Source organism: Carya illinoinensis, chromosome 10, assembly GCF_018687715.1.
Source record: "Carya illinoinensis cultivar Pawnee chromosome 10, C.illinoinensisPawnee_v1, whole genome shotgun sequence".
Lineage (NCBI taxonomy): Eukaryota > Viridiplantae > Streptophyta > Magnoliopsida > Fagales > Juglandaceae > Carya > Carya illinoinensis.
Window position 1 is genome coordinate 5695468 of NC_056761.1, and position 71907 is coordinate 5767374.

The 71907-nt window shown below is 36.4% G+C and overlaps 4 protein-coding genes across 5 annotated transcripts; 1 reads left to right on the forward strand and 3 right to left on the reverse strand.

Moving 5' to 3' along the window:
* Window positions 1-3189: 3189 nt before the first annotated feature.
* LOC122280144 (NAC domain-containing protein 73-like) lies at window positions 3190-7524 on the forward strand. 2 transcript variants are annotated; one of them, XM_043091142.1, is made up of 4 exons: window positions 3190-3349; window positions 3496-3738; window positions 3926-4115; window positions 6531-7524. In XM_043091142.1, exons 2-4 carry the CDS (start codon window positions 3583-3585, stop codon window positions 7109-7111), a joined length of 927 nt encoding a protein of 308 aa, XP_042947076.1. In that variant the 5' UTR covers window positions 3190-3349; window positions 3496-3582; the 3' UTR covers window positions 7112-7524. The 2 variants fall into 2 exon arrangements, with proteins under 2 accessions (XP_042947076.1, XP_042947077.1); XM_043091143.1 differs by having other exon boundaries at window positions 3208-3352.
* A 7920-nt stretch (window positions 7525-15444) lies between these two features.
* LOC122278888 (guanylate-binding protein 1-like) lies at window positions 15445-34069 on the reverse strand. The gene is made up of 14 exons (XM_043089096.1): window positions 33649-34069; window positions 32674-32835; window positions 30655-30720; window positions 30277-30420; window positions 29976-30089; window positions 28901-29002; window positions 28600-28785; window positions 23430-23519; window positions 23232-23366; window positions 22766-22888; window positions 18005-18090; window positions 17310-17922; window positions 17107-17184; window positions 15445-16978 (listed from the first exon to the last, which is right to left on the reverse strand). The coding sequence occupies exons 1-14, from the start codon at window positions 33898-33900 to the stop codon at window positions 15935-15937; spliced, it is 3195 nt and encodes a 1064-aa protein (XP_042945030.1). The 5' UTR covers window positions 33901-34069; the 3' UTR covers window positions 15445-15934.
* A 7143-nt stretch (window positions 34070-41212) lies between these two features.
* Window positions 41213-46035, reverse strand: LOC122279765 (MLO-like protein 6). The gene is made up of 14 exons (XM_043090585.1): window positions 45821-46035; window positions 45664-45721; window positions 45401-45558; window positions 45114-45230; window positions 44515-44575; window positions 43751-43839; window positions 43558-43632; window positions 43320-43408; window positions 43169-43218; window positions 43041-43081; window positions 42743-42916; window positions 42573-42608; window positions 42333-42461; window positions 41213-41758 (listed from the first exon to the last, which is right to left on the reverse strand). The coding sequence occupies exons 1-14, from the start codon at window positions 45953-45955 to the stop codon at window positions 41390-41392; spliced, it is 1581 nt and encodes a 526-aa protein (XP_042946519.1). The 5' UTR covers window positions 45956-46035; the 3' UTR covers window positions 41213-41389.
* A 5823-nt stretch (window positions 46036-51858) lies between these two features.
* LOC122279354 (auxin response factor 3-like) lies at window positions 51859-59370 on the reverse strand. Its single transcript, XM_043089963.1, has 10 exons — window positions 58522-59370; window positions 58002-58058; window positions 57677-57859; window positions 57453-57537; window positions 57239-57329; window positions 57008-57172; window positions 55067-55189; window positions 54905-54980; window positions 53663-53819; window positions 51859-53582 (listed from the first exon to the last, which is right to left on the reverse strand). The coding sequence occupies exons 1-10, from the start codon at window positions 58807-58809 to the stop codon at window positions 52660-52662; spliced, it is 2148 nt and encodes a 715-aa protein (XP_042945897.1). The 5' UTR covers window positions 58810-59370; the 3' UTR covers window positions 51859-52659.
* Between the last annotated feature and the right edge of the window lie 12537 nt (window positions 59371-71907).

The window sequence follows — 71907 nt, forward strand, 5'->3', positions numbered from 1 at the left end:
TGACGTGTAGCATTCCTCTATATACAAAGGGAAGGTATAGATGGTATCGATGAAGCGAAAAGAGAGAGAAATCCAAGAGGTGAGTTCAGAGGGGGAGGGATGATTACATGAAAAATAAGAAAAACAGTTATTGGAAGGAGGTTTTTGGAGAAGAAATCAGGGTTCCCGACGAGAAAAAGTCAAGCTTTGGAGATGGATCTGAATCAGACCAAGGATTTTGGAGGCAAACATGAGAGAATTCTCACCACCACATCCTTAGGCAGATGGGTTGAAATTCTTTTGAGTTCTGTGATGCTCTGCTTCACCTTTGTCTCAAACTTCGGCACCAAAAATACAAGCCTATAACCCTCTTTCTTCTCAGTTCCTTCACGCATTGAAACAACATAGTCTTTATACACGGGCACACCGTTTCCATCACTCCACAAAATCACATCAGTTGCTGCATCGACAATTGGATTTGCTATGAAAATATTAAAAGCATGAAGAGGCAACTGAATCTCCAAGCACCATTAATATAACTATATTATTTCGACATTAATATAACTATGGTAGGGTTTCTCCATCCACGGATGGTATAGAACTCATAGCTTACGAAGGAAAAAGGCGTATTTAGGGTTAAGATCTGGCTTGACTTCATGCCCTTTGAATTGTGTCTTATTCTAGGGTGTATGGAGATCGATGCAGTGGGATTGATATCTTCGACCATCAAATCCGAAGAGAGGATTCGACTGAGAAAAATAAGCTCCATGTGAAGAGAGAGACCTTGCAGGTCGAATTGCTTCTTACTACTAGCAGTGCCAACAACGATATTGATGATATTGATTGTGCAAATGTTGATGAGGAGCAACGTGGCAAAAATTCGGGATCTCTACGGGGTGATCGAGAGGCCGATGAGGTATGAAACTTTCCTTATTTGCGTGTGTGCGTTCGTGCCTCACTAAAGAAATACAATGTGACTCATTTTATCGAGACACAAGAAAATTATTCATAATTTGCCATGAATGGAAAATAAAACAGTCTAACTGTGTTTATGGTATATACAATTTATATATACATTACACGTGTTTGATATACATTTTTTTAATAATTGTGGTAGTGATTATGTATAATAAATTATTTAGATTTATAAAATTCAGTATAAATAACGATTCGCGCATTACGTAGGTTATAGGCTCATATACAATAATATAGAAGTGTTATGTTTACAAACAAATATCAAAACTGTAAGTTTCGCAAACTATTGTGACTTAGGCCTAGTTTGGATAGTAAAAACATCTAAATCATCTAATTTCATCTAATTATTACAGTTTTTTCAAACTTTTAAATAAAATATAATAAATAATTTAAATTTAAAAAAATATTGTAATAATATTTTATTCAACTTTTATCTCATCTCATCTTATCTGATCATCTCAATTCACTATCTAAACCAGACCTTACTGTGAATTCATAATAAAGTGAAATTAAACCTAACATTAATTTAACCTAACATGTTAGATATACTATATAGTAAAACAAACTTTACTTTTATAAGAATTATTTGTGAATTGACTATTTCTCCTGGCTAATAATATATTCTTTTCAACGTGCAAAAGCGCTCGAGGGAGAGAATTAATCTGAAAATGATAAATGACGCCACGAAACAAGTTGGAGACAGTCCCAATTATTATCTAAATTCATATTATTTCAATTCATTTCATTATTATAAATTTTTTTAATTTTTATATAAAATAAATAATTTAATTTTTTTTAATTTTAAAATAAAAATAATGTTAAAAATATATATTTTATTTAATTTTAAATTTAATGTCAATTCATCCAATATGAAAAACAAACTAGGGTGTTAAGGCTTAGAGGCTAAGCTTTTGTTGCGTGGCTTCTTTGACAAGCTCAATTACGGCATGTCGGCTGCTACAAGCAACAGATAATAATAAAGGAAGATACTTTTATCTACAAGCGTGTATTTTTTCCATACCTTGCGATTGCCGACCCTCCACCAATCGGAGATCAGGGCTAGGCTTACCAATTCAACACAGATCTAATATATTTTCTAGAATCATCTATAAAAAGATTTATTTTATTGTTATTTCTTTTTGGATTAACTTCAACATAAAATTCGCATTTGAATCTTTCTCAGGAAGGCAGACCGCCGTCTTTTTTATTAAAAAGAAGGAGAAAAAGGCAAAGGGAGGAAAGCGAGAATGGGAAGGCAAGCGCCGAACAAACGCGTTATTTCGGCTGATTAGACTATTGATGCGGCGCCCCGTCGGTGGAAATCATATACGAACAGCGATAAGAACTCATGAATGAATTAAGGCAGTCTTTGGTCACATAAAATATTCATTTCAAATATAAAATTTTTATTTTATTATTATAATTTTTTTAAATTCTCATATAAAATATAATAAATAATTTAAATTTTTTTTATTTTTTTAAATTTTAAAATAATAATAATATTAAAATATAATATTTTAATATTTAAATTTAAAATTTAAAATTCTTATTTGAGAATTAGCAGAACCTAAATGGCCTAAAAATGGAGTCCGGCAGCATTGTGATAGGGTCTTGTCTCGCAAAACTGGAGCGTTATCCGAGAAATCAATATACATTTGGGTCGAAGAACTAACGCAGCAAGTTTATCAGCAAGGACAGCACCAGCCAAAACAAGCACACGCACAGAGAGAGAGAGAGAGAGAGAGAGAGAGAGAGAGAGAGAGGATGATTCCTTGCTTGGGATGAGAAGAAGTCAACGTGACGGAAGGGATTAGCTAGGAAGAATATACAGGTTGTTGGTGTAATATGCCTTGTTATTTTCATTTTTGTTGGTTCGTACGTACATTTCCCGAGTTTTTACTTACAACAGCTTTGAATAGACTCTAGGTGGACACCGCATCGATCTGAAGCTCCCATGCATCTCTCTCTCTCTCTCCAAAGAGGTGAAATGTCCCCAGGAATCCGGTTGCCTCTTATCCACTCTAGCTAACCTTTTTCACATCGGGTTTAACTTTCCTAATTAAGTTATTATATAAGCTCAACATTCTTTAGACAAAATAAAATAAAAGGAGAAAATAATAAATAAAATAAAAGAGGAACCAAACAGCCATTATCCTCTCCTTGCGTATGGTAGAACCGTATCCACACGAGCATAACCAAAGTACTTGACGTGCAAGCAACCTTTAGTACTATATATTAATTCGAGAGATCTTTCTTTCTCTTCTCTTGTAGCCTTCGTTCTCATAGCTAGAGTTCTCTTTGTGCTCTGCCTGAGGAAGCCCGGCCCCCAAGAGCTAATAAGAAGAACACAAATTAATCGTAGGAACTAAATTCCTTCCCTGACATCAAGAAGAAGGTGGTAATTAATTTATTCCGAGGGAAACGTGCCTAAAAGTGGCAACTGATCTTGCTTTCCTTCGATCTTCTCCCTCTTCTTTATTTTTTATTCTTTAATTTTTGGTTTTATTCTTTTTAATTATCCTATTGGGTATTCTCGTATAGAGTTCGCTCTATTCAGGAGAAGTACTGGAGGAAACAAGACGGAAAATCCAGTTATGGGATATTGCGCCTGAGAGCAAAACCGGAGAGATGACATGGTGCAATGATTCAGACGATGAGAGGGCTCTTCAGATAATCACGTCTACTACTCCACAAGAGAGCAGTGTTGATCTCGAGACGAAAACGGATGAGGTTCGGACCATAACATGCCCATCATGTGGCCATGACATCGAATTCCAAGATCAGGTATTGTTTTTTATATAAAAAATATAGGTTTATATATATCTTTCAGCCTATGTTTGTCCTTTTATATTTCCTTAAGTTTTCATATATATATATATATATATATATATATATATTTGTTTTGTTTATTTCATGACTATATATATTATAGTAGTACTTACGTTTGTCATGGACAATTAATGTGATTTAGACGGGAATTCATGATTTACCGGGACTACCAGCGGGGGTTAAGTTTGATCCGACAGACCATGAGATTCTTGAACATTTAGAGGCAAAGGTGCTGTCTGATACGCGGAAGCTTCATCCTCTTATTGATGAATTCATCCCTACGCTTGAGGGAGAGAATGGAATTTGCTATACTCACCCGGAAAAGTTGCCAGGTGATTCTTGGTACCCTAGCTAGCTAGCTATTTATCACATATATTCTTTCTTTCATGATCACGTAATTAAATCATGACAATATATAAAAGTTGAGAGAACTCTGTTACGGAACTAATTATTAATTTAAGAACAATTGGTTCTCCTGGAGGGGAGTTGAGATATTTAAGGAAGAAAGTTACGTACTTCATGAGAATTATGATTGCCACCTCGATCTCTTTAATGAAGAAGAAGAAAAATTAACCAGGAGATTGCAAATACCTTCGATATGTATATGGTAGTACTGTCAATGATAATACTTTAATTTTGTGGTACCGTTATTTTCTCGGAATTGGAACAAATTACTAGCTAATTTGCACACAAACTCAAGTAATCCTCAAAATCTTCGCCATTGGTATTGCTATATTTTTATTTGAAAATATGGAAATCTTCTCTGCTGAGGTACGTTTCCATTCGGAGATGTCATTTTGAGAGAGACGTACAAAACATGCAGAACTGGGATTGCTCACCTATCTTAACCAAAGAATAATTTATGTATGTTAGAAGCAAAAACTTAAGTCGGCTATATATATATATATATATATGTACGTATCAGTATTACTAGCTGACACGTATTAGAGTTGAAGTAACCGTTCCTCATTTACTGAGACATCATGCTGCATGTTGCACTTTCACTTCTTGAAATTCCAAATGGAATATTATAGACATGTACACAAAGGATCTCACACACTGATACGGCACACGTCTCTCTCCTATTTTTTTATTTTTTTTTCCCCTCCACTCGTGCCCGCCCCCCTGCTCTCTCCCCGCGCTAGCCATAGTGGTCAGGGAACCTCATGGTGGGCATAAGATCACATCGGCGGTCCAAGCGACACAGCTGGAGTAGAGCTCACAGCAGTTCATCATCTCTCCCCTATTTTTTTTCTCTTTCTTTCTCCCCCTCCCCCATGCTCGTGCTCCCATGTCCTCTCCCCGTGCTGGCCATAGTGGTTGGGGACCACCTCATGGTAGGAAAAAGACGTCGGCGGTCCAAGCAACACCGCCGGCATGGAGCTCACGGCAGCTTGTCGTGCACATTGGTGAACATTTTGCCGATGGCTTGCGTGGTGGCCTAGGTGGCAGGGGTGAAAACCGATCGTTCGGTTTCAGTTTTGGACCGAAACCGAAACCGAACCGACATCATCAAAAGTGGATGAATCTCGACCGAAACCGGCCGTTTAAAAGGGAGAAAACCGTCTACATCGGTCTCGGCGTCACTCCGGTCGGTTCGTCGGCGTCATCGGTGGCGATGGAGACTGTTTTCAGCGACGCCGCAGTCGGTTTCCACTTTCCAAGTGCAGTGGGACTTCAACGGCGAGGAGGAGGTGGTGGCTCTGGCTCATGCCGCGTGCGAGGTTGTGGTTTGACAACAGAGCAGAGGAGAGAGAGAGAGAGAGAGAGAGAGAGAGAGAGAGAGAGAGAGAGAGAGAGCAGAGGTGCGAGAGAGCAGAGGGGACAGTGACGGCGCGAAGAAGAAAAGAGAAGGAGTGTGGCTAACCCTAAACTAAACGGTGTCGTTTGGGTTTCTTTTATTTTTATTTTTTTGTATCTGCGTCATCAAAACGACGCCGTTTCACTTAAGTGAAGTGAAACGGCGTCATTTCATTTAAACATATTTGAAAAAAAATAAGGATAGCTGAGGTCGGCTGGTTCAGCGGTTTTTCACTGGGTCGAACCGCGAACCGAACCGGCCGACGTCAGTTTGGCTTAATTCCTACCGCCAGCCGACCGGTTCTTTGACGGTTTCGACCGGTTTCCTGCTCCGGTGGCCGGTCTGATCGGTTCTCGGCCGGTTTCTCGATTTTCTGTACAGCCCTACTAGGTGGTCAAGATTTGAGCCGATAGCTTGCGTGGTCGATAGTCATCATCTGTTGGCCATCTAAGGTTGTCGAGATTTGAGCCGACAAGGAGGGAAAGGGGAGAGAAAGAGAGAGGAAAAGGGGGAGGAGGGAAAAGTCACTGGGAGAAGGAAAAAAAAAAAGAGAGAGAAAAAAAAAAAAAAGAAGAAGAAGAAGAAGAAGAAGTGGCACACTCATCACTTTAAGCGTGTAAGATCTCTAGGATCTTATATGAGTGTGCCATATAAGCGTGTAAGATCCTTTGTAGGATCTCTTTATATCTCTAGGCACCCCCTGCGCGCAAGTACTTTGCTTATTCGTTCACGTACATGCTCTGGTAGAAGTCTCTGCCAGAAAAATAATAAATTTGAGATATGCAGTGTTGCAAATCATTTTTTCTTTTAATGCTATATATGATCTTATCAATATTCTGATATTCTATGTGCTTCTAAGTAGTAATTTAATTGTTAATAATCAATGCCAACTCTCTTAATAAGAAAACTCTCTTATGAAGTATTCTTTTCGCATTTGTTGGTGTAGGAGTCAGCAAAGATGGCCAAATCCGTCACTTCTTTCATCGACCCTCAAAGGCATACACGACTGGAACTAGGAAACGCAGGAAGGTCCACACTGATGAAGATGGGAGCGAAACCAGATGGCATAAAACAGGTAAGACTCGGCCAGTTTTTACTGGGGGTGCAGTTAAAGGGTTCAAAAAGATCCTAGTTCTCTACACCAACTATGGCAGACAAAGAAAGCCTGAGAAAACAAACTGGGTGATGCACCAATACCATCTCGGCAATAATGAGGAAGAAAAAGACGGGGAATTAGTGGTTTCGAAGGTTTTTTACCAAACCCAGCCTAGACAATGTGGTTCGAGTATCAAGGATTCGTTTGACACACGCTTGATCAAGAACCAAAGTGCGCATGATAACAGTCTTTTACCTAAGGATGCTGCCCTTGTGGGGTACGACAATCCTTCTTATATCAACTATGACCAAGGGGGCCATAATAGGGAAATCACACCACAACTAATTCCCAACTTTGTTGTCCAAGGTGACGGGTCTTCGTTTTTTCGATTAGCTGCAGATACAAGCAAAGGAAAATTCGAGAGAAAATAGTGAATATATATTGGATGAGATCATAGCAATCATGACAACTACTCCTAATATGGCTGCTGCTATCAATATTACTTTATAATATTAGCCTCAAATAAGTTATTAGATTGAGATTTCAATGTGAAAAGCTGGGATCCAAGGCCATCATCAATAAGCTAAATGGATTCCGAAACATGGGGATAGAAGATTAATTTGACCATAAGTAGCTAGCAGTACTACTGTTCTTGAAGTTCTTTTGTGCAGGGAAGGAATGTACTATTGGGGTTCTATTTTTCGAACTGTACAGATCGAGGTGCATGCATGCTTCATTGCTTCCTGCTGCAGCGAACATGCATGCATTCATACGTTACTATGATACAGGTTTTAGTTTCATCAATATTACGTTCATGATCTATATATACGGTTTGTTCTTTTCAGACATTTTTGACTGATTTGATTATACACACGGACGTACGTACGTACGTACGTGCCGGTCTCTATATTAAACCTTTTGGCTGTAGACATGCCGTGATAATGTACTGTTACGCCGTTTATATATGAGAGAGTATATTTCAATAAAGATATTCGTTATTAGTTTAATTTTCTTGTCAAGTGAGAGAAACGTTTCATCATGTCGAAGGATTCTTACGTACTTCTTCCTAGCTTGTTGACGGCGGATATAATGACTATTATGTAGGTTAGTTTTAACATATAATTTACGAGAAAGAGAATAAGAGAATCTTTTAAAAATACAGAGAAATAATTTTGAAGTTCAATTTAAAATTATCAATCCAAGAATCTTGAAAATCAGCTTAAAAGTCGGCTTGTAATAACTGAGAATTGTCTTTATCATAATTTTATCAAAAATAGCAAAATCCTAAAAATCTTGTCAAAATTAAATACGTAATAAAATAAATAACTTGTAAAAAATCTAACCCAAATTGGTTTTAAAATTACTTCCGAAACAATAAATGAAATATTACTATAAAAGAAAAATTAACTAAAAATAGGGATTCGGAAGGAAAAATAGTGGATTTTGACCTTAAAAAAATGCACACCAAGTATATCACGTTGAAAAGATCTTTCTTAATTAGGGCCATATATGTTGTTCTAAATTATGGCCAAAATATTGAAATACACCCAAAACTACCTTAATTAGAAAAAGATTACGATCTCCTGCCATTTTTGCGCTTATCTACCAACTTAAGGCATCAACATGTCATCTGACAACTTAGTATCATCTAACTCGAATCCTCCTGCATCACTTGTTCATATGAAAGCTTTTGTTTCATTGTTATGTTCCTTGATGTACTCTATCAAACTCTAATTTGTTGAATAGCTACCAACCAGCTATAGCATAGCATATGCCGGGAAGTGGGAACTTGAAATGAAGCGTCAGATCAAACACAAATCATATGGGTTGGCTTGGCATAAACTTTGAATGACCTGCAATACGTGGGCTTCATGCCAATGAGCTCCAGCCATTATTTTAAATACCGTACCATACTGGCCATTATATTCTATATAGGTCGCTAGTCCGGTACAAGTATTATATATGTTTCGTACTGTTCTAAATATCAGTCATATCGGCCGATATTTCAACTTGTACCGACCTATATTTCAGCCCGTACCGGCCAGTAATTCGGCCTTTATTTTTTTTTTCGTTTCTTCAAATTGCAAGCTTATTTTTTTACCCTCAATTTAGATCAGGCTATTTATAATTTATATATATGTACTTATATATAATTTATTCATATATAGACTATTATTTTATAATATAATTTATATATTTATATATATATATATATATATATAATTTATTCATATATCGACTATTCCGAAACGATACACGAAACGGTACCAGTATCAAAATATTTCGTTTCAGTGCCTTGACTAGTACGACCTCTGGTACGGTATTCAAAACTTTAGGTGCAGCTCAAATGGCTAACTTCACCTTTTTTTTTTTATTGTTCACATATAAAATAAATAAGAAATTTACGTCTTTCTATTAGTTTAAATTTTTGAAATAACTGGTAATTTCATATGATATCATAATAAAGATTTTGAGTTCAAATCCTGACTCTATACTTCATCCCATTTAAATAAATATTTCATGTATTGGGCTCATTCATTGAGGAGGAGTGTTAAAATATAAAATAAATAATAATATGTAATTCTTCCTATTAACTTAAATTTTTTAGACAAATGTTGATTTCACATGAACAATATAAAAAATAAAAGGAATCAGGATACGAATCCCTTTTATTTAGATTAATTTTTCTTAACGTTTCTAAAAAAGACAGAATATCTTATCAAATGAGCACTTTGTCTCTCCCTCTCTCATTAGCTACCATTTCCCTTTTATGGCACTTCTTGCCGGAATTAGCCTTTCTCGATTCTTCTTTTAGATCTCTTTATTAATGTATTCACTCCCTTTATTCTTTTCTTCCCTATCTCGTGATGGATTTTAGTAAAAAGTTGTCCATTGATTCTAAAATTCTGTACTTAAATTATGAAACCGACAAGTGGTGGAAGATCACTAAGAAAAGTTGCAAGGTTACTACGTTTATTACGGTGGATGTTTTTGTCGTGGAATGGTTGGCCACTGTAGTGTCTACTTGTGGTGTGCCAGTTAGTTCGTCAGAATTCTATAAGTCCAGACGAATTGGGAATTTGGTGTTGATTACCCAGTGCTACCACAACCAATATGGTCATTTGCTATTGGTGTCTGAATACAGAAAAGAGGTAAGACGTGGTTTTATCGCCATCTCAGATGGATTGAAGGGTGAGGGATAGAGGCAATTTGTTGCAATGTTGAAAGAGGCAATCTCCATGTCCTCTATTTTGGGCGTGAAAACAGGGAAGGTTTCAAAGGAACACCTATCGCCTCATGCCCAAGCAGTGTTGGGTCTGATTTGAGGAGGTAGTGAAGAAGCCATCCTCTTCTTTGAAGGCTTATGGTTGCTCGAAGGGCAATCTACGAGGTGGAAGGTGGGAATGTGGTGCAGACGGAATTCAATCATGCCAAGTATGACACTTGGTTTCCAAGGTTGATGTGTCAAGGGCTAGAGAGGGTTTGTCTTCGTAGTCCATGCAATGCACATAAAATTGATTTTATATTAAGTTGGGGGAAAATGGAACGAGCTACGAGTTTGGAGTAATGGATAAGCAGGGGGCCGGTCTCTATGGGCCCAAAGCCAAGCAAGGATAAGAAGGGTAAGTAAAAAACTGGGTTGGGCTTGGTAAAAAGCACGTTGCACGTTTGGAGAGAGAAGCCCTGTATTGAGCCTGTTTTGGGGTTATCGGGCGTGATGCCTTCACCCCCACTTGCAGTGCTGATCGTCAATTCGCCACCATCAGGATCGGCACAAACCTCGCTAATAGATCATTTGAAGAGTGTGCCGACACCGAAATGTCGTCGAAATTGGAGGATGGGGAATTTTTGCCAAATTTAGAGTCTCGGACAGTGGTAGAGGAGCATATGGTTGTCTTGTCAATGTCTCTAACTAATCCTATATGTGAGGAGTTTGCATTTAATAGGCCCTGTTTCATTGGATGTTCAACCTTTATTTCCAGTGGAGGCTTTATTACGTACGGGGAAGGAGATTGGGGCTTTTCCACAAGTGATGCTTAACTCTGATATGGAGCAACAGAGTGATGGGGGTTTTTTGTGTTTCAAACGTGCAACTGGTTTCATGCGAAGGGGATTGTGCTGATGGGAGTAATGATGACCAAATTCCTATAAGTGCTCTTCCCCCCTCATGTGTTGTTTCAGATTGGATTCTAAAAAAGGTAAAGGAGATACATGCATGTGTGGGAATTTCTTGTAATGGTTTTGAAGAACAATTCAATGCTCTTCTTAAAACCATTGAATCTGGATGTTCTTCTGTCTTGAAATCTAATTCTAAAAAAGAAAGGGAGCTAAGGAGACTAGAATGCTCTATCAATTATGATATCAAGAAGGGGAGTGGAGGAAGGGACAAATTGAAAGGGAGGAGATCTCACCTTTTTTATGAAGTCTAAGATTCTTCCTTGGAATGTTAGTGTCAGGAATTAATGACCCTACCAAACATTCTCGTATCAAGTCTTTGTTACATAATTGAAAGGTTGACATAGTTTGTTTACAAGAAATAAAGATACACCTCATTGATAGATATTTAATTCGTAGCTTGTGGGGTTGTCCTTTTGTGAGTTGGGCTTATTTGGCGTCTTTGAGAGTTTTAGGAGGTGTCCTTTTAATGTAGGACACAAGGGTGGTAGAGTCCTTGCAGGAATGTATTGGGAATATTATGCTCCTTTAAAAATGTAGAGGATGGATGAGAGTGGGCCTATGCAAGCATTTATGGCCCAAACTCAGATAGAGAACGTAGTCTATTGTGGGAGGAATTGACCGGTTTATACTCTCTTTGGGACATTTTGTGGTGTATGAGTGGAGATTGCAACATTACTTGCTTCTTGAGCTAACATTTAGGTAATTCTAGTTCTTCCCCAAATATGGAAGATTTTTCTAAACTCATTTTTTACTTGGATCTCTTGGACCTTCCTCTTGTGGGAGTGTCCTACTTGGTCTAATGGTCGTGGCGGGTCAAGATTGGATTGCTTTCTTGTTTCCCCTTCTTGGGAGGAACATTACTTAAAGTTATGTCTAAAGAGATTGCCAATGACCTGTGTGTGTTCAGACCATTTTTCTATCTTGCCGGAATATTGGCATTCATGGGAGCTGAAGGTATTTTAAATTTGAAAATATGTGGTTAGAAACTGATGACTTTGTTTATAAGGTTGGAAGCTGGTGGTCATCTTATCAGTTCACAGGTACTCCTAGCTTCATTCTTACTAGTGAGCTCAAAGTTTTGAAACTTGATTTAAAGGAGTGAAACACAAAAGTTTTTGGAAATATCAATGGCCAGAAAAATTATCATTTGGAGGAGTTGTAGGTTTTGGAATCTGGAGAAGAAGACTGGGTCCTTTATGAGGACAAATTCTTGAGAAAAAATAATATGTGGTGGCCTACCTTGAGAGGATGTTATTGGTGGAGGAAATCTCTTGGCAGTAAAAGTCAAGGGCCCTTTGGTTGAGAGAAGGGGATAAATGTACCAAAAAAAATTCATAATATGGTCAACTTGCATTGTAGGAACAATGCCATTGATGTGCTTCATTATGATGGTTGTGAGATCTCTTCTCCTCTGAATTCCAGATCTTATTGTGCATTATTATGAAGACCTTCTCTCCAAATCTACTTCTTAGAGGCCTAAGCTTGATGGGATGGTTTTTTACTCTCTTGATCCACTTAGTGGGCACTTTGATGAAGACGAGGCTTTTCAGGTGGTTAGTGGGATGGCCAAAGATAAGCTCTTGGACTGGATGGTTTTTCAATGGTCTTCTTCCAAGTTTGCTAGCAGATTGTGAAAGAAGATGTGATGTGGGTTTTTCATAATTTCTTCTCTTTTAAGAAGTTTGAAAAATCTCTTAATGTCACATTCATTGCTCTAATCCCTAAGAAACCTGGGGCCTCTGAACTCAAGGATTTTCGACCTATTAGTCTTGTAAGTGGGATTTACAAGATAATATCGAAGGTTCTTGCTAATCAAATGAGCAAGGTGATGGAACAAATCATCTCTAAGCCCCAAACAAATGCAAAATGTTTGGGGTAGACAAATCCTTGATTTAATGCTTATTGCTAATGAATACCTTGACAGTTAGATGAGGGAGGGCACCCCCAGTGTCATTTGTAAGTTGGATATGGAAATGGTTTTTGATTATGTGAATCTGGATTTCCTATTCTATATACTTGAGAGATGCAGCTTTAGGGCAAGGTGGTATTCATGGATTAGGCATTGTGTTTCAACTCCTTGATTCTCAATTTTGGTCAATGGTAATCTTGCTAGCTTTTTACATAGTTTACACGGATTGAGATGGGGGGACCTTTTATCTCCCTTCCTTTTTGTCATTGTTATGGAGGTGCTGAGTCAGATGGGGGAGGCTACTGTAAGTGGGGATTTCTATCTAGCTTTTCAGTCGGTAATGAAACTAATGAGTGTATTACTTTTTCGCATCTTCTTTTTGCAAATGACACCATCATCTTTTGTGATGCGGATTGTGGCCATATTCAAGCGTTGAGAGCCATACTATTATGCTTTGAAGCTGTTTTGGGACTTAAGGTGAATCTGGGCAAGTCCGAGTTGGTTTCACTGGGGGATGAGCGCAACATCAATAGCTTGGCAAGATTGTTAGGCTGTAAGATTGCCTCATTTCCTATGAAATATTTGGGTCTCCCATTCGGGGCGCCTTTTAGGACTCGTGCTATTTGGGACGGGGTCATCGAGAAAGTTGAGAGAAAGTTGGCTAATTGAAAGCATCTTTACTTATCTCAAGGGGGTAGACTCACGTACTCTTTTGAAGAGCAATTTCTTTAATCTTCCTACTTATTTTCTACCACTGTTTCCATTGCCCGCAGGAGTGGCAAATCAAATTGAAAAGCTGTTTCATGCTTTTCTATGGGATGATATGGGCAAAGCTACTATGTTTCATCTCATTATTTGGAATAAAGTTTGTACTCCCATTTCATTTGGAGGGCTAGGTGTTCGTGAATCGTAATTTGATGGCCTTCAATAAGACATTATTGAAAAAGTGGCTATGGAGATATAAATTGGAATGGGTGTCGCTTTGGAGGAAGATCATAGATCGAAAGTATGGTAGTGCATGGGGGTTGGTGTTGATTTGATGTCGTTCGGAGGACTTATGGTGTTGGGCTTTGGAAGTTCATTAGAAAGGATTGTGTGAGTTTTGTTAGTCATGTGAAGTGTTGGCAAGGGATTGAGGATCCATTTTTGGTTTGACATTTGGTATGTTGTTGTTTCAACTCTCAACATTATGTTTCCATCTATTTTTAATTTTTTAGATTGGCTTTAGATAAGTTTGCTGCTGTTTCAAATATGTTTTCTTGCTTTAATGGTGTGATTTAGTGGGATATTTATTTAACTCGAGTAGTTCAAGATTGGGAGATTGATGAAGTTTCAACTTTTTTTTAGCTTTTTATACTCACTGAGGATTAATGGCAATGCCATGGATAGGATGTTATGAACTTTGAAGGGGAGCAAAAAACTCACTGTTTGTTTGTATTATAAGCTATTGTCTTTTTCAAGACAGTCCTTCCTTTCCTTAGAAGTGTATTTGGGGTCACATGTACCTTCTAAGGTGGCTTTTTTCATTTGGATAGCTTCTCTTTGAAAAATCTTGACGTTAGACATTTTAAGGAAGCAAGGTATTATTATTATGAAGTGGTGCTACATGTGCAAAAGAATAGAAAATTAGTGGATCTCCTTTGCATTGTGAGGTGGAAAGGGCTTGGGATTGGGTGATGCCATCGAGAGTGGTCGAACTTCTTACTTGTTGGAATGGGATTCACGGTTGTTCTCAAGAGGGTCGGGTGAGGAAGATGATTTCTTGTGTCTTATGTGATGTATTTATTTATATAGAAAAGAATGAACAATATTTAAATTATAAAAAGTGCTTTTTAAAATAAATTTGGAATTTTTTTTGTTCATTCCTTATTGTCTTGGTTTTCAATTTTAAGAAATAATGGTCTTTCCGATCATGATTTTCTAATGTCACTTTTTGTTTTCTAGAATATATTTAGGTGTTTTATTTTGTATACTTCATGAGTTCATAGGCTTCGCCTATACATTCCTTTCAATGAAATCTTTTATTTTACTTTAAAAAAAAAAAAAAAACTCAACAAATAGTTTTTAACCTTCAAATCTATTTTTTAATAAAAATATTCTTAAAAAGAAATTCACGTGTTTGTTTTAAGTTTCTTGATTTTCTTTGTTTGAAAATAATCATTCGTGTTTTTATTTGAACTTTTTCGTTTTCAACGAATGCATTTATATTTATTCATGTTTTTTTAATGGTTCGTGCAAGCATCCACTGGATAAAATAGAAAGCTTGTCATGCAAGAAAAACTTGCCGCGTACTCCATTCTCCGAACGTTGTAGAAGCCGTTGCCAAACTTCTAGAAACTTGTTTCAAAAGTCCGTTCAAAGTAAAATAAATTGAAAAATGCTAGTCTTCTGGCTGGGCTCCCGCTTCGGCTTCTGGTTGGGATTTTTAATTTTTATTATTTTGAAATTAAAAAAATATTTTTTTAATGATATTATGAATTTTTTTAAAAAAATATTTAAAAATGTAAAAGAATAAAAATAAATAAAGAAAAACATAAAATATAAAAATTATATTTTAATAATATTTTATTTAATTCTTAACTATTAACTAAACAAAATCCAAGTAAACGGAATGACGAACCGAGCTTCGAAAGAGTCGAAACCAACACTGAAATTACGAGTAGTAAAGTTGGCAGATTAAAGTAGAAAGCCGATAAAAATAAATATAACCAAATAGACACACATGTAAACGTTCATAGTTCATGCTAAGTTTAACTCCGAATGGCCCAACACCACTACGCCTACTAATCATGCAACACTTATACGCGCTTTTCATCTATATTTGGCACTTCAACAACACAGAACACATAATGTTCCAATGGCACGGCCACCAAAAGAACATCCCCACACAGATGGTGGGGGTGGGGTGTTGCGGCGAGTACTAAAAAGGAGAGACCAATTTAGATCTAAAAAGAACTAAACACCTAGCCTATTATGCACACGTCATCGCCGGATGATGTTAAAAATAAAAAATAAAAACACCACCTTCCTAGTTTCCTAAAAAAAAAAAAAACATGCTGATAAGATTTATGAGGAATCCAACCCCTCGACTATACTAATCTATCAAGTCGATCGACTTCGGTATATTACAAAGCACCATCCCCTTACAGCTCCTTCGAACATTTTTTCATGACTTCTGGAGAATACATCTCTCGTACAGAGCGAGGATGTCTTTCTTGTTGGGATTCCTCAACTGCAGCAGTTCAGCTCCAAAGTTATGCTTTGTTAGTTCCTGCTTTAGTTTCTGTATAGTAAACTTGGTATAATCCTCTTGCTTGGTTTGCTGGCTTTCGTTATCCTCAGTGCCCCCGAACATTGAACCACCATCTTCAGATCGCCCGTGCATCAAGGGGCTAGTTGTGCCTCTAGACTTCTTATTTCCTCTCAAGATTTTGTCACTTGTATCCATGTCTTGAACAGATTCCACACCCATTTCAAAATCATCTACCCTTGGGCGTTTCCCGTGGTTCGCAGTTTTAAGCTTACTGTCCAATGCTGTTTCATTTAGTCGAACTTTGGTGAACTCTTGTTGGAGCATATCAATTTTTGCTTGTGCAGCTTGTAGCTGAAGAGAGAGGGCTTCTGCCCTGTTGTTCGCCTCTGCATGTGCTGCTCTTTCAGAGTCCAGAAGCCTCTCAAGGGCTTGTACTGTGTTGGCCCTTTGCTCATTGTTGGATGTAAGTAGTGATTCTATCTCTTTCTCCCTTTCTTCTACTCTTGCCTCTAATAATGCAACTTTCGAAAGGGCATCCATCTCTGATACACGTATTTTCTGTACTTCATCTGCCAAGTCATTCTTCAGTCTCTCCAAATTTTCAATTTGCCTCTCAGACCTCTCAATTTGGGCTAATCTTTCCATTGCCAGCCTCTGCATCTCACTCTTATCCATTTGAGCGGTGCCTGCTTCAGCCCGAGCTTTATCAGCTACCTCAGTTGCTCTCTTAGCTTCCCTTTCAGCAATTCGGCACCTTTCCTGTACTTCATCAAACCGTTTGAACTCAGATACGTACTTCTGCTCCAAATGGATCTTCTCCTGTTCCAGTATCCTTGCTTCTCTCTCAAATGATTTGGCCTTATCATTTACACTATCTAACTTCTCGTTCAACTCCTTGATTTCAAGCCTCAGCCCTGATAATTCGGAATCATAACTCTCAACTTTTGACTCTGCAACCTGCAAAGGAATAGTCAGTCAAGTACCATAAACAGAAACTCCTTGAAATGAATGTGTGCGCACGAACGGGAGACAGAAAAGCATCATACAAAGTCCCTTTGCTTAATGTAAAGATCCAAGAAGTTCACCTTCAACTCTAACTTTAGAGTTGTCAAACACTGCTCAGCATATTCAAGCTTCGCTGCCTTGTCCTTTATTTCCTCATCCTGCATATATATTGATAAAGAGAAAGTGTCATCTTTTTCTTTTTAATCTGAAGCACCCTATTCATGAATTGAAGTAAAACCTATCAGGTGCATGTGTTTTTTGTGTGTGTTGTGGGGGAACTCACCTTTTCAGCCAAGCTGCTAGAGAATTCATCCCTTAAAGCATCTTCCCTCTGTTGTGTTTGTTTATTTGCACGTTCTTGCACAACTGCTGCCTTCTCTAGAGCAGCTTTTGCTTCCCTCACAGCAATATCATACTTCCTTTTCCACTCCTCTGCTTCCTCTCGAGCAGACTGAGCTTGTTCCCGAGCAGCTGCAAGCCTTGCTTCAGCAGCACTACTTCGGGACTTGAGAACTGCAATTTCTGAGCTGGCTTGATCTTCTCCAGCTTTCTGGTTTGAAATGATCTGTTCATATTTTCTTCTCCAGTCTAAGGATTCCTGTTTGGCAGAATCCAAACCTTTGAGTAAAGTCGAACACCTTTCCTCCAGTGAACTGCAGTTACCCTGCAAATTGGTAATGCGACTCATATATTCATCAGCAAGCTTCTTCTTGTCCTGGATAGCATCTTCATAACGCCTCAGATATTCAGACTTGTACTTCTCACTAGCTTCCAGCTGCTTGTTAAGCAACCCCATCCTATCTTCAATGGATCGACATTTAAGTATGAGGGAACTCTTCTCTGATCTGACTTGATCAATTAACTTGTTGGCAAGGTCGAGAACTTGACCATCCAAACTGGGGAGTTCTACCACATTAGACATAAAACCCAGCACAAAAACATCCAACAGAGAAAACAAAACAAAAGAACACAACAAACCTCTGTTGCAAAAACACAGCTAGTTTCTGCCATTTTCCAGGACCATTAGATGATGCTTCATACTCAGATAGAAGAGCATCAAGAACCTGCACAACATGCTTATGACTAAATTCAATGGGGAAGATGTTTTCAGTGAGAATTTGATTCCAAAGACCGTCTACTTAGATAACAAAGACAGCCTGTCATATATCATGCAGAAACTGAAGGAAAAGTGCAATTCACCCTAAAAGAGAAGGTGAAAATTAGCTGGTACCCCAAATGAAGTGAAAATAAGGAGATCTCATATGGTCATTAACTTCAAACACCTATCTATAAAAGTAGAGCTCTAAATTTTTTGATAAGTAAAGTAGAGCTCTAAATTCTAACCTGTAACAGATGAACAAACCTTTTATAAAAAGACAACTTGAGAAAGTAACCTTACCCCAAAATTGGAAAATGTGTATGTTTGTCTTGAAGAAAAGACTAAAAATTTCAAGTATATGCTGGACTTATAAATCAGGTAATACCCCCAAGACAAACCAAGGCTGCTCATGACCATTTGAATGCAGCTGGTTTCAGTTCATCCAGCATAGCCTACCCACTAGAACCATCCTTCCATCACATGATAAAAGTTTGAAGATTCTTTCTGAGGTGAACCATGTTGCAGAAAGCAAGGCTCCTCTTGGATATTCTCGTGAACAAGAGAGGACTGATTAAAACATCTGATAGCTGCTCAAGTTTTCTCATTTTTCATCTTCTAAAAGAAGGCACGGTCTCAGTAAACTCATCTAAGATAAAATATATGTACACTTCTTAGTCTGCTAAGATCAATTGATCAGCTTACCTACCTACAGTTTCTCTAACCTTCAATGCTGTCACATGCCTAGTTGACACAAGAAGTCAACTTTATTTTGACGCACAACTCTTTAGATGTAAATGTCAAATATTGCCAATTAATAGTAATGACTTGATGACTCAGGAAACAGCATTCTGAGAAACACAGATTGCCACTCATCAAACTAATTCTGCCAGACTTAAGCCAAGCCATAAGGGAAATTCTAATCAGGAAGGACTGAGCCAGATGGAGCTTAAGATGGGCAAATTTAAATCAAGCATAAAAAAAAAAAAATCTGGCGTAGAATCAACATGTCAAGATTGAATTAGCTTAAATATCAAGTCCTAATCCTCTCTAGTTATTCCCACTTTAAGCCAATTAACCGAAGACATCTACATCCCAATGAGATTTTAAATACTCGTTATGCTTGAAACACCAACTAAACCAGATGTGAAACCAAGAATTTTTGCTTGGGAGCTTCAGATGTGAAACCAGAAGTAACACAATTCCTGCAAACGTCTTGCGCAGAAAGAGAGAGAAATCAAACTGACTCTGAGTAAAATGAAAAGCAAGCAAAGTAGAACAAAATTTATCAAACCATGCACGCAGAGCCTGTTTCAGTCCATATAAGGATCGAAATAGCCGACAAACCTCTGAGGAAGGTGTAGCAAACATGCTAGGAGATTGAGACATATAGATTTCTTCCTTCAAGTCCCCATGCAGAAAAGCATTCTTCACATCCATCTGCCGAAGAGACCATCCCTGCGCCGCAGCAAGTGCCCAAATAGTTCGCACAGTAGTCATTTTGGCAATCGGTGCAAAGGTCTCTTCATAATCAATACCATACTCTTGTTGATTCCCAAGAACCACGATACGAGCCTTATATCTGTCTAGCAACCCATCAGACCGAAACTTGACTTAGTACACCGATTTACAACCAATAGGTTTGACACCAGATGGACAAGTCACAAGATCCCAAGTGTGATTTTCTTAAAGAGCTTGGATTTCTTCTTGCATGGCCTGTTGCCAACATGCTTGGGTGACTGCCTGGGTATATGAGTAAGGAATAGAAAATGTCAAGAGTGGCAGTAAGCGAAGTATGAGGAAAACCATACCTATCCGGTGGATGTGCATCCCAGGTGGAGCACTGGGGTATAGGAGCCGTAGAATCAGATGACGGACCAGTATCTAGAAGGGGCGTTGAAGCAGGGGAAGGACGTCGATGATATACCAAACATGGTCTAAATCTCTCAATAGAAGAAATCATCAAAAGCAGGAAGACAAGTGGCACAATCAAAAAATACAGGAAAAGAAGAAAATGAGTCTTTATTGCTCAAAAAACCATGTCTCATAAGATGAGTCAATACAACAAAATTAGGATGACCTAATTTCTTATGCCAGATTTCATGAGTATTGGCAGTAGCCGTACAAGCAAGAGAAACAACAGTAGGAATAGAAAACTGTAAGGGAAATAAACGTCCTACTTTAGACCACTTCGCCATCACCGTCCCCGATACCTGATCCTACACAAGACAACCACCACGAGAGAAGTGAACATCACAATCATTATCGACCAATTGTCCAACGGAAATTAAATTGGTAGACAATCCAGGAGAGACAAAAAATCACGAAATGAAGAGCCTAAATTACCAACAGCAGTAATAGGAAGAGTACTACCATCAGCAATCTGAATATTTTGCAGGCCTCTATACTTATGAACACCATAGAGACCCGTCATATGATTAGAAGCGCTCGAATCAACAATCCAAGAAGTTGAGTTAGTACCCGTACCCTGGAGGCCTAAGGCCGTAAAAACAAACACAATCATCTGTTGGACCATTGCTAGTGTGAGAATAGATGAATTAGAGCATACAGTAGGCGGCGCAGAAAAAGAAGAAGAGGACTGAACAGCAGCCTGAAAAGCTTGGGTTGGCGATTGAGGCCGTATTCAACAGTCTTTAATGATATGGCCCTCTTCTTGCAATGGTTACAAACTTTTTTAGAACAGTTGCGAGCAATATGACCAAATTCCTTGCAACTGAAACATTGCAACTTGTTCCTCCCTCGCCCTTGTGTTGCATAGGCTACATTCACAGTCTCAAAAAAGACCTTATTAGAGTCATACCCATCTGAGTGGATAACCGCTATTCTTCACGCAACAATTCTCCCAAACAAAAATCCAAAGAAGGAACCGGATCACGGTTCAATAAACCAGTGCAAACGTGCTCAAATTCAAATTGAAGCTTCATTAAAAATTGATCGCATTGATTATCAGCATGAACTGTTTGAAAAGCTACGAGGGCCGCAGTGGAAACCTTAACATAAACAATGGCAAAGTACTCGCTCCAAAGGTTAATGAAACCAAAATAAAATTGGGCGATAGGTAAGTTTCATTGACTATAATTACTAATTTCCAATTCTAATTGGAACTTCCGAACACTATGATCCTGGTGGTAAATACGGTGAAGATAATCTCACATAGCCTGAGTCATAGTAAAACAACAAAGATTGGTCATAATATGAGACTCAATCATCCCCAATAGCCAAGAGATTACCTTAGCATCATTGACCTCCCATTGAGCAAATGCTTTTTCTTCGGTGGGAACTTGAATAGAACTATCAATATGATTTGATAATTCTTTTCCTTTCAAGAACAGTTTAATTTGAAATTCCCATGAAAGAAAATTCTTTCTAGTAAATCGGACAATAGTATTTTCAATAGACATGATGAACAGACCACTAAAATAAGCCCAAGCACGTAATGCAAATAAAATAAGCGGACGGAAATAATTTTTAGCTCAAATCAAAATGAGCCAAAAAATAGCCCAAATAATTGGCAACCCATGTACTGCCAAAGGTAAGCCCAAAAGTAAGGTAATAATAAGCACAAAACAGAGAGGCAAACCAGATATGCCTCTGCCAAGAACCCACGTACTGCCAAGACCCCAAAAAAAAAACACATGTCCAGCAATTAAAACAGCTACCCAGCACAAAGGAATCGGCAAATCAGACCTGTGTGAAAAACGACACAGCAGAGAGAAACACTTCGTCGATCACCAGAAGTAGCCTAGCCACTCCACTGCCACAGACGTTGTGGAACACCACTCAGCTACCAAGGAAAATGCCGACTGAACAGGACCACACTCTCCTCAGAAAATGCCGAAAACCACTTAACACCCACACACTCCTCCACAGAAACTGCCTATCAACACTAACGAAGACACCCGTATGCCTACGGCCACCAGAAACAATCCAGAAGTTGCCAACAAGGACCAATCTGCCGACAAGCACCAGAAACTACACTGCCCGATAGCAGTCAGAGAGGAAAATGGTGACCAGCACTGTCGTCAGCCACGCCAGAAATGGTCGACAACCACCAAATGATCGAGCCCATAAGCTGAGACAACCCAGACAGCTACGACTCCAACAAAACTACCGAAAGCAAGAAGAAATCTTGCGGAAACAGAGAGAAAAATAATTCCTCCTGTCGCAACTCAAAAAATGATTTAGACCACAACGATAAATCAGAGTAAGGGCTCTGATACCATGTTAACTTTGGTCTCCCTTTCCATTCTCTCGGATTTCTTTCATTTATATAGAAATATATTTACATAGGATGCTCACATAGGAAGGTATGTATGTCAACTATTTACAGCAGTCGGTACCTAATTCTACCTAATTTACAACCGCATCTTCCAGCCTAATGTTACGAAACTAATCCCATAAAATCCTCTCCAAAATCCTCTCCGTAATTCTCTCGTAACAGTTATCAACTATGATATAGATGTCAACAAAAAGTATTGCTACAGACAATTTACCATCTTTCTAACTAGCACACACAAGTATTACTTGGAAACGTATCATTGTGTTGGCTTAGTAGAAGCACCTCCAATTTGTGTTTTTTAACAAAAGGCAGTGAAAAAATTGTAGCAAGAAACCACCAGTACCTTCACAACATTATCTATATTTGCATCAGCAGCATGGCAAGCTGCTCTCAGCCTCTTTTCCATGGTTTGGATAGCATTTGAACATTGCAAGTCAGCCTCCATATATGCATTCCTCTTATAATCCTGCATCAATGGACAAAATTTCATCATTTAACCCAGATGCAAACATGGCATTTCCATGTAGATGCAAGTGCACATTAAACGCATCCATACGTGTATAAATGACAAACAGGAAAAAATGCACAGCTCCATTGTTCAGAAGTCTATGTATAGTAAAAAGCAACAAATTCAGTCACATAAGAATGATAAAACATGCATGTGCAAGCAAATCTGTATGCATGTGTTTGTACATTTAGACGTACTTCAAATTCCAGGAACTTGTGCTAAACTAACCTACCAAAGTCCAAAGCATTTTTCAAATCAAGTTTTGAGTATTTTATTGTTTTACTTTCAAAAAACCTGTTACCTCGAATTCTTTTCTGAAAAACTTCTGGAGAAGCTCCTCATATTTCTTCCTTGTGGAACCAGTTCCTACAGCACCCGCATTAAACGTAGCCAGGGATTTTTGAACTGCTACTTCATGTGATTCCCTTAATGCAGCCTACAACACTGGAATTAGAAGATGATAAAAACAATCCAAAATTAGGACATAAATAACACTTACTTCCTCGGGCGGCTTTGAACGGTCAAAAGATGACTTATAAACTTCAGTAGCAGAATCGAAGGCTCTTCTACACTCTGCTTCTTCAACACTCTGCAAAACAGTAATATGGGAATGAAGATATATTTCACTGTTATATGATACGTTGGAGGTTTAGAACTCATTTGGATACTAAGAATATCTCATAATATCTATGAATAGTAGGTAAATGGTTTGAGTTAAGATGTTTTATTGGGTTTTGGTAAAGGAGAGAAGAAAATTGAATAAAAATATTATAACTCTAAAAAAAAAAATGTATTATAAAGTTAAAAAATATTATTTGAATATAATTTTTTAATATTATTTTTGTTGGAAGTTTGGAAAAGTTGTAATGATTAGGTAATGATTAGATGAAAAGGTTGAAGATTTGAAATTGAAAAGTGTTTTATATTTGAGTGATATTTGGAAAGAATATATCGGAGAATATCTGAGAACAATTGTATTCCCAAACGGGTCCTTAAGTGTATCTCTTATGTACTCCTTGTGTACTTGAGTATCATCCTTTATTTCTTCAACAATATTTATCTTACTAATTAAATTATCATATGTTGGATACTTATTTTTCAAGGTTGATATTCCTTCTAAACACTCAAGACACACTAGTGGTAAATTTCTTCTTCCTTTAGTTAACATTGTACCTTACAATTTGCTTATAGAAGGGGGGAAAAAAGACAATACTCGAATTTTATATGGTTTATAGCAGAGTGAGAACATTTAAATTAGTAAAGTGAAATCCTTTAAACCACATGGTGGTAATTTGAACTCGACCTAAACCACAATGGGTAAATTATAAATACCTCATTTGATAGTTTTTATTACATTGCGAGATTGCTAGAGCGTTATGGGTCGATATATTCAGAAGGGTAGAGCTAGCCTAGGTTATGCCTACAACAGTGGTTGATCTTCTGGCATGTAACTGGCCTATCTTGCTTGATTGTGAAGGGTTGAGAAGTGGGCGAAGATATTTTAAATTTGAGAACATGTGGCTAAAGTCGGAAGGTTTCATGGAACGAGTAAGACAGTGGTGGGTGTTGTATCATTTTCAGGGTACTCCTAGTTTTATCCTTACTAGCAAGTTGAAAGCATTAAAAAGAGATTTTAAGCTTTGGAATACACAGTCTTTCGGTGATCTGAGGGAAAACAAAGAAGGAAAAATGAGGGAGATTCAGGAAATTTAGCACATCCAAGAGGTTAGACCCCTTACCCAAGTAGAAGTAGAACGGAGGACATTGTTGGGGGAGGAGCTAGAGAGAATTATCCTGATGGAAGAGATTTCATGGCGGCAAAAATCAAGAGCTTTGTGGCTTAGGGAAGGAGATCGTTGCACCAAATTCTTTCATCGGGTTGCAAACTCTCATAGGAGAAACAATAATATTGAGATGCTGAATATTGAGGGTACGGAGTGCAGGGAAGAAAGTGTCATTAAGGCCCATTTAGTTTGCTTTTATGAACAACTCCTTACCAAACCGATGAGTTGGCGACCACTTCCTGATGGTTTGGTCTTTGACTCCATTGGGGAGAGTGATGTTTGTCGAATGAAACGGGCTTTTGAGGAAGAGGAAGTGGCGGAGGTTGTGCAAAAATTGCCTAAGGATAAGGCTCCGGGGCCGGAAGGGTTCTCTATGGGTTTTTTTCAAGAATGCTGAGATGTGGTTAAGGAAGACATTATAAAGGTGTTCCAAGAACTCTACGTGGCTGGAAAATTTGAAAAAAGTCTAAATACAACTTTCATAGCTTTAATCCCAAAGAACGTGGGTGCTAATGAGGTAAATGCATATCGTCCCATCAGCTTAGTCAGTAGTGTTTACAAGATCATCTCTGAAGTGTTAGCAAACCGGCTTAGTGAAGTGGTAGGAAAGCTTATCTCTAAGCCTCAAAATGCCTTTGTTAAAGGTAGACAAATCCTTAATGCGGCACTTATTGCAAATGAGTGTGTGGATAGTAGAATGAAGAATGGTGGTAATGGAATCATTTGCAAGCTGGATATGGAGAAGGCATGCGATTATGTAAACTGGAATTTTTTACTATATATTCTTGGGAGATGAGGTTTTGGGGAGAAGTGGAGATCATGGATCCGATGGTGTGCGTCAACGGCTAAGTTCTCTGTATTGTTAAATGGGAGCCCAGCTGGCTTCTTCCATAGCTCACGAGGCCTGAGACAAGGTGATCCATTGTTGCCTTTACTGTTTGTTGTTGTGATGGAGGGACTAGGCAGGATGATGTCAGCTTTAAGTCGGAATGGCATGGTGGGCGGCTTTTCAGTTGGAATCCAGGAGAGGGGCATTATTAATATATCTCATATACTTTTTGCAAATGATACCCTTATCCTTTGTGATGCAGATCAGAGTCAGGTCCAGACGTTGAAGGCAATGCTTCTGTGTTTTGAAGCAGTGTCTGGATTAAAAGTGAACTTTGAGAAGTCCGAGATAGTACCAATTGGAGGAGTGCCACATTTACGACAACTGGCTCGATCGCTAGGATGTAAGATAGCTTCATTCCCGCTAACATATCTGGGTCTTCCATTGGGGATAGGGGCAAGACCGCCTCTCTTGTGGGAACCAGTTATTGAAAAAATAGAGAGAAGGTTGGCAAATTGGAAGAAAATGTATTTGTCGAAAGGAGGAAGACTCACTTTGATTAAGAGTACTCTATCTAATTTGCCTACATAATTCCTATCTCTTTTTCCTATTCTAGCAAGAGTAGCAAGCCGTATTGAGAAATTACGGCGAGACTTTTTGTGGGGCGGTTTGGTGGAAGAGTTCAAGTGCCATCTGGTTAAGTGGGGAACGGTGTGTAGTCTTTTTTCTAAGGGTGGTCTGGGTATTAAAAATGTGAAGACTTTCAATCAGGCACTTTTGGGTAAATGGCTGTGGAGGTATAGTCGGGAACCGGATGCTTTATGGCGAGGGGTGATTGGGTGCAAATATGGAGATATATGAGGGGGATGGTGTACTAAAGAAGTTAGAGGAGCTGATGGAGTGGGGTTGTGGAAACATATCAGGAAAGGTTGGACAGTCTTATGTCGGCACACCCGTTTTCAGATGGGGAATGGTACCAGGATCAAATTCTGGAAAGATATTTGGTGTGGTGATACGACGTTACATGAGTTATTTCCCTCTCTTTATCAAATTGCCAGCAATAAAGAGGCTTCAGTGGCGGAGGTTATGGGTTTGTCGGGGGGACATTTTCATTGGAACATAAGTTCTAGCAGGGCGGCGCAAGATTGGGAGATGAATAGCTTAGTGGATTTTTATAGTCTCTTGTACTCTATGAAGCGGAACAATCAACAAGAAGACTGGTTATGGTGGGTCCCACACAAGAAAGGTAAGTTCTCAGTTCGCTCCTTCTATATTGCTCTCGAGCAAAATCCCAACTGTCAGATCCCTTGGAGAAGGATATGGAAACATAAGGCGCCCCTTAAGGTGGCCTTCTTTGTGTGGACTGCTGCTTTGGATAAGATCCTTACAACTGATAATTTGAGAAAAATGAGGATTATTGTGGCAGATTGGTGCTATATGTATAAGGGAGGGGGCGAGTCAATAGATCATCTTTTACTACACTGCAAGATTGCAAGGGTTTTGTGGGACGAGGTGCTAAGTAGAGTGGAGTTGGGCTAGGCTATGTCGGGGACAGTGGCGGCAGCCTTGGCCTGCTAGCCCAACGTAGGAGGCCAGCCCCAGATTTCAGCGGTTTGGAGGATGATACCACGTTGTATCATGTGGTCTTTATGGCAGGAGAGGAATGCAACGACTTTCGAAGACATGGAGCGAACAGTAGAGGAACTGCTGACTTTGTTTTTTAGTACACTTTGTAATTGGGTCATTGCTATTGATATCAATAGAATGTTCCTCCATGATTTTCTTGTCTCTCTTGCCCCCGCCTAAAGGGGTAGTTTCTTGTACATACTGGGCTAGGCCTTTTCTTTAATTAATACAATTTTGATTACTTATCAAAAAAAAATCTTCTGGCATGTATGTCAAATTTGGGCAGTGTCCCACAAATATCAGCTGTGTGGAAGATGATTCCTATCTATATTATATGGTGTGTTTGGCAGGAGAGAAATGACCGGGTGTTCGAAGACAGAGAGCACTTTTTAGAGGAGATTAGACTACTGTTTATTAGAACTTTGTTTCTTTGGGCTAAAGCTGTAGATTTCAATGGCCTAAATTTTCATGATTTTCTTATTTCTATTTCTCCTTCTTAAATATCTTTATCTCTTGTATAGGTTTTTCTCTTGTATACCCCCCCTTGTGTACTTGGGCTAAGCCTCTTATTATTAATATAATTTTCGTTTACCTATCAAAAAAAAAAGTTTTTGTTGTTCATTTACACTAATGGCCAAAGTGTCAAGGGAGTTTATTTTCCCTTTCAATTACTCAATTACAAGAACAACTGCCAGGGCGTTTTAATCGTTTCATTAATACTTTTATTATTTCTTAATGACTTTATTTATTGTCATTAAGACTTTTTGAAGGATTGTATTATGGATATTGGGATCATGAACCATACCAGATGGTGTATTATGAGAATGATGTATCAAATAAATGGGTCGACTGGGTCAGCCCAAAGGTTACGTGGATTAACTTAGAATGACCAGATTATTAACCTGGTCAAATGGGTTCACATTGAATTGACCCAAATCCAAGTTGACTCTAGTCCTATCATTCCATATCATACTCGTGTTGGGTTTGTGGTTTTGTTAAAGATTGCCAACCTTATCTCTAGTAAGGATAAGTTGTTGGAGCTGGATGTAATTTCATAAAGATGCATATCTTTCATCCTCTGAATTCACAATATGACAATATGGGTTAAAGAAATATAATATGAACACTTACCTCACTAATATCATAATTGTTACTGATTAATAGTATCCTTATGATCAATAAAATCTTGTTTACTGATCAAAAAAATTGTTACTGATTAATGGTGATTGAAAGATTTCATCCACTATATTTATAGGGAGAACATAATTTTACCCTTTACTTATCAAAAAATAATAATAATAATTTTACCCACTGCGATGAATATAGATTCCTTACAAGCATGCAAATAAACAGTTTGGAAATATGCATAACACCTTCCTCCGGCTTACACTATTGTAAATTTACAATAAAATTTAAGAAGCAAGACTAACCTGCCATGAGGAGGATATTGTAGGAACTGCACCATTATTGAGAGCCTCTAAATAAGATTCTGTAATACCAACCAGTATCGGACCCGTCAATACAGTTGCCCCAACTTGCTTTGGCCTTGTTCTCTCAAAAACAAACTTTGTCAATGCATCTAGTCCAGATCTAAATTCAGGCCTTAGTTTGTCCAACTACAGGCAAACCAACTGACTTAAGTAAACAAATAATACAATAGAAAGAGGAGATGAAAAACTTAAACATAAAAAATAAGAATAATAAAATATATGAGAACCACAGAATACTAACCAATATTTGATCAAGTCTCTGGAGATCATTTTCATTGTTCAAAGGTCGCACAAGAGTGAAGCATTCTCTATCTGGAAAAAGAGCTCGGATAGAGTCCCGAATCTATTGATGCACATACTTATGAAGTTAGCACCACCAAGAAACAGAAAGATAGAAGAAGAAAGAGATTCTGAATCCTCTGCTCACACCAACAACATTTTAGAAGAGCCCATGATACATATATTGAAACCAAAAATAGGAACCAATTCCATAAGATACATAGAACAAACTAAGAAAGAAATGGTTGATCCCAAAAAGGAATATTCTTGAAAAGTAGGAACAGTAAAAAGATTGGGATGCCTTGAAAAATGAAAGCAAAACACGTAAATCGGTACAAATAGAGTACATTATTTCTATAGTTGAACAAATCCTTTAGATACATCCACTTTGTGTCCACTGCATGTTGCACAATTCAAAAATTGAAAGATTTGATCTACATTTGGCTTAAAAGATTGATCTAAGGGGATATTTATCAAAAAAAAAGATTGATCTAAGGGGATGCTTGGGGAATGAAATGAGAATTTTGTGAATGGTAGTAAGATGGTTTGTGAATAGTAGTGATATAGTTTGAGCTAAGTATTTTTTGGGTTTTGGGAAAAGAGAGAAAAAGTCGAATAAAAAATATTATAAAATTAAAATATTATTAGAATATAATTTTTTAATATTATTTTTGTTTTGGAATTTAAAAAAGTTGAATTGCTTTTTGTATTTTTGTTTGAAAGTTTGGGAAAGTTGTAATGATTAGTTTGAAAGTATTTGAATTTGAGTTATGTTTGGGAATGAGATGAGATGGGATAAAAATAATTTCCAAACATCCCCTAAATATGATGCATCTTTGGAGACAAATGGAGTGTTGGTTTTCACCACGTCCAACATTATCCCAGCCTTTTCAAATGTCCAGGCTACCTACAGGAGAGCAGTGTGTCCCTCAATGTATGCTTAAGTGCCAATAATTAGTATATAACAATAATTAAAATTGCAGTCATATGATGCTCAGCAATATTGTGAGAAAAACTAAAGAAGCGCCAGATACTACCTCGTTTTTTGCAGCTATATCTTTTCCACTTCCTTGAACTGGCCTCAAAGCAAGCTCCAGGTAGTCACGAGGTGTTATTCTTCTATTGTCCTCTACTAGATCCAAATAGAAATCCTGCACGGAAAAACTTACCATTACCAAGAATAACCATCTAATTTCCTATTAAAAAAAGAAAAATATAAGCCTCCAACAATTACCACCGAAGAAATAGCAACTTCACGACCTCAAAAACCATTTCACATACACACACATGCATGTATATATACGCAATAGAAAAATAATATAAAACATGACAGATTACCCTTAGAAGCCAAACAAAGATTGGGGAGAATTGCCCAAGTTCAGAGGCTGTAGTCCTTCCTCCAGCCGCTCTAACACAAATATGTTTTGTCATTTGAGTGACAAGAGAGAGACGATCAAGTGCAGCCTCATCTATACCACCCATCTAAATAAGAGGAATAACATCAATAGATATATGTAACAATAAATCCAGCCAAAAAGATGATACCAAAAAGCAGAAAAATAAATAAATAAAAGTACTCTATGAACAGTAACTTGAGGTCAGAAACTGTATTAAATCAAATTAATCAATCAATTAAAAGTAGAATAAGAAATTTTCAATTATATTATGTAAGCAATTTTTTCCAGAAGGATCAAGATCTCTGTAAGATGCCCCAACCTGGTTGTAGATAAACATGCTAGACAAGAGGACAGCCAACGAGAATATCTGGGTGCTGTAAGTTCCCTGTGAGAAATGTAAGATGTTAATATTAAGAAAGATACAAGATTAGAAACTTATGTATGTTTTTTTTTTTTTTTTGATAGGTCAAGATTAGAAACTTAATTTAACACAGTTAAATGTAAAACCCCTACCTTCCATAGCTATAATCGGTAAAGTTAGGTTTTCCATTTTTGACATGCATCAAATTTAAAACTTCCCGTTTTGGAGAATTGTATTTTATTTGTGAACAATGAGGTTCTTATGCCTAGAGAGACATCAGAGATTAAAACTAGGGCAAAATAGAATATAGATTCAAGGCTTCAAAAACTTTTTTTTTTACAGGTAATAGAAATTTTATTAATAAGATTGAAAATAGGTGCAGCCCAAGTACATAGGACATATGCAAGAGAATCGAAAATTAACCAGTCTCTCAACAAGGCAATGGAACAAGTGTGGTTCCTGAAATATCTAATAGGAATAGTGCAACATCCCAATCATACATTGGGAATATGAATAACCCACGTAGAGTAAATAGGCTATAAGTTAGCGATGGGTGATAAACCCCACATCGGCTACTTACTAGATGAAACTGGACTTTATAAGTGACAAATGATATTGAGGTAAGTGGTTTTTGTTAATCTAGGAATCTGCAAAAAAACACCCGGTTTCATAAAAATGCTTTAATATATTTTTTGTTTTTCATAGGTAATCAAGAAGTTTTATTCATAGAAGTAGGCAAAACCCAAGTACACAAGGAGTATACATGAGATAAAAATGCTTTAATATCAATGCCCAGGTTGTTTTATTTACGGCATGAGATGTTATTGAATAATGCCTAAGTTATTTTGATGTTCGAAAATGTGACATGAACCATTTTATGAAGCTGATGTTTTAACATGCCAAGCAACGCATTCATATGTATGAGACACATTATTCATATGTACGAATATGGTCATTTTATGATGCATGATAAATGAAATGCTAATGAATAACAAAGAGCCTTAAGGAATGAATGAATGTGTGCCCAAACTTAAGGATGTTTACATGAAGCCGTGGTATATTTAAGAAAATGATGCACCGAGTGTACTTGAGTGAAGGATGTTCAATGAAGCCCTAGGTACTCAAAGAAGTCAAGGTCACACTAAAAGATGCTCGCGTCAAGGCTTGATTTTTTTTTTTTGATAAGTAAATCAAAGTATATTAATTAAAAGAAGAGGTAACAGCCGTGTTCAGTACAAAGAAAGCCCTAACTACGTTGGAGCTATAGATACAAGAAAATCATGGAAATCTTGGCCATTAAAGTTCATGGCAATAGCCCAAGTATAAAGAGTTCAAAAAAAGACTTCATATGCTAATGGTGAAGGACATTTACGTAAATCCTAGCTACCAAGAGAATTAATCTTCAGCCTGCACAACCCTGTCAGTGGTGCTAGAACACATGGCAACTCTGAACCTATGGAATAAAGAAAAGAATGTAACTAAGCTTTACTCCTGTATGTTTTTTCTTATAAGTGATTGAAGATTTTATAGGAAAAAACAAAAAACAGAAAAAAGACAGCCAATATACACAGGTAGTATACAAAAGAAACACCTAAAATTAAAACATAAAAGGAAATATTACTGGTAGAATTTTAAGTGAAAAACTTCAGCTGTTATTAATATGTTATCACGCTAAGTTATGAATTTGATGTTACCTTAACCTTTTGGGTTTGGGGCATTACATCAAAAGGAGCTTCGGAAGCAATGCAGTAAGAAATAGTTACGCAGTTCAATATCACTGCATAACTACTCAACAAAATAGATATGCAGTAATATAGAACCGCAGAGTCATTCAAATTAACAAAAAAAAAAAGATCTCACAATAAGTTAAAAGCAACAACATCAAGCAAAATAATCATTATTTGCTTCTGTACAATAAAATTGAAACAAGAAATAAAATTATCATCAACCAGTGAGTGTGAAGTAATGAAGACTGACCGTTTGATCATAAGCGTCTATTCCTTCACTATCTAATAGTAAGAGATTATACTCAGTTCCATCTAGAGCAATTCTCCTCAAGGGTGCACTCCACAACCAAAGCCCCTTTGTGCAGGGTCGATGAGTTGATGCTACTTGAAATCCGCTACTCCTACCAAGAAGCTACAATGCAGAAAGTTGAAGCATAAGACTTAGTTAAATTGTGACTCATAACAATTGATCAATGACAATAGAAATACACAAACAAAAATAGTTGTAACCAGCAAAAACTATGCAATCTGGATTGCAGCACTTACAATTTCAAATTATGGTTTGAGTTCCATATAGTTGCCCAATCAGCACAATAAGAGCAACAAAGAAAAAAAGAAAATGAAAACAAAAGGGCATGGAAACAAAAAGAACATGACAGCACATATTAATTAATCGGAAGGAGAAATCCTTGTTGTTCATAATGAATCCAAAGACCTTCAGTTGTAACATTGACTAGTTATAAACATCAAGGTCTGCAAGGTCTTCTCCCTCTGGGAAATGAAACATTCAATTCACCAGGTAATGTAAGCTTTTGACAGCAGGGTTGCTGCATAACATAAATTATAACAGCATTCGACTCTACAAGTTCACTCAAAGCTACATAGCAGTATAGTAATCTTCTCCTCATAGAACTTTTACATTCTCGATGCAGCGTTACTCTCAAATTTTCCATTGAAAGTACTTACTGGAAATGATAACTAACGAGAGCATTATCAAATTAGCATGCTGTAATCCCTTGCTTTGAAATGCAAGTCTCGACATCCCTAGGGAGGCAATGCTCTTTCAAATGCTTACGAAAATTGCTTCTCAAGCAATCACACCAAGCACAAGTACTAAATCCATCCAAGAAACCTCCTCAATTGACAAATGAAAACAAAGCACGTATCAAGCAAGACTAAAATCCAAAAGCCCTAAATTCCACAACAGCTAAAAAAGAAAAGACACCTGGTTCAGAATAAAGCTCTTGCCCTGGCGAGCGCGGCCGCAGACGGAAACAACGCCGACCGGTCCCTTGACGAGCTGGAGCGCGGCTACGGCCTCGGGATCCATCTGAAACTTCCCCTTCTCGTCGCAGTAGACTAGACGGATCGGCCTCGCCGGGCCGTTCACCGGCGGCGCCGTAGAGAGAGATGGAGAGAAGGGTTGGGGCGAGTCGGAGGAGGAGGAATTGTCTCTTCCTCTGAAAAGCCTCATCATCGTTGGCTTCCCCTGAGTTCTTCACGGCTCTGTTCCTGCTCTTTCCGGTTTCGATATCCTCTATGACTTACGTTTTAACCTTCGCTTTCCTTTCCGATTCCGAGAGAGAGAAAGACGACGGGTTTAAAATTGGGGAGGGAACTCAGCTACTACTGAGGTGAGAATCCTTACCATTTGGCCTTAACCGGGTTTTAAGCAAAATAATAATAATAATAATGCTTTTGTCCATTTATTTTTTTCCCTCATTTTAACACCTTATATATTTAATTTTTTTAAAATTTTATTTATTTACTAATTAATCAACTGACTATTAATATTTTGATATTTTTTTATATTTTTTTAAAATGTTTAAAGATGCTAAAAAATATGAATAAGAAAAAAATATTAGAAAAGTAAATTTTGCCTAGGAATAGGGCTGGGCAACCGGGTATCCGGGTATACCCGGTGTGACGCCCCCAAAATCCCCACGCCCGAACACGGGGAAATTGAGACGTCCGGATGGTGACAACCCGGGTCACCATCCCATCGTCGGGTGCCGAGTGTGTGCAAGGCAACAGATGTGTACAGAGAAACTCGCAGCGGATAAAGAAAGTCATAACTAAGTACCAGAATTTTTCTTAACGTAATACAAGCTGTTTAAAACGTACATAGATAAATATTACAAAACACGACTACAGTTTTAAACAAATATAAAGATAGCATCAGCAACCCGGCGGAGCCGCATCCTCGGGCTCAGCCTCCTCCTCTTCGTCCTCTAACTCTGCACCAAAAGCTACGGAACCACGAATGGTACCGCAGGTAAGTAAAACCCAAACACTACCAGATAAAAACACATAAAACTCATACAAGATGCATGAAACATGCCCAATGCACAAAGCCCACAAAAACCCAAGTTTTCCACACACGCCAAAAAAACCCATTTGGCCCAAAAGCATATCCTTTCTGAAAAACACGCCAAAAGTCACATTTGGCCGCCAAAAGTCCATTTGGCCCAATATCTCGCCGGAAGTCCATCCGGCCCAATATCTCGCCAGAAGTCCATCTGGCCCACGCCAAAAGTCCCATTTGGCCTCATAAACCATTATCCAATTTTAACCGTATGCACCATGACCTCCCCTAGGGGTCATCCGCACACCCTGGCTCCAGTGTCACACCGTAGAGTACCACCACGCATGTGACACCTAACGAGCGATGCCCAGTTCCGCGCCTCCCGCGCGTGCGTAGCCAAGCATCCTCTAACCCTCGCCAGCGAAGGGCCACGGAGTCGGTGAGTAGGGCGATGCCCGGTTCCGCGCCCGGCACGTTCGTAGCCAAGCATCCCCTAGCCCCGCTCCCGTCGTCTCTCTCGACAACTCAGGGGACATCACTCAGTTTATTCCGCTCCCGAGTGACCAGAGGAGCTCCACCGAGATAATAACCCATCCCGGCTTGGGCTCGTGATACACACGCACCCGTAAAACCACTCACGCCAATACACAGGCTTTTCACATGTGAACAAAAACACACATGCATGCACCATGAAATGCCAAATCAATGCATGATAAAATAACCAACCAACATAAACAATTAAACAGACAACTTCGTCCTCCATCCATCCGACCCCCGAAACTCCTCGGACTCAGTCCGGAATCAACAACCAACAACAGTAAAATATTTGAATGAGCAATATATATTAAAATCTGAAAATAGGGTTTGGAAAATACTTACAGCGCTATACGGCAATTTTAGAAAACAAGCGGCGTTGCAAGCGGCGGAAAAACAGCAACGTCACAGTGAAAATTCACTGTGGCCGTGGGTCTGAAAAACCCACTTTTGAACGGGGACAAACTAGGACACGAGATTGATGGGGGATGGTCAAGGGATGGTTGTGAAGCTAAAGGAAGTGACGGACGGCCGTGGGTGGCTTTCGGAGGGGTGATGCGCCGGAGGGAGGGGGAACTTTTGGGACCGGTGGGGGTCCGGTTGGTGGCCGGACGGCGCTGGGCTGGAGGAGAGAGAGAGACGACGCGGGGGAGAGGGAGGAGAGAGAGAGAGAGAGAGAGAGAGAGAGAGAGAGAGAGAGAGAGAGAGAGAGCACGGGGGGGGTTCGGTCGAGCGGGAGAGGAGAGAAAGAAAAGAAAAAAAAAAGAAAAAGAAGGAAAAAGGAAAAGAAGGGAAAAGAAAAAGGAAAAAGAGGAAAAAGGAAAAAGATGTAGGGAAAAGATGAGGTCCAACCCTCTTTTCGGGAAGCAAAACTAACCCGCCAAAAAGATTAAAAACCACAAAACAACTAAAAAAAAACACAACATCAAATAAACTAAATTAAATTAAAAACCCAATTTTTAAAACGCAAATAAATTAAAATAAATAGCTAATATATTAATTAAAATAAAAACAAATATTTCAGCGAAAATACACTCAAAACGGGTCATCACACCCGGCCCGGAACCCGGATTCCAAATCCAGGCCGGAGTCCGGCCCGGATATACCCGGGTTACGACCCGGGCTGAAACCCGGATTGATCCGGGTTTTTACAACCCGGAAATCCGGGTTCCGGTCTCAACCCAGTTTTTTTTTTTAAGTCTATATTATTGAACTTTTTTCAGAAAAAATGTATTGCGGCACTCTCTTTATTTTTCAGATCTTTGCGCATAATGTTCGTTCAAAATTCACTTCAATGCTTCCCAAATTCAAAGTTGTCATGCAGAAAATTCATACACCAAAAAAGTAACGCCACTGCCCAATTAGGAAGTAACGCCAGAAAATTCACTTCAATGCTTCCCAAATTCAAAATGCACTCACTGAACCAGCAAACAAGTACAAAATATGCAGAACCTATGTGATAAAACCAAATATTCAATCAAGAGAATCTGTGGGAATCGGAATCATCGGATCCCCATATTTGCATCTGCATGTGCAATATGATCTTCTAAAATTCCTATTAAAATTTTCAGACATTTCGGCTCCGAGTAATCAAAGCCCAAATGCGTACGATATGACGCAAACGACACCCACGATTCCACGTTTCTCTCAGATCCCAAAGAATAAATTATCTTACAGCTCAGATTCAGCTAGCTTCCGTCTTTTCTTAATTCTTTGTTTTCACCGGCTTCAGCCCAAGACTTTTGCGAGAGTTTTTGAGCCATGGCGTCCCTTAGTTTGACTCAGATCAGGAGCAAGAACTCGGTGGCTGATTTCGCTAGGCATCGTCGGAGGACCACCTGGGCTCGTCCGAGTAGAGTTGGTTTGAAGGTGTTTTCATCTTCAGAGGCTCGGGCGGAGGCCGATCTTAGTGTGACTGTCAATGGGTTGCGCATGCCCAACCCATTCGTTATTGGGTCGGGTCCTCCGGGGACTAACTACACCGTCATGAAGAGAGCCTTTGATGAGGGATGGGGTGCTGTGATTGCCAAAACTGTAAGTTCTTCTTTTTCTCCGTTCCGTATCGGCTGTGTTTTGTCTGGTTGCTGAGACGTTGCAAGAAAAGAAGAAAAAAAACAGAACAAAGAATTAGGGTTTCGGGAAAATTCGTTGAGAGAGAGAGAGAGAGAGAGAGAGTCAGATTGGGGGGGGGAGGAATCAGGATGCTGGGTTTCGGTTTTAAAAAAACCCGGGTACCGGATTTAAAATCCGGGTACCGGGTTTTAAATCCAGTACCCGGCCCGGATGCACCCGGGTTTTAGAAACCGGGTACCGGCTCGGGTGTTTTCCGGACCGGTGCCCGTAACCGGAACCCGGAAAAAAAATCCGGCCCGGTTGCCCAGCCCTACCTAGGAGCAGATCAGTGGTTACTGTTAGGTGACACTCTAGCAATACTTAAAAAAAATATTGTTTCTTAAGCACGAATCGTTGTATATAGAGAGTGCGTCTAATAAAGTGCTTATATGTAGGGGTGAGTGGTGAAACACCACCTTTGGCACCCTGCATCCACTGTCTCAACCTCGCCTAAGCAGCATAGGTAATCCTACCTGTCCCATGCGAGGATGGGAGCCTTGCCCGCAGGAAAAATACCCAACAAGGGCGGGGGGCAATCTGGGCAGGCCTACCCCCTACCTCTCTACTCCTCACATTTGAGCTAGCCAATTATATATATGAAAATATATATATATATATATACATATACATTGCAAGAAATAAAGCCTATTACAACAATTTTTTGTCAGTTGGAAATAAAATTGTTGCAAAAATTCTAAAATTGCTGCAAAAATTCTTTAATTGCATCAAATTTTGAGTCGCTGTGGAGTTTTAACATCAACTTGTCCAAATGTCTTTTTCCAGTGCTTTTAACTCCTACTGCTGGGACAAAAGTCACCATAGATGATATATATTGTATTGCAACGATTCAAAAATCGCTATGAATGTGTTTTTAATGTGGCAAACACCAAATTGCTCGAATTTTAATTTGTATCCCCCCTTCGATTTTCCCTCGTACAATACTCACACATCCGGATTCCCTTTTCTTCCTCAAATTCGTCTTCTCCATTTTTTATTCTTACTGCAAATTAATTCAAACCCACCATTTTTTGTTGCAAATCCTACAATCGGTTAGTCCAATTTGCATACGGCCTTCTCTCTACTCGATTATTTATTTATAGTGGGACTATCAACTCATTATTGATTTGTCTTTCTTTCATCTGCTTGACAAGTACTTAGAACATCTTGCAATTGCATTGTGAACGAGAAATGGGCACTTGTTTAACCACTTATGTCATCTTCATATAGTGGATATGGCACCTTCAACCTGTGAGCATTGTTTTGTAGCATACTGTACATTATAATTGTTCCTTTGGATGGTTGGATTAGCTTCTGGTGTTTGATATTCTATTAAATTTATTATAAGCTTCTGCTTCCTTTTTGTCGTCTTAGATTATGTTGTTAGGATATGTGGTCAACTCTAAGTGGTGGGATGAGACTATGTTGTGTTTGAGTTAAGGTGGGATGAAATATTTAATATAATATGTGTTGGGATGTAACGGTTAAATTTTTAATGTTTTCTAATTGGTGTATTTATAAGGTTTTGTAACAAATTTTTGTTAAGCATTGGCTAGTGAAATTGTATGCTATGAAAGCCATACAGTTCCACTAGTATATATATATTTTTTTAATTTGTAACAATCTATTTGCGGCCACTACACGTCGCTGCAAAAGGAGTATTTCTATTGCTAATTTAACATATGTCGAAAATAGGCTTTTAGTGTCAAAATCCAAATTTGTTGGAAAGATTTTATTTGCAATGAAAATTTTCGATGGAAATGTATAATTGTGGCAAATAATGTTGGTCACAAAAAGTTTTTATGGTTCCTATAACCTTTTAGCATCGAAATACAATACTTTTGGATGCGATTTTTGTAGTATTTGCAACGGAAAGTTACCGCCGCCAAAGCATTTTCCCAATAAATGAAATCTGAATACATATTTGCGGCAATTTTTCAACTAATTGCGACCAACTTAATTGTCAGAAATAAATTGCTATTTGAACAATTTTTGGCTTTCAATGATTAAGAGCAAAAATAACTGTAAAATAGGAACGAACTTGCCACAAATAAAAATTGATGGAAGAGATCAATTGCGGCAATTTTTGCCACTTTTTGGTACTATTTTCAACATTGCAAAAAGTATTTTTTCATGTAGTGATATTATATATATAACAATTCATTACCAAAATGACTTTGGTTTGATAACGATATTTTTTAAAAGGCAACGGTATCGTTTAAGGCAACGGTATCATTTAGGGGATTAAGTTAAACCTAACCCTCCTCTCTTATATCCTTGTCAATTCATCTTTCCCCAGCCCTCTCTCTTTCCTCAAATTTCTCCCTCGCCATTCTATTATTCTCCTCCTCCTTGGAGTCTCCTCCTCTTCTTCTCTAAGACAATCTCTCTCTCTCTCTCTCTCTCTCTCTCTCTCTCTCTCTCTCTCTCTCTCTCTCTCTCTCTCTCTCTCTCTCTCCAATTTGTTGTTTGTACTTGGAAAATGATTTTTTTACTAGTTTATGACGCATTTTATCGTAGATTTGTTGTGTATTTTAGTATTTTATTGTGGATTTGTAATTTCTTTTTTGATTTTTTACAATTGGGATAGTTGTGGTTGGCACTGCACAAAAGGGCAAATTAACTAGGAGTTTACCACTCCCCTTGGCACCGATAGGGGGGGCCCTACCCCGGTGTTTTTTTTTTTTTTTGAAAGGGGTGGGGGGATCTTAGGGGGAAACTCCACCTACTGCCCATGCAGGAGGCCGGGTGGGGTGTGGGAAGGGGCCACACCCGCCCTCACATTGGCGAGTAGCACCCCTATTTATATAATTTAATTTAATTTGAAAAATAAATTTTAACATTTGAATTTTGTCAATCAAATCTTATTAATCAATTCTCGTAATTCAGATGATGTGGATAATGCGCTTTACACATGGACTTGTGCTCTAAACGGTCAACATGTTTCTATACTTTAACAATTTAATTTCACACTTTTTATCATACCAAAAGAAAAGTCACACTTTTGAATTTCAATTATGTGAGTAATGAATGCTATTTGTGATAATAAGGATGTAATATTCGTGAAAAATATGTATTACAAGTTGTGGCTAGTGTTTGTCTACCACACAAGTACTGTTACGTTTGTGTTGTCATGAGCATCACTTAATTATGTAATTAATGTCCAACATGAATGAAAAGTAATTACCAGTTAACAACGTAACTAATATATCCTGATTGTTTCTTTGTCTGAATTGATGTACCATCAAATGTACAAATCAATCACTTTCATCCTCCTAAATGAGAAAGAGTTTTGCTCGGAATTGCAAGCTAGCTAACGAGACAATGTTGAAAATCTGGTCATGCAACCCGGGTTAATGCTTTAAATAAAACATGAAAACAGCATGAACTTTCCTGTGATATGTTGGAGAAAAGGAAAAGTATAGTTACAAGTATAATTGTGTACTAATCTGTGTATTAATGTGATGTGATTGGTCAAAATGTAAATTTTATTGAAAATATTATTAATTTAAATTTTAAGTATAAATGAATCAGTATTAATATACAGATTAGTACGCGATTATATTTGTATATAGCAAAATTCTGGAGAAAATCATTCATACAAGAGATAGTAAATACTGGGAGTAAAACAATACAAAAATGTGCCGTTCGGACTTGGGAACGAAGCATCCAAAACGACAACATCTTACTCCATATTTAAAAAAGAAAATTCTATTTAGCATTCTCACACTTCATACAATACATTTATTTTAATTTTTTTTTTCATTTTTTTATAATAAATATGTAGTATATAAATAATAAATAGAACAACTTAATTAGTTTAACAAGAATAAAATAAAATAAAAAATAATGAAAATAAAAAATAATATTAAAATATATAAAATATGTGATGTAGAATGATGTGTAGCATTACTCATTTAAAAAATAAGCAACCCAGCTATATATGATTATGAATAGCAATGGTAATTAACATGGCGACCGAGCTCGTAAAAAAGCTCTCCCAATATTAATGAATGTTTCATTTTTCTCTCCGAGTACTGCTGCTCACGTCAAAACCGTCAAACGAGCTGCCCAACTTTGGCCTGATCTCGGCCTCCGGCTGTCTCTGTGTTACATTTTTTTCTTCATCATCATCATCTAGTTCTACTGCCAACAATTTAGGATCGTGATCTGATGGTTGATCAAATTCTACGGAGAATCTTGCGTCAACACCGAAAGACGGTGAAGTGTCCGGCGAAGTTTCAAGCGAGGCGTCTAAGGAGATCAGGCGTGCAGGGTAAATATTTGTGTTCCTCGAAGCAAGGTTTTTCTTTGCCTTCACTCTCCATTTTTTCAGACCATGAACCACACCCTCGGTGAAAACATCTTTCCTCATTGACGTGCCCATCTGTCGCACATATTAGACGTGCATTTGTGAGGGTCATGACTATCATCATCTGATATACTATTTTAGTTCCAAAAAGCAAGAAAATTTATGTTCATTACAGTTAGTTTGTACATGAAATCGTGCCCTTGGTACTGACTTGCGTGTACAAATATGAGAGGAAAATATTTTTTGTACCTATTTTTGTTGACTATGTCACTGAAAATCAGCTAAGAAAATTGTTTCTATTATAAAATAGTTAGATTTAATGTATTATAAGCAATATCTAAGTTTATTTTTAAAAAATATTTTTATGGTTGTAACACTTCTCAAAATTTAAAGGAATTGAAGATGTTTGGGCTACTGAAAAAGACGACCCTTACATTGTAACAATGGTATTTTCTTCTTATTTAATGGTTAAGAAAGTATTTTTAATGAGTTTATGATTTTTTTTTAAATGTTTCAAAGGGCCGGTTTAAAAAATATTTGGAAAAAAAATATTCATTTTGTCGGTCACCCTAACATTGTCCAACTTTAAAATGTAGTGCGGGTATGTGGATTAATTGGCAACGAAAGACTCAATGTGGTTTTCATATACCTGCGTGACCAAAGCGTAGAGAGGGAGTGTCACATAGCCACAGAGGATTTGCACAACCACACCCATGGCAAGCCTTATGATAATATCTTCATTCTCTTTATGGAAGCATGACCTAAAACCAAATTTATACTGTAATTTGAAGCAGAGTTAGTAGATCAGTTAGGACTTAATTCCCTTTACTTAATAACACAAAGGGTACGTACGTAGAAAATAACAACAACCTCAATTAAGGATCCTTACCCAAGTCCATGCAAAAAATGCCAGCTGAAAGGAATTCTGCAGGCAAATTACCCAAAAACATTTCATTTGTCAGAATAAAGTTAACCACTTAATGTAAATTTTTGCTCACAATTAAACAACGTACTTTCTTAGATTATATATAATGGAAAAGGGTTATAAGGATCAATTGCCTGAAACAGTATGAACTGGATTAGGTAGAGAAGCAGTTTCGGCCGACCAAACCAGAAAAAGTGGTCACTGGGCCTCACAAGCAAAGTTCCTCTAACAACATGAGATTTCTCATGGCTATCTAAGCACATTTTAGTTATGATGACCTGCAACTTTGTTCCGACGAGCAACTGCATCTGCAAAAAACCACACAAAAGACCATTAAAATCTACGTACAAACTCTCATCAGCTTGTTGCAAAATCTCGATCCATTTCTGAGTTTTTTCAGTACTATATATATTTATAAGTTGATTTGCTTACCGCTAATGGAAAGAAGGGAAGCCATAGATAATTGTGGAATACTGCAGAAGTAGAATAAATTTCATCGAGTTAGCACTAATCGAAAGATCTAATATTTATTGAAACTTAATGGATCCACGCAGCTTTACCGTGTGCATTGAAGAACAAGAACAATACATAAAATATCCAAATCCACCAACTGCAAAAATAGATCAATACCCGAGAAAAAATAAATAGTTGCTGAATTTTAATTCGCTTAATATTAAAGAGAAACGTACGATGCAATGGTGTTTTTGTTACCTTATTCCAACAACAGCCCCAAAATCTTTTTCCAAAGCTCTTTTTATATACTTTTGAAAATTAAAGTTACTTCCTTCTGAAAAGTGCGCCTGGAATTGTAGTACGTACAAGGCAGACAACAACAAAAAAAAGGTATGAAGTATTCATTAAGAAGTTTCACGGCCATTGAAGTAGTATCAATCAAGGAAATCGATCGATCGACTTGGATATATTAAAATGGGTTGGTTGAAATATATACCATAATGAATCCATGTCTAAGAATGAAGTAATCCACTTTAGAGACAGATTTGTAGAACTGTCTAAGAAAACAGGCCTGAAAAAAAAAGATAGAAAGATTATAATTTTGATTCCTTTTCATCATGTAATTTAGTAAAATGGATGTTTAAAATTGGTCATTTTTGCATTAGCATTACTGATCAACATCAACTAACCAGCAATCGAAGAAATGGATAGTCACTCCAAAAATTCAGATGCCGCTTTCCAAATGATGTTTGATGAGTGAGCTGAAACCTTCGTGGATCTACATGTTTTTATCAAGGAACAGTACGTAAGAATAAAAATAATTACACAAGCTGGGTATTACATATTAATAAAACTAATGAAATTTCCCAGAAAAAAAAAAAAACAGATAAAAGAAACGAAAATTGTTTTGTTTTATTATTATATTGTGAATGGGAGCTATATGGAAAAATTACTATGAGAAAATAGGAACTTGCATATATAATTTTAGTACTTTTTTTTGGTTGAAAGCATATAAGTTTATTACTAAGCTTCTAGATATATATTATAAAAAAAAGCTACTATCTTGTCCAATCTTTACCACTTCATTTGACTGTTTAGTGAATTTTTTTATTTAATAATTAAAGAGGTAATTTTTAGTATATTGATGTATTTTTTATATTTTTTAAAAATAATAAAAAATGTGAATTAAAAAAAATAAACACTACTTTAACGCAACCGCGGCACGCTAGCTTTATTTATATATTATTGTATTGGACCAAACTCTGAGGCAATCGGCATGGTTTGTACTTTTCAAAGTCAAATGATTATATGGAACTTCTGTATATTAGTATATACAAATCATCAAGATCCCTATTGGCTATTTTCTCTGTTTCATAATGAATGAGGGAGGAATATCCATAGGGTGCACAAAAGACTCTGAGTAACGAACCAAATTCTAGCCACAAAAGCTTACCTTTTGAAAATTGATATTCCAGTGTTCCGGTTTCTGCCTCCCAAGACTCCAATTTCTTCATCTAGAAAAGAGAGAAATAAAATAATAAATAAAAATAACAAAAAGCAATTAATCACATAAAAAAACAAGTCCAGCATAGTTAATTTCCCGTTCAGAATATCTCCATCACAGGAAGTTTCGTCGTTCACATTAGGCGCGAGCGGTAGAATTTCCCTCACAATTTTATTCTTATTTAACTTTTTTTTTTACAGATGAGATGAGATGCGTTAAAAGTTAAAAATTGAATGAAATATTATTAGAATATATTTTTTTAATATTATTATTATATTAAAATTTGAAAAATTGAATTATTTAATTTATTTTGTGTGAAAATTTTAAAAAATTATAATGATAAAATGAGATGAGATGTGTTGTGAAAACAAACAAGAAAATGTTCTTTTGTACAGTTGTGGTATGCAGCATGATTTTGTAAGCTTGTGAATGTCAAAACTAAACAACCAACTTCCCCATGCCCACAACCTAAAGGAAATGAGAGGAAAAGTTCAGAAGTAGTTCTCATTCTAGGTTCCTAAAAAACCAGCAAGAAGCAAGGAAATTACCTTGGCCATTCCAAGACTGAACGTTAGGACGCAAGAGAATATGTGGAAGAGGGCCAGCACAAAGATTAAGTACTGTAGTTCTTGCACTCCTTTCCTTGATAAGAAGGAGACCTTTCCCTGCTCAAGAGCAACAAATATAACTAAATTTAAGCTTGACCTTTCCTCGGCATGTAATGAGTTGAATTCCAGAAGAAAACAAGAAAAAAGAAAAAGAACGTTCTTGCAGCTTCTTTGATTCGCCGGATGAAGAGGGCTTTGGTTTTCAACATTTGCAGTACTATGCATACCTGTTCCGCACAAGTTGTTTCTTCCTCATCATCATCACTTGCAGTCACGCTCTTGCAAGGACGAAAAGTTTCACCAACACTCTTTGAAATACAGATTTTTGCTATCCGCATTTGACCTACAGTCAGCAACAATGATAGGAATCCCAGCAGCATCAATTCTACAAAAAGACAGACAGTGAGTATGTATATTTAGCCACTATGCTAAGAAAGCAAGTCGACATACGCCATTAACATTAATTTGAGCCTCAGTTTTGGGTTCTCACCTGATTTGATCTTGTCAAGAGCCTGAACGAGGGACTTCCTTCTTTTCTTGGTGAAATACTGTTTTGAAAAAGCAAAATAGACTGATTAGTGATTAAATACTAGCAACCGAATGCCTGTATGGTAAAAAGTGAGATATTTGGCAACAACATGTCATACCCTGGCCAAAAGATGCAGCAACTGCTCAATGAGAATGGAGATTAGTATCAATACGAAGCACACAGTTGCCACAGCCCATGTTGGTGTTGCTTCAAGTGTGCGTTCCACAGTTGTTGTCACCTCCTCCTCTGCCATCTCTCTCTCTCTCTCTCTCTCTCTCTCTCTCTCTCTCGTATCTGAGAGGATTTTTGTGTTTTGATGTATGCCTCCTGAGAGATGCTTTAGCACAATTCTTGATACAATTGTTTGTGGGTTAATATGTACTTGGCCGGGTCCTTGCAGTTGCACCTTGTCCCCTTAGCGTATGTTAGTCAGAGCACGACGCTAGCTTTCATCACGAGTTGGTGTACACGTAACATTTGACTCACCACACCTGGTACGAAATCAATGACGTTTTAAAATAGTCAGATTTTATCAACTAATTTGACAGTGAATTTCTTAAGATCAACGTTATTATTTCTAAACTAAAATAGTTATCGGTTAATATTTATCTCAATATTTACTACATTTATCCAAGATTCAATCATTAAAGAAAGATTTACAATCGTTTAAAAGTGGCAAATAAATAGGTGTTAGAGAATCCAAATACACCAATATCACATATGAAATCATTGTAGAAATTTAGTAGAGATAGCGTATTTATACTCATTAGAGATAAGATCATAGCGGTTCAACTTTCCACATTCAATATTCATGGGTCTTTAAGGGATTTTCATACGTGAATTGGACCCATACCACTTTAGTATTCATGGTTTAACCAAAACTATGAGTTTGTCTGTATATGTTGCTTTAATATTGATCACACTTAATAGACATTTCAGACATTACCTAAGTCTTATATTTGGCAACTATATTATATATGTTTTATCAGTCCACTAATTAAAATATTTCTAACAATAGGTGTCAAAATCTTATCTACTAATTAATTTTTTTTAATTACTGAGATTTTCCTACCAAATAACGAAAATAAAGAGTTGTTGAAGCTTTTAGATATCGCCCCCAATATGCATACATGAGTTAAAAGAAAGGAGTTTTGCTATTCATAATCTCATGCACATACCACATTTATTTTTTATTTCTCTTAAATTAATTGAATTCTTCCACTTATTATCTATACATCACATATTTGATAAGAGAAAAAATAAAAAAATAAAAAAATAAAAAAACTATGTGCAATGCGTGATCATGTGGTGATGATAAATAAAATTTTTCTTGAAAAAATAATCACCGTACGTAGGTGCCTACAAGTACACGAGAGGAACTTCTTGCATTCGCGATCGAGGATCAACGTTTTGCTGAGAAATAAAGATAAATAAAACTAATTCTTTTCGATCGATTTGTTCACTTTTCATATGTTTTTTCAAAACGTGAGAAGCGTATATATTTAAATAATATTGCTAATTAATACCAGTTCATCGTAAGTTAACCATGTTTTTCATTTTTTTTTTTTCGCCCGAAAACTCTCACAAACAAAATTATTTGCATCATTTGTGGTAATTGCGGAAAATAGTACGTACTTGGGCAACTAGTATCCAAAATATTTGTGACGTTATAACTATTGACGCAAACAAGTAAGCGTATATACTATCAAATTAGCTAGTATTTGAAATACTTAATTATGATGCAAGAAGATTCTTTATTTGGGGCCAAAATTGGGTGAAGCGACCAAATGCAAGTGCCGCGCGCAAATTCTTTAGTCATTTGCAGCATTTTTTTGATATTTTAAGACGATTGAAAATGGTAGCAAGCAAGGATTTTGCTAACCATCGGAATTTTTTTTTTGTGTCGATCATGTCTCTCTTTTTAGCAACAAAAAATTACGCTGTAAAGATTAATTTTTTGCGACAATATTGTATAGCGACATGAAAGATAGCTTTGAGACACAGTATTATTATCTCTCATGTGGTACTGATATTTAAGTGACACTAAAATGTATTTGTGACACATTTTAAACCATTTGCAATGAAAAATGTGGTTTTCCTTGTAATGGCGCATAAATGTTTTTTTTTTTTTTTTTAATTTGTAGTTATTCGAGCATTTTGATTTTTTTAAAAAAAGTTTTAACAATTTAATAAAAAAAAATGTTTGATTTACGCATAAATTTTATACAATATTCTACTCGCTAACGTGGTTTGATATATATGATCCCATAATCATATTGTAACCTTTTTTTATTATTAATTATAAAGTATATTTGACAAATTATATGAAATTGAAAAATGATTTAGCCACAAAAAGGTTCCACAAACTAACGTGATTTAATTTTGTACGTTAGATTGTAAAACTAATTTTATTATAAAGTAAATCTAACGTACTATTATATTAAACCATATCAGTTTGTGAGTTTACTTTTATAGAATCTTTTTATAAATGTAAATTACATCTAAGTAAATTATTTTGCATATTGTTAGTGAAATACATAATAATATAATAAAAATTACAATTGAATTAATATTTAAATGAAACCAGTTTGGACTGAGGCACGAAAATCATGCTCGATCTCTTTAAGGAAATTCAAGTCCTCTGCAATGCACAAAGTCTCAAATTAACCTGTACAACAAAATTTCTCTTGACTTAACTCTTCCAAGATACTACAGCCCAACTAATTTTCGTATAACCCGAACCAACTCTGCACAAATGATTGAGTTCAAAATTATACCAAAAGAACACATTTCTTTTATATGAAAAATACTCTAAAAAATATCTAGATACAACCCTCTTTTTTATTTTATTGTACATCAAGAGTACAACACTACCTTCAAAACCATGCCCCCCTTTTATCAAAAAAGTTCACGAAGCAATTACTAGCCGTTTTTGTCATGCATTCAGCATCTGGGCATTCAATGAAAAAGAATTAACATGAAAAGAGGTGCTGGCCATCAATGGCACTCAGTACTGCAACCAATTAACTAACGAGTAATACTATACACAATATTATTATCTTATTTGCATTTTATTATATATGATGTTATATATTTTACCATAATTTAATGATAAAAAAATATGTAATAAATGATCATTCAATGATGATAAATATGACATATCTTATTTAATAAGATATAAATGGGATAATAATATGGTGCATAAAATTTTCTTTAACTAAAAGTCAATTGAACTTATTAGACAATTAATAGGCCGGTACGAAGTTAATAGATAAATCAAGAACGTATAAGCAACGGTAGGAAAAAATATTACATCTGAGTAAACCATTTTGCATAAGAATTACGTCCAACCTAGCACTTTCCATTTAATAAACCGTTTTGATTGAAAGTGTTGTTGGAGAAAGATTCAGAAGACGAGGTGGTGGACACCACAAATCTGGAATGTGATTGAACTTCAATAGGTTTCACATTCTTTTACTCTCATATCCGTAGAAATGGCAAACTTTCACATGGTTAGCTCAACGCGTATTTTGTTGTTGACTAATTCTGGGATTTTAGTAGTTTTTTTAATCGGATTCGGAAGCAGGTGCCGAACGTGTTGACTCCTAGGTAATAAAGTAGTGGCCGTGCGAGACCTGCCGCTTCACGTTCATGGCCACGCGCGAAACCCCATAGATATTATTCATGTATAAGAGCACTACTAATAGGTTCAACAAATATAAAATTTGGTTAAAGTTTAATTAAATTGCACAAAATAAGACTGTAGTGGCCTCAATAAATAAATAGTAAATTTAACTTTCAATATTCTCACTAACCAAATATATTAAGCCACTGCTGCTGATGAAAATAATATTTTGGCATGAAAAAATTATATTCTCACTGGCAGCTTCATTTCGTTCCGTGCTTGCTTTGGTCTTCTTCCTCATTCTTGGGCTACGCAAACTAAATCAATATCTATAGATTCCTTTTCAAAATTTGTTTTTATTGGATTATTATGTCCGCAGGATCATTAATAATTCTTATACTTCTGTACGTCGCTGGTTCCTTTTCAGAATTTCAATATAGTATAGTGAAAGATTTTAATGCTACAAAAATTAGAATTAATGTAATGAAAAGTTAAAAAATTAATATTTTAATAGAATAGTAAAAAATTTGTTGAGTCTATTATTTAGTATTATAAAAAGTAATTAGATTAAATTTATAAAAATGAATTTTCTAACTAAATTTTAACTAAAATTTATTGAGATTCACTAAGTAGTTTTCTAAAAATGCTAGTTATCATCCACTCACTAAGAGCATTCACATTGGCTTGGCCAAATGAGATGCTTGGCCAAATTTTACATAATTTGGCTCAAAAATCTTTCACATTGGATTGGGCAAGTCTAAAATAATTTAGACTTTTGCTACAGTGGTTGGCTAAAGATGGAAGATCACTACTCATTCATCAAACATTCAAATATTAATTTATCATTCCAAACAAATAAATTAAATTAATTAGAATATAATTAACATTTAACATTTAGAATATAATTATTATTAACATTTAATAATATTTTTTAATATTAATTGAATATAATATAATTATTATTAACATTTAACAATACTTTTTTTAATATTAATTTAATTAGAATATAATTACTATTAGCATTTAATAATACTTTTTTGTAATATTAATATAATATAATATAATTATTATTATTATTAACATTTAATAATATTTTTTTAATATTAATTTAATTAGAATATAATTATTATTAACATTTAATAATACTTTTTTAAATATTAATTTAATTAGAATATAATTACTATTAACGTTTAATAATACTTTTTTAATATTAATTTAATTAGAATATAATTACTATTAACATTTAATAATACTTTTTTGTAATATTAATTTAATACAATATAATTATTATTAAAATTTAATAATACTTTTTCTAATATTAATTTAATTAGAATATAATTATTATTAACATTTAATAATACATTAATTTAATATTAATTTAATTAGAATATAATAATATTAATGTAATATAATATAATTATTATTATTAACATTTAATAATACTTTTTTTAATATTAATCTAATTAGAATATAATTACTATTAACATTTAATTGGTAGAATTACAAAATGTGAGAAAATAAATTAAATAAAAAATTTATTAATTTAATAATATTTTATTATTATATAGAGAATAAATGGCTAATCCAATGTGGAGATTGAATTTTGATAGAATAGCTAAATATAAAAAAGTGTTGATATTGACTAAATTTAAAAATAAATTTGATCAAATCAATGCCAATACTCTAAACATGACTTGAAAAAGATCTGCTCGCACCAAAGATTGATACTAAAGGCGGCTCCTAACAACAAAAGGAATTAAGTCAAGGGTGGGGAGATCGAAAAGGCGCTCTTGGTGGTAGCTTGTGACACACGGCAAAGAGCTTGCGAGGGCGAGGCGGTGAGAGAGTAGGTAGAACTCTTCGTGCCGAGGTTGCTAGAGGGGCGTTCAGGTGTATCAGAGATCAATAAAAGGCGACAAATTCGAACTCAATAGTTGAGAAGATTGACTGGAGAGAGGAAGAAGAGTCTGCCCCAGGAGGCTCGACAAATCTTTCAAGTGGAAGGGAGAGAGAGAGCCACGAGAGCTGCTGCTCTTCAGGAAAAGTCCCAAGTTCACAGTTTTAGATTTTTACTACACAAAAAGTCTGATATTTCGCCAAAACAGTGGACGTACAAATGGCAGTCTGCACCCATGCTAGTTCATCGGTTCATACCTGCATTGATCCATTTTCCCAACATGGACTGTCCATTCATAGACTTTTTTTGTTTTTTTTTCCCTTTTTTCAAAGGATCATCGCGTTGTCATAAGAATTTTTCATCTTGATCTCACGGTTTATAATTAGTATGATTTTGAATTTAATACTCTAAAGAATATAATGCTAATTACGAGGCACGTGGGATTGCATGGAATGGAAAGTTCAGGCAAGTCAAATAAATTAACCTTCGTTTTCCTGTATACTTGAATGTTGTATGTTAGCCAGATTAATAGCACAGCCTCCTGATCTTAAGAAATAAGCCATGCAAGAGAGACAATAATAAGCATAATTTGAGAGAGAGAGAGAGAGAGAGAGAGAGAGAGAGAGAGAGAGAGTAGTTCTAAACAAGAAGCAAAACATAAGTATATCATGCAAATTTGGAACAAATATGTTCATACAGAAGATGAGCAATTTGAAAGAAAAAACCAATCACCACAAGGTCTATAACCATATTGCATTGGCTAGAATTTGACGAGTTCGAACAGACCCTTGCAGACCAAGGTAGATCATGACAAAAGGACCAACAAAGGTTGTTTCTGAATTAAGATACAATCAAGTTGCCTTGAGGTTATAATTACAATTTTCTCCTCACAGGCTTAGTTATCCTATTGGCAGTACATGCATCCTCTTCGGCCACCTCACGTACCATTACTACACCATTAGTACACATCGTAGTTCTTGAGAAAAACATTGCGGGATTTCCGGCAAAAATGATGTCAATGGTACCATCAACCATAAGGTTATAAAGCTAAACAAACTGTCAATAAATCAGGATACAAAGTCTTATGCCCTATGGAAATAAAGGAAAATCCAGGAGCATCCACGAGATTTTGGCACTGGCCACCTCCTATGCCAGCATTTTTTGGTTAGCCTCATAATATGTGGCATGCACCACCCACGATGCTAAAAACACACTCGCCTTAGGCTTGAGGCCGAATGCAAACACAATAACATTGATATCGAAAAGGAATATTCAGAAATATTTCCTCAAATCATCTCCAGAAAAGCATCGTCCTAACTATCCTAGTAACAACTTTCCATCATTTCCCCATACCTCTGTATCATTTCCATCTACAACACTCCCCTGCTTGCAAAGCTTCAGTTCGTACCTTACAACAGTACACTACAATGCAACATCAAAAAGCATATCTTACAGCATAGAGGTCACTTACTTTGGTGCAGTTGCTTCCAACTGCCTTGGCCATCAGTGGAGGCTTTGGATGGAATTGATCCCCAACATGAGGTAGAAAAGAAACTCTAGTATTCAATGAGGACGAAACTGGAGTGGAGTTCTCTGTGTTTGCAACATGTTTTTCCTCCGTCAAGGAAAACCCAAAGAGTCTGCAGCTACTTTTACACGAGGAAGCTAGATCTTGGCTGCCCCCAAATGTGGATCGATTTAGAAGAGGAGGGAGTGTAGAGCCAAGTTGACCATGCTCAAAACCTGAAGAACGCATGCCTCCTTGTTCTTTCCTACAGAAGCTACGCTCATTAAATGAGGATGATGTGAGCTTTCCACCAACTGTTTCAGAAACAGCCAAATTTTGGCTACTAATTCCCTGATCCTCAAGATTATTCAACTTATACATTGAACCTAAGCTTGATGAAGCTGGATTATTTGCCTGCTGGAACATTAAGACAGGCGATGGTGATGAAACATGCAGAGACGGGGCAAATGTGTGCATAGTTGTGTTATTGCTTTGCACTTGAACACCATGAAGGATTCCAATGTCACCATTCTCACGGGCCCTGTTTGTGGTCGGGGCTCTTCCATATGGCAAGGTTGGAAATATTTCTTGACCTTGCAAGACCTTCTGGAATTGTAAAGATTCACCAACGCCCTTGGCTTTGTAGGAAATATCATAATTTCTGGCTTGGTTTCTACCAGCATCTCCCATTACAGCAATCCCAGAAGCGTTGGGACTAAAAAAAGACCTTGCTTCAGATGGATGATGATGATGAGTATCAGCACTGTCACGAGTAAAACACAAAATTTCTTGACCTTGCAAGACCTTCTGGAAGCTTAAAGATTCCCCAAAGTCTGATGCTCCAATTCCATCTGTTAGAAGAACAGTAAGACTAGGTCAGTTGTGTTGCATGGAGAAATTTACAATTTTCTTGTAATTCAGAAGAACCTACTGGAAATCGGAAATTCCAGTTGGGCTGAAGGCGAGACAATCCTGGTCCTCTTTAAACCAGATGCCATCAAGCTGGTGGAACCAGAAAGAGAAGTAGATGGCTCAATTTCCCATGGAGAAACCCTGTTATGCCTAGCTTCTACATCATCCCACCTTACCTGCAAAAAGGAGCGAACAGGTTTGCTACATCAAATATAGACATTTCACAGCAACATCCCATACTAAAAGACAGAATTGTCACAAAATAGAGACAACTTAGGTCCACAAGAGGAAACAACCAAACAAACTAAATGATCCAAACATAAGAACCCAAACAGAATATCAAAATATCTGATATCACTGCACTGGCTGGTCATTAATATGCATAAGATTTGTAATAGTTACAACCTAGCAGTCAACCAATAATACACAAAGTCGTACTCCAACGGAAACCAGTAGACTATCTCCATTGATACCAGCTAAAGGTCCAGATCAAAGAATTAGACGTCAGTTCTGTGAAAAATATAGAAGATAGATTGGCACTGCAAGATTCAAGGCTCAGGTGTTTGGTTGCATCTGTAATAAATAAATATTATATTGGTGTCAACATGCACCTGCTCAAATTCAAATTGAAGGATGGGCTACCTAATAAAATAGATCTCATGCTATAAACTACCCACAAAAGAAAAAATACACTTGTCTTCTGTCACCTAACGCCTGGGACTTGCTCAGTAAAGTTTACTTCAAGATTGTCTGTAGAATGGATTTCAAACACTCAAAACATGGAATAAACTTCAAAGATAAAAATAAAATCTGTAATTAGACTACATAAACGGTCACATTTTGATAGTAACAATCCTATTTTACATTAAAAACTGAACTTCAAGACACAAGCATAGGGTCAAATGAAGGAAACATGGCATGCATTTAATATCATAATCGAGATATGAGAAATAAGCCTAGCTTTTTTGGGGAAAATATATAAAAGTAAATATATTTATTCAAAAAGAAGCTACAACAGCAGAGAAGGAAGTATAAGCATTTCTTGGTGCTGTGGCAGGAGAAAAACAAACGCCTAATTCTTAAAAAGCAGAAAGGATGTAAGAGAGGGGATGATGAATAATATCAAATGTCAAATAATCTTAAATCCACTCAGTCACACCAAACAAAAAATCCATAATACCCTAAAATCCAATCCTCAATAAACAAGCCTTATTTTTTTAGAAACAAAATGTTGTAATCAAGTTCTGTTATAATTACATACCAGTAGGCATCTCCATTTTGAACCAGGCCATCTAACAGGATCCATATCATTAATTCCAGTAATAAGCCCCGTGTATCTGACCAAAAGAAGGGAATAGACTTTAATTAGATTTGTTTTTTTGGTTTAAGTTATCTTAAGCAGTTCAAGTATAACATGCCCAACCTTCTCTCAGCTGCATCTTCTGCTTCAATACTCATTTTGAACCTCATCCCAACTGAAAAAGAATGGTCCATGCTCTTCAAGAATTTACGGAGAGGTATTATGAATTCCGATGAACTTGCCCTACTAGATATACTCAAAAAACCAGACTTTTAATGCATAACTTGGAAAGCAAGGGCAAAATGTATCTTAGAAACAAAAAAAAAAATCTTTGAATGTTCAAGATAGCTAAGCATAAAGGTAATAAATAAAAAAAATGAGTAAACCCATGATGAAAAAAATATGCAAGAAAGACAACTGGGGGCAAAGTTAGATGCTACGATATGGTGAAAGGCACCAGGCACCCGGTAAAGCCACCTAGACATGGCACCAATAATGGTGTGCAAGTTCCTCACCAGGGGCATAGCTTGTGGGCCGAGTGCCCCCCAAACCCCCAGCTCCCAAAGCTACTTGGGCTTTACTCCTAACAATAACTGAACATCTGCAACCTGGTCAAACTAGGGTGTAAAATTGGTGAACTGAATGCAAATGGTTATACACAACACATAATTGGAGTTGTAAGATGACTGTTACAATCATGGAGCTGCATTGAGAGAAGAGGTGCAAGTTGGTGATGGTGGCATGGCAATGGAAGGAGAAGTCATATATCTTTTGAGGCACATTGGTGTAGGAAGTTTTTAGAGTGCGCAGGTGATTGCAGTTGGGAATAGATAAAGGTAAGAAGACTTTTCATATCAAGTGATGTTCTTTACATGCATACATGATGGGGATACTTTACCGAGCAAAAAAACATAAAGTGATGTTCTTCGACAAGGATAGATGCATGGAAGATCTGGTGGAAGAGACGAAATAGGATTCTAATGCTTGAAAGGAACTTATGTGGAAAGAGTGCAGGAATGGGGGTGGTTTCTATGATTTATTTCTTCAACTTCTAGTTGTGAGATTTTTTTATCTTGCTCCTATCCTTAAGTAATGATCCTGTTAGATAGTGGCGGAATCAGCAATTGTGTCAGGGGGGAACTTTTCTACAATGTGACACATTTATGTAAAGAGTAATGCTACATACAATCTGAGTATGCAAGCTCTATGTACTCTCTGTGAAAAAAAGAAGTGGGATCCACTATTAAAAAATAAATTTTTTTTTTCATGTGATTCCTAGATTTACCTATTGTTTTCAAAAGAAGTGAGCGGGACTTGCACATCCTAGGACTACAAACATCATTTCTCTTATATAAATTAAAAAGAGATTGAAAAATCATAAAAACATAATTACAAACTATTTTTCATATAGATCATTGACTTTAAATATTTTTTCTTGTATTTTCACCTTGAATTCCTTATTAAGAAGCTCAATATTGTATAACAAAAAACTATAAAATCTATATTAATAAGTTTATTATTTCTTCTAAACTTATAATTTTAATTTAGGAGAGACCACATCCTTGAAAATAGATAATATATAGAAATTAAATAAATTTTGGGACTATAAGAAAAAAAAAAAATTGGAGAGGCATTTCTAGGTATATTGGAATTTTAGAAGATTTTATGTATTCAAAAATTTTTGGAGGGGCCATGGCCCCCCGTAAGTATAATGTGGGTCCACATAACGTGGGTCCGCCACTGCTGTTAGATGTGTGTCAACAAAACCCTCTGAATAGAAGCTCCACAGATACATATGAACACAAAGACACAGATGCAAAAGAAGTTAAAACTCCATTCCAACCGGAAGGCCTTCTTGAATCATATATTTACTTACAAGCTGTTAGTGAAAACCTCAAAAGAAGAGTTAAACTTTTAGTAGGGATTTGATCTTCAACCTCTGTACATTAAAGACCTAAATCTAGGGCTCAACATACCATACGTAACTTCCATCCTAAACATTAAGGTAGCAATTAACCGTGGTTTTTTTTTTTCAGGCAAACACTACAGAGGACAACTTGATACCTTGGATTGTAGTAAATGTTGAAGGCACTTCTCGTAGATATGGCATTAGCAGCATCCATCAGAGAGCCATGATTCATCTGTTGGCTACAGAGAGATGAAGAGGCACCGCTACCTTTAACTTGAGCAGCTCTCCGGACTCCCAGTCTCAATTCTCCATCCTCTCCCCTGGAGAAAATATTAGATAAGAATCACAAATAACATCAGAAATATCCCGAATGTGAAAGTTTTTACCTCAGAAAGAGCACGGCGTCTCCAGAAACGAGCTTCTTCTTGTTTACGAAACCACTCCACCCTGTAGTGAGTAAATGCCTTCGAGGCTGCCCTGTTCAAACGAAAACCAAGTGAACGGGCTTCATCAGAGTTCAAATAAGCTTATAGTGAATTGAGTCTCTGAGATCTCTCTGAGCATGGAGCCCTAAATTTGTATAAAAGAATTGTGGCCTACCCCTGTAGATATGTCGAAACCTCCATTCCAATCCATGTAGATCCTTCGCTACAAGCTCTTGAGAAGGTCTCTGTTGTTTGTAGTCCTGGAATAACAATTTGCCTAAGCTCATATACAATACAAGAGAACGACTAAACTGAAGCACATATGTCGGTCACAAATTTGCATTCAAACAATTGGGAGACGATTCAAACGCGGAATTAAAAGAAAATTACTATAATTACCAAGGGAGGGAAGCAGTCCTCAGCAGCTCGGCGAGGGACAGAGAAGCCGCCATGTGTGCTAGTATCAGAAGCAGTAAGAGTCTTACAGAACATGTGGGGTGTGGACGACTTTGCATTTATTTCAGCATTATCTTCTTCTGTATCCGCATCAAATTCCCCTTCTCGCAGTTTCTGCTCGAATTCCTATCACAATGACAATCCATGCAAAAACAAATGACCACGCTGAAGAGCAATTATAAGCAGGGCCACATAGCAGAAGCTCAATTTTATTCCTCTTCCCTGCATTTTGTTGAAAGCAGAAAAGATGCACAAAATCTTGACTCACCTCGCTTTCAGGAACCAGTGCGAGCTGAGCATAAACCTCATCGGTGCCCTCTTCCGCCTACCCCAATACCCCAATATACACATTTTACATCAAATCCGCATTGTAAGGAATACGCGTAGAAAAAAGAAGAAATAAAGAAAGAAAAATACAAGAAAAATTAAGACTTCATAATTCTCTTGTAAGTACCAGTATAGCAAACCCCCCCCCCCCCCCCCCCCCCCAACAACAAAAAAGAAAAAGAAAAAGAAAAAGAAAAAGAAACAAAAGAATTAGCTCCAATCAGCTCAGTTTTATTAGCCTGGTAGGGTCAAGTTGAGCTGAACGGAAACACAGAAAAAGAGAATTTCCTACATTTCTTCCCCCCCAATTATTTTAGGAAAATAAAAAACACGGCCTGAATAAACCACAAAAAGATAATCAAAATGCACAAAACCCAAACCCATATAACCGACAGCGTTCAGAACCCACGCAGAGTCGAGTTTATGCATACACAACCATGATGTTTCATATAGGTGCTTACATGGAGCTTGACATCAACAACGCGACACAACACGTGGGAAGGGAGATCATAGGCGGCAAGCGGAAAATCCGGAACCTGTTCTAAGTGTCCCTGCGGGATGTACACAACTACACTATTCTTCTTCGGCAGCGAAATCAGTGGGCCCGCACACGCGTGCCACAACTCCAGACACACCGACGAAGACGAGGCCGAAGCGCTCGGAGCAGAAGCAGAGCACCAGGACGAAGCGGATGAGCCGGAGGACGGCGTCTGGTCCTCCTCCGTCGTGTTGAGATCGATCAGACCCATGAAATTAAAAGCCTCTTAACTGTGAAATTACAATAAGCCAAAGCAGAAGTTGAAGGAAAGAGCTTTTGGGAAATGAGAAAAAGAGACTTGGGGAGAGAGAAAGAGGGACGGAGAGGGCTTGGTCATGGCTGCATTTTTAAGAGGTGGGCGGTAGGAAGGGTGACTTTGGCATTTGCCAAAAGAAGCTTGGAGTCTTCAAAAAAGAGAAAAGCTCTCCCTCCTTTTTGTTTTGTTTTATTTTGTTTTTATTTTTTCTGTTTGTTTCTACTTCCACGCTTTGTGAGTGAAATGGGGTGAATTAGGTTTGTTGGCTATCAAATCAAATCGAAAGCTTTGATGGTGGGGGATGGATTGGAAACAAAAGTTGGGATTTTGAATACTGGGTTTATTGGTTAGCAAAAGTCAGGTTTTGCTTTTGTTTCCTGTGTTGGGGTCTGTAGGCTGAGCTTGCTGCAGCACTGCTACTGCTGCAACGCTGCAACTGCTGGGGTGTGATCAGTGATGTGTGGCAGTGAAAGCTTGGACATACACAGAGAGAGGAAAAAGAAAAAAAAAAACACACGAAACAAGGAAAAAAAAAAAAAAAAACAGAACTGTAGTCTGTAGTGCGTTGGTAGTTAAAAATTCTAATATAAATGCACGAAACTGAAGAGAAGGGATTTCTGTACGGCCTCCCTGTATTTCCGGGCGGGATGTCTATTGTGTCCTCTTCTTCTCCCCCAAATCTCACTCGTATCCCCACTCCTGTAATCTCCCCTAATTATTACATGTCCCTGGGGGAACCGCACTAGCTATCGGATCTTCCTACAAAAACTTTCGATTGCCGAGAAAACCAAAAAAAGAAAAAGAAAATGTTCCGACCCAACCTTCCGTCCTTTAAAAATAAAATAAAAAAACATAAACTTTAATTCGTTCTCTCTGCTCATCACAGTCAGGATATAAACTCTGCAGTTTTCTTTTCCATTATTTTCTCTTCTTTTGGTGTTTTTGTTTGTCACGAGACCAATTTCTTTTGGTTTGGACATTGGCTCTGTTTTTCTTGTCCAAAATTTTCTACGATTTTCCATGTTAGTGTTTACTGTCGAGCCATACCAAGAAAGTGGTCTACAATTATAATGGCCAACTTGAAAGATGAGTGACAGTAGTGAGTTAAGACTTTTTTTCGGCTTTTCAAAGGTGAATACTTTCCCCAACTCCAATCTGAGGTACATTCTTATTGAATACTCTATAGTCTATACTATTATTCATTTATGGCATACTTTTATAACTGGTACTTGCAATAGGTTACATATATATAATGTTCACAGCATTCACTCTTTTCCCCCCTACAAAAACACCATCGACTTTGCTTTTGCCCCTAGTCTCTCTCCTTCGGCTCATAATTATGGGTTGTTTCCTTACGCAAAAAGCAATGACAAATGCTGCACATTATGGCTAACCAATAAAGGTAACAAGCAATCCATGAAACAATGGCCCTTTTTCTAATTGAGATCATAGTACCGATTAAACTAAGTTTGTTGCGGTCGGGACAATCATGCATTGAATTAAATTGCATTATTCTGGGGCCTGTAAAAGTTAGCCGTTTTTAATTGAATAATTGACATTTCAAGACCCAATCCCAACTCGGAATTGTATGTCTGGTCTCTCCTACTGCGTGGCTGTTGAATATTTCAATGATCTATGATATGTACGCCTAGTTTGAGGTTGGTCAGATGTATAATTCTGGTTTTCATAATTCATCCAATATTTATTATTGAGTTATTATTCCTAGTAAGAAACGTGTTCTAGAAGAAAATTAATTATATTAAAATAAATTTATAAACTATATAATCTATCTTATCTATTTTATAATATAAATAATTTTACAGTCTGACGTATTATATTAAAACACATTATTTTATAAATTTATTTTTATATAATCTTTTAATGACAAAAATAAGTTATTACACAAAAGTATTTAATTTTGTGGACCTGGCAGCTTACTTGGAACATTAGAGTGAAAGTCCCACCTCTACTACTACCTTTGACTTCATTGAGATGTGGCTAGAGATCTACATCCTTGATTACAACTTACACATGCACGTAAGTGGTGATACACTTGCAACTATCTTCAAATAATCAATGAAATTTCCATTAAAAATATATTTTAATGGTACAAAATACTACCCATCATTTCATGTAGAGGTATAAATTAATTATAAAATAATTTTTAAGTTACCATTTTACATAATATATTATGGAAGTCAGCTAGCATTATCTCTTTAATATATAAAAACCACGTGTATTAAGAAAAAATTCTATCTATACGATATTGTGGGATAACACAAATATAAATAAAGTATTTATATAACATAATTTGATTATAAATAATAATTTTAAGATTTATATTTTAAAAATTAAAATAATATAAATGATGTAATCTATGCATATTTAAAAATAGAATAACTCATTAATTATTGATCTTTAGAAGATTATAAAAGTTAAGTTAAGGACCAAATTAAAGAGGAGGAAAAGAAACAGCAGACGACGAGTGTCATCAAGCTGGCAAATTCATATATATCACGCGCTATCTTCTTTATCTAATTTCTTTGCAATATGCATGCCCCATCTTTAATTTTCAAATTAAGCTATGTTTGGTTAAAAATAATGAGATTATTTTATTATTATTTATTTTTATCTATAAATTGTTTATTATTATTGTTCATTATTTTTTAATTCAAATATTCTAAAATCGCTCATAAACATAGTTTAAGATCTTGTTTAAAATTTAGACTCAACTGAAATCAATTCAGTTTAATCTAATTTTAAATTAAATTTAATATCAAAACATTTAACTTTTAAATTATTAAACTCATATTAATTTAAAATCTCTTTATACGTAAATTTATAATATTTTTTAATTCAATACTTCTTAATACAAAATATTCATAATTTTTTTTAATTTTTTATAAATATATATAAATATATCTTAATATTTAAACATAACTAAATTTATCCTAATAACCCTTGTAAAATTCAATCCATCATTTTTCACTCCATGCTATTCATACCAAATTTAACACAACTTAACTCGCTTAGCGTCAAAACAGGATCTTAAAAGGTGTTGCTGAAAGGTGGTGTGGACAAGTGTGTGACGGTAATGAAAAATGGCAGAGGTTGCTTTTTATTTTAGCAGAGAGTACTCATCAATGGCTAAAGGACTCAGATCGGTAGGCCCACCGAGTAGCCCGGACAAAACGGGTTACCAACTTACCACTGAATGCCCATTCCATCATCCCTCGGTCCCTGCTTTTGTCCTCTTCTCTAACCCTCCTGCCCACGCGCTTGCCTCTTCACGACCATCGAGTGTCGACAACCCTAGCTTGCACATTAATTTATATGAACAAATTAATGCTGAGAATGGAAAAACAATCGATCTTATGCTGAAAGGAATGCATTCTCATAATTCGCTTATTATTTGTACGACGGAAAGAACTAAATGTTGGTTTGTAGAGCCAAATTTTTTTGATACTGTTTGTGACTCGAGCAACACTAAACTTAAAGTTTACTTGATATTTTGCGACAAATAACTCTAGTAAAATTTAAGTAGAGAGTTTACTTAAAACTTGCTTAATATATTATTCGACTGAATGTCAGATTGAGAGTTCATTCGAATCACACTTGATTATCCGCTCGAACATATAATGCAGAAAAGTGAAATTTAATATTCCCATTATGTGACATTATAAATATATATTTATGAAATATTATACCTAACTTAACATTGTTAATTTTGCCCCAAAATGTATTTTGTCATTATTCAATACAATAAAATCATATGTAACTTTATGGACATAGGCATAATGTTGAAGTACGTTAATTTTATATCGTGTGATTGATTTACATGTATTTATCTCTTTACTTTTGTGTCATAATTTTTCACAACATTAAACTGTTTATATAAACTAGCATCCAAAAACACAAGATCGACATGAGCTCATGCTAAGTATATTGATACACACAACACATGTTTACAATATATTATACAAAAATGTTGTAAGATGGGGTATTTTTATAAAATAATGTTACTCATTTATGAGGTGTTTTACAAAAATACTCCTCATTTAACATATTATTTTAAAACGTATTGTGAAAAATATTGTGCATAAATAATTTATATATATACATCCTCTCATGCTTCAACTTTAGTGGACGGAAAAACAGGATCAATCTCGTGCAAGAATTTGGAGACAAAATAAAGTTAGGATTGTTTGCCCGTTGGCTGGGCCAGTCAACAATGGACGTACGAGTCGTGTATCCAAACTTCCGTCTGCAGGAGAGTACGTAGGCTGCATGGTATCATTATCATCTCCCCTTTTTATGCGTTGCTTCAATCAGATTTGCCTTTATGATTTTATCCAAAAAGAAGTTAAAAAAGAGAAAAGTCTCATCTTATTATTATTTATCAATCTTGATCTTACTGCAGGCAGAGATAAATTCTGATATTGGACAAAGCAAGCTGGATTTCATTGGTCCATATATATATCTAAGGTATGTGTCATCACGATCTTATCCAAGGACGTAGTGCACGGGATGTTGCCACTTTCCAGATCACTTTTTGGGAAGCCATAAACATGATATCTCGACCTTTTCTTCGCAGCTGCGTGCATGTGTTTACATGAGGTCTTTAGTCGGGCATCTCTCTTTGGAGGGAGTCAGTAATTGGCCTTTCTCTGAATCTTTTGCCTTTCTGGCCGGAAAATTACTAAAATCTGATACCTTTTTCTTTTTGAAAACTACTTTAGTATTCATTCTCTTTCTTCTATAATTCTTACATTGATGGGTTCATTCAACACAGTTTTAATCATCCCGCTTCTACATCTATTACATGCAGACAAAATGTTATGATGATTGCGTTCAAACAAAAGAAGACTAGTAATATATATATATATATTATATTTGCAGTTAAAGTGTGCAACTATTCCGTATTTCTTTTAAAAATAGTAAAAAAAACAAGTAAATATAAAATTCATATGAAAAAATTATTTTTTAACGATATTCTTTTATTTTTATTTTTAAAATGAATATATAAGACTTACGCATCTTAAGAATGTATATAGCATTACTCTCTCACACACATATATTGACCTAACCATTTGCCAGACCCACCTACGAGTCTCCTTTGGTTTCTTCATAAAACATAAATTTAAGATCATTCATATAGAAAAATCTATACTAGGTTATGTATTTCGAATCGAAAGACAACAAATTATTCAGAGAATGCTTTATGTTCTAAATAACCAATTGATATATATTGTTAAACAGTATACGAGTAATCTATTCAGGACAGAACCTGACCAAAGTCCAATAAGAGATCCAAGAATATATACACATCGAAAAAGTACATTAATCAACCCTATTTAAGGTATTGATCGATCATCAGATTTTTTCTAAGATTTGTTTTGTGAAGAGTCACGCTAGATTGAACACTTGGGATGACAATATTAATCGGGTGGATTACAGTACTTTTGAGTAGGTTTTCAGGAAAGAGCACGATGAATCTCTTTTTGGCTGCAAACATAAGGAAGAATTTGCAATGATAGCAAAGATCCACGTGCAGTACCCATGGAGAGAGAAAGATGGAAATATCCATGGCCAAATCCGATAATGCAAGGGATATCATAATGTTTTGCTAATCATTATTAATAATTAATGTTTTGTTCTTGCCGTAACCAATCCTATAATTGTGTCTTTTGACTAATCTCTAACTTTGTCGCTTTGTGGTCGTTCGTGCATATATAATAAATTCAAAGATATATAAATATGGCGCCATTACTAAATATAATACACGAGTGACCTAATAATTAAATATAAAGTGCCCTAACAACGGCAGTGGCCTGGCCGGGGTCATCTTTTTAAGCTGCGCTAGATATGTAGATTCTCACAAAATTGATCAAACAAAAGTACTACCTTCTTGACATTAGCCAGATGAAACAACAGCAATGGGTCCCTACAAAGGTAACATCTTTCTCTTGCTTGCTAGCTAGCCAAGTACTACTTTCGCATTTTTTGTAATTAACGTCCATGGATGCCTTTTTTTTTTTTTTTTTTTTTAATATAAATATTATAAAAATAATTTTATAAATTAATGATATGATATATCAGCTCATATATTCTATATATTTTAATATTATTATTTTATTTTATTTTTATTAAATTAATTGAGTTATTCTACTTATCATATATACACCACATATTTATTATAAAAAAATGAAAAAAAAATTAAATAGGTCATGTGGTGTGTGAGGATGATGAGTAGAATTATTCTATATTATAAATCTATTTTTACTATAAAAGTACATATAATATATTATGTAAAGTCATGTCAGTTTGTAAATTTATTTGTATATGATATGTTTTCAGCACTTATCAAAAAAATATTAAATCAAATAATTCAAAAAAAGGACACAAACAATTATAGTGTGTAAGACTCTTACAGTAAGAGTAGACCAGTTAATGAATATTGAAAATTTAGCTATACATATTCAATTCATTTAATGACATGGGATCTTGGACTATTTATTAGAGATTATGAGACATGTAGGTAATAGGTTGATGATCGAATGTGCATATATTCTAAAGAAACATGGGTTGCATTTTCTAAAGAAATTCAAATTCAAATTATAATCACTCTGTGTCTGGTTTTGAAATTCAGATTTTAGTTACAAGTTTGGAAAGAAGATTTAGGGCTATTGAATTGCACTGATCGAGCACGAATTGCGGTCGTTGCTTTCTAGCTAGCTAGAAAATTCTTTTCATGCTTGGACAAAATGATCAGGATTTGATTAATTAAATCTCTTTTTGCAATGTCAACCAAGGATGAGAACATGTTCTGCTTTATGGCCAAGTAGATGATGCGTGTTATTGTCTGTTCTTGACAAAAGAAGAAGACGATGATGAGGTCTGGTTTTTTGTCTTGACAACAGCCAAACCGTGCAAAACAATTCTCGTTCTTGTTGTTTTGTGCAGGCTCCATGATTTGACTTTGCTGTTAGCTATAGAGCCTAAACTTACAACTGCTCAACTATAGCCTGCAGGTAAGGGATTTCTTGCTGCAAAACAGAAACTTAGATCTGCATGCTACATAATTACGAGGGAAACAAATTAACGTTTAACTTTATATTTTTTCCACGTCTAATCCTTGTTTTTTTCTTCAGGAAAGAGTAAAATGTTGTGAGAAACGAAGCAAGAAAAGTAAAGACAAGACAGAAAACCAATCGCGTACAATATATAAAATTTTTTGTCAATATCTATATATAGAGCTTATGATTATATTATATTAAGAAATAATAAAATATATTTTAGAGGCAAAATAATAATATTGTTTCATATCTGCTATATATTTTTTTTATAATAAACACATATATAAAGTTGTATGGAAGAAACCTTAATTTTATGACCTTTAGGTTATTTGTTTAAATAACTTTCAAGCAAATCCTTTACTTAAAAATTAGCTCGAACGTCTTGTCGGGTAAATTTCTTGCTTGAGTTCCGTTTGAGTGATTTGTCGGGTAAATTTTTTATCCAGTGATTCTTGAATTACAAATAAGGTCAAAAAATTTTCAAATGCCTCGGCTCCATGAAAAATCTGTTAGAAAATCGCAACAGATCATTACCAAGGTTAAATTATAAACAAATATTGATTTTGATTTCAAATTTTATGCTTTTTAATTATATTTATAGATGTAATATATTTTAAAAGGTTGTCCTTTTAACTATGTAAGATCACTTTAAAATGCATTACATTAACAAATACAATTGAAAATTAATGATTCAATTTAATATAAACATTAACAATACTCTATACATCTTGAAACCACCAAAATATTAAAAAAACAAAACCTATAAACTATGTTTAATACCATCAAACTATTAAAAAAATATTTTTAATACCAAAAAATGCATACCCCACTCTTTTTTAATCTGACCATCTAATCCAATCACTCGGACAGAACAATACTGCTCCTGGAGCCCAGTGGGACTGTGGGAGTGGGACACCATTCTTATTTCCAACCGAATCATTTCTTCTTCCTAAATAATGTCTTTCGGATTTATTCATTTTTTTCCCAAACAGGAATCTGTACATTAGAAATCTCCATCTCCCCACTCCAACGCTGAGGCCGAGGATTCTTTCCCCACACTCGAGTTTTCTGTTTACTCACGTGGTCCCCCAATCAGAAACCGACAGCTCACAAAAAAGATTTTACTGTTAAAATAAAAAAGAGAAAAAAGACAACGCAATGACTAAAGTTAACTTTGGCAGAGACCCCTCGACTTTTACGCGGGTGCTGCTGGCAGCTGCCCCCCGTTACACTCTCTCTCTCTCTCTTCTTCCTCCATCTCTCTGCACAAACATACAGCCTTTTCATCGTACGTTAGTCACGTCAGTCATCCCTCACGCTCCCCGACGTTACTTTTCTCTGTCGCGTTATCGGCCGTCCACGTTTCCATCACTCCGATCCCATCGTCTCTCCCGACCCCCCTTCTCGTCGGGGGTAGGATGGGCGTTTGGACCCCACCGAAGAGTCGCCAAAAGGAACGAGACCGGTCTTTGTCTCATCAGAGGCTGTCGGCTACTTAAATAAGGTTACTTTTTACATTGCTATTTGATCGTACGGTCAGGAACCGGACGGCCAGAACTGAATTATCGGTACCGACGTTTGTGCAAGTGTTGGTATACCGTGCACATCTTGGTGCATGCTTTTGACTGCTTTTTATTTATTTCGGTTTAAATAGACACTGAATTTTCTTGTTAATGTTTATGAATCATGAATCTTGGCGGTCAAGCTTTCTGGGAATTATTTATTAATTTGGAAAAATTAAATAAAATGGAAGTACAGTACAGCACGTACTGCCATTGCCAATTTGCTGGATCGTGCTTTTGGAAAAGAGCAGAAGAGGGGAGCAGCAGGGCTGAGGAGGCCATTAATATAGCAGGTTACCTAGATTTATGACAACGGCTGTAAAGTTTTTGTGATAGGTTAAGGTTAGGCTTGCTTGCTGCATATATAGGATGCCTACCTGGTTTGAGCGAGAGAGATTTTGATCAGGAGCTCGCTCATCATCCAGTCCGGCCCTAAACTTCACCGGCCAGTTTGGAGCATGCAGCCGATACTTTTGTATATTTGTTTTTTTTTAAGCAACGTTATATGGGCAGAGACTTGCAGGGATGGGCCAGTACCGCTGCACTACATATCCAAAACTTCGCTCTGACTCTCTAGATTGAGTCCAGTACTACTTATAATGTTAATTAATCAGTTTTTTGTACTCTGGGCATTAAATTCAGCACCAAGCCCATTATTTTGACTGGATAATGCACACAATTAGGACCCAAACAACTTCACATATTTGCATATCTACCAACCCATGATACCAAGAATCACACTGTCTCTGACCCACAACACGTCCAATCTCTTTTTTTTTTTTTTTAATCATCATCGATTAGCAAAAGCGACTGTACCGGTTATTTGTTACGAGATTTTGATTCATTTTAATAGAAAATATCAATTTTATAATAAATAAATGACAGTAAAGAAGCATATATATATATTTATAACCATTTATATATCTACTCAGCATGTGTATCATTAATTAGGTATTTAATTAAAAGTCATAATTACGAGTTCAAAGGAAGTCATAATAAATAATGCTTTGTTGAAACGAAAAATATAAAGGAGGCGTATGGATTTAACGGAAATGATGTGTTGCCCAACTAGTTCTCAAATCGTGCAAGCTTCAACAACATTAATGCTGAGATTGACGCTTGGCATGATTATTCTAGCAACTAGCTAGCTATTCTATCATTAGAAATTAGAAATTAGAGATTAAAAAAATGCAATATAAAAAAAAAATGTTTGCGTCAATTAAAAAATTTTTAAATTTTTTTCTATCGTACTTGCGTTGATCTGCTTTCTAGAAGTAGTCCGCACCATTAAAATAGAACATGTCAGCTCAGCATCGTGAAACACGTGTTATTGAAATTTAGTTGTTGAGTGACGGAGGTTATTATAACAACAGAAACGTAGCTTAATTGAGGACTGATGGATGGGTCCATCGGGATGGTGATAGCTATCGTAGATCGAATGTTAACATGGATACGTATAGGATAGCAATTTTTCTTTGCTCTTGACTCAAGTTCGCATTAGTCAATGATATGTACAAATTTTCACATTTTTTAATTTGTTCTAATTTAAGGATAATGATATGTAAAGAGATAGACAAAATACGTAGAGATCGATAGACAAAGTACGTAGAGATCTTATAATATTTCTAATTGTTTGTAGGAGGAGACTCGTTGTTTTTTTTTTTTTTTTTAATGTGAAATATGTATCATTATAATCTCAAACTTTTTCATTTTCAATTAACTGATAAATTTCTTGCGGTCCTTCTTCAGTCCAACAAAAGTCTCCCTCATTATGCAAGGCCGTCTACAACATTTCCTTCTCTGTGTATAAAAACCAGAGACCATTGCAGACATGATAACAACATTCTCTTCAAATCCTCCACCATTTGTCCATTCTCCAACTCATCCATCTCATTAGATAGAACAGCCTCAATTACTCCTTTTGCATCCCTTTCAAAAATTACACACAATTCCATTGACCTTCAGAGGGTATAACACTCATTAATGGAAGGTGATACAACAAACCTTTTCTAAGAACACAAAGCAGCCATTATATCACCATGGTTATTTCTAACTATAACTGCTAGCCCCAATCTCAACTTATTTGTGTCTAAAGCAACATCAAAATTCACTTTACATTTATTGCCTTCAGGTCTCTGCCAACCTTCTTGACCTCTTCTCATCAATCCACCCTGATTATACCTTTTACCCTACCTCTGGTTTGCCAATGAAAATAATCTAACCCAGTCACTGCATATTTCACAAGCTTGCATGGGCTAGAAAATTTTTCTTTAAATATAAATTCATTTCTCCTTCCCCATATTCTTCTCATAATAGCTAAAGATTTTTCCAAACTTTCCTTTGGAAGCCTTCTACACATATCCAACCACAAGTATTCAAAATCAAGCACATTAGTCTTCCATTTCCTCACCGAGCTCTCGTTATCTGCCCATACATCAAAACAGTAGGATAGCAACATAAAACATGGATTACATTTTCCTCTTCTCTTTGACACAATGGACATAAGAGGTCATTTATAATTCTTCTCCTTCACAGACTAGCTCTTGTAGGTAGGATATTATTTGTAGCTTTCTATATAAAATGCTTATACTCACCAAGAACATCCAAGGTCCATATCTGCTTCCACTGGTTTGCATCTTTTCCACCATGAGAAGCCCTCCCTCCACTCTCCCTTCTCCTCTGATGATCAGCATAGTAGGGACTTCTAACTGTGAATTTACCATGCTTTGTAATGCCCCAGTACTGTCTGGCATTTGCCCCCAAAATACTAATAGGAATGGAACATATTAACTCAGCTTCATTATGTGAAATACCTTTTCAATTAACTCCACCTTCCATTCCTTCCTCATTTCATCAATTAAATCACAAATCTTTGTATCGACCATGAGAATTTTGATGGGAGATTGAACACAATAAGAAGTTGGTGAAGGGAGCCATTTCTAACCACATATCTTTATATCTTTACCATTCCCCACTCTCTACCTCAACCCTATCTTAACAACATCCCTTACTGACCAAATACTCTTCCATATTAGTGATCGAGAATTACCCATCTTGGCATAAATGAACTAGTAAGTTTTAGATACTTTTCTTTATATATTTTGGCAACAAGAGAATATGGCTTCTGCATCAACCTCCACCCTTGTTTAGCCAGCATCATCCTATTGAAGCATTCCATGTTTCTAAATCCCAGTCCACCCTCAGCTTTTGAGCACAACTCTTTCTACCTCTACCAATGGATTCCAGCTTCTTCCTTATTTTGCCTCTACCAAAACCACGATAGCATGGCTTCTAGGTCCCTACATAGCTTTTTTGGCAATTTAAAGACACTCATAGAGTAAGTAGAGATAGTTTGCAAAACAGCCTTAATAAGTATTTCCTTGCCTGCTCTTGAGAGGAAGCTATTTTTTTTTCCAATTTGTATCTTCTACCACACCCTCTTTTTTATACATCTCAAAGTACTATATTTTGCCTTTCCTACTACTATTAGAAGCCTCAAATATCTCTCATAGTTATCACACACAATAGCACCTGCTTCCCTATGAATCTTACTAGTTATATCCTCATTGGTGTTTGAGTTAAACATAATTGAAATCTTCTATTTGTTTAGGGTCTGTCTTGAGGCTATCTTATATCTGCAGATTGCATAGGATAGAATGAATTTTCGCCCACTTCTCATGCTTTGCTCTACTAAATATTACACAGTCATTAGCAAACATCAAGTGGTTATTTTTTGTTCCCCCTCTAGCCACAACAACTCCCCTTATTTCTCCCCTTAATTCAGCACTTCTCAGTAACTGACTTAGCCCTTCTGCACAGATTATGAATAGGTAAGGAGACAGTGTGTCTCTTTGCCTTAGACCTCTTGAGGGGTATATCTTCTTCCCTAGTTTCCCATTTAATAACACTGAATAACTCACAAAGCACACACACTCCATGATCAAAATGGTTAGCCTCTCCCCATAACCAATTCTTCTCAACATGGCTTCTAAAAAAGGCCATTCAAGCTTATCGTAGGCTTTTGCCATATCCAGCTTAATAGCCATACTACTGATCTTCCATTTTTGTTTTGACTTCATAGAGTGCAGTAGTTCATAGGCTATCATTATGTTATCAGTAATAAGTCTCACAAGAATGAAGACACTCTGGTTAGAGGAAATGATGTCATGTAATACCCCTTTGACCTTGTTTGCTAATACTTTAGACATCAGTTTATAGAGAACATTGCATAGGCTTATGGGTCTACAATTATTCATTGAGATAGGGGAACTCACACTTGGTATTAAGGCCAAGTACGTATGATTTAACTGCCTATCCATTTTCCTTCCATTTAGAAACTCTAGGACAGCCTTGCTAGTCTCTCTTCCCACAATTCCCCAATAATTTTTATAAAAACCCACACCAAATCCATCAGG

What these genes read in the sequence shown, in the direction of transcription:
- LOC122279765 (XM_043090585.1), bottom strand. Translation starts at nt 45,955, where the DNA reads ATGGCAGAGGAGGAGGTGACAACAACTGTGGAACGCACACTTGAAGCA. An exon ending in TCAGTCTTGGAATGGCCAAG is followed by an intron (nt 44,576 to 45,113) that starts GTAATTTCCTTG and finishes TCTCTTTTCTAG; the next exon opens with ATGAAGAAATTGGAGTCTTG. An exon ending in TCCAGTTCATACTGTTTCAG is followed by an intron (nt 42,609 to 42,742) that starts GCAATTGATCCT and finishes ATTTGCCTGCAG; the next exon opens with AATTCCTTTCAGCTGGCATT.
- LOC122278888 (XM_043089096.1), bottom strand. Translation starts at nt 33,900, where the DNA reads ATGATGAGGCTTTTCAGAGGAAGAGACAATTCCTCCTCCTCCGACTCG. An exon ending in GCATGTTTATCTACAACCAG is followed by an intron (nt 30,421 to 30,654) that starts GTTGGGGCATCT and finishes CCTCTTATTTAG; the next exon opens with ATGGGTGGTATAGATGAGGC. An exon ending in CAATATCCTCCTCATGGCAG is followed by an intron (nt 23,520 to 28,599) that starts GTTAGTCTTGCT and finishes ACTGTTTTGCAG; the next exon opens with AGTGTTGAAGAAGCAGAGTG.
- LOC122280144 (XM_043091142.1), top strand. Translation starts at nt 3,583, where the DNA reads ATGACATGGTGCAATGATTCAGACGATGAGAGGGCTCTTCAGATAATC. An exon ending in ACATCGAATTCCAAGATCAG is followed by an intron (nt 3,739 to 3,925) that starts GTATTGTTTTTT and finishes AATGTGATTTAG; the next exon opens with ACGGGAATTCATGATTTACC. An exon ending in TCACCCGGAAAAGTTGCCAG is followed by an intron (nt 4,116 to 6,530) that starts GTGATTCTTGGT and finishes TTGTTGGTGTAG; the next exon opens with GAGTCAGCAAAGATGGCCAA.
- LOC122279354 (XM_043089963.1), bottom strand. Translation starts at nt 58,809, where the DNA reads ATGGGTCTGATCGATCTCAACACGACGGAGGAGGACCAGACGCCGTCC. An exon ending in GAAGATGCAGCTGAGAGAAG is followed by an intron (nt 54,981 to 55,066) that starts GTTGGGCATGTT and finishes TCTTTTGGTCAG; the next exon opens with ATACACGGGGCTTATTACTG. An exon ending in ACTGGAATTTCCGATTTCCA is followed by an intron (nt 53,583 to 53,662) that starts GTAGGTTCTTCT and finishes TTCTTCTAACAG; the next exon opens with ATGGAATTGGAGCATCAGAC.